We start from the raw sequence: 72089 nt of genomic DNA, 5'->3' as shown, positions 1-72089 counted from the left end.
AAAAAGCAGTGGGATAATTGATTATATGAAATAATGCACTGCATGGTATGTAAAAAATAAAAAATTTCTCTGCTTTTAAAAAAATCCCCCCTTTTTTGGATTGAAACCTTATATATTGTCTACTGTGTATGTTGATCTGCTTCCTCTGTAGGAATTTTTTATTGTTTTAATTTTGAATCATGTTGGTGTCTTTTTGACTTAATAAAAAATGATATATTTAATAATAATGCAGTTTTGGAATCTTTTCTTAAGTAGAATTTTTTTGGGATTATGCTTATGGTGTCTACTTAAAATTTAATGTAAAATTTAGGGTTAATATCTAGTAAATCTCCTTTGTTTGGAATAAGTGTATCCTGACTATGTTACCTGCTTATACTCCCAACTATACTGCTGTTCTGTGTACCGACCTCTGACTATTTCCTGACATCGCTACCTGCCGGGCCTGCCTCTAGTGGTTGCAATATCACTACTCCAACTCAGGTCAGTCCATAACACTATGCATGCATGTGTCTGCACATATGTGCATTGTGTAGACTTGTGTCTGTATGAATGTCCTCTGTGTATACATGTGTGGTTAACATGCAGTGTGTGTATGTATGTGTGTGTGTCATACAGTATTTACGTCACATACTGTGAGTAAGGCCAGGATGACACTCGGCCGAGTCTCGCACGTTAATACCCGGCACTGCCGCCGGCACTCGAGAGCTTAGCGTGCAGCGGCATGTATTGCTATGCGGCCGCACGCTCCGATCCGAGTGCCGGCGGCAGTGCCAGAATCATAGAATCATAGAATCATGAATCATAGAATCGTAGAGTTGGAAGGGACCTCCTGGGCCATCTGGTCCAACCCCCTGCTCAAAGCAGGATTCGCTAAATCATCCCAGTCAGATGTCTGTCCAGCCTCTGTTTGAAGACTTCCATTGAAGGAGAACTCACCACTTCTCGTGGCAGCCTGTTCCACTCATTGATCACTCTAACTGTCAAAAAGTTTTTTCTAATATCTAATATTAACATGCGAGACTCGGCCGAGTTTCTTGCATGTGTGAAGCCCATATAAGAACTTTTCTAAAGTAGTACATTGTGTAGCCTTAGTATATTCCTATATAGAGCTGGAATCAAATGTGATCTGTTTGGCTAGTGGCATCATTATAATTGGATTTGTTATCATATTAAAAAACATTTTGCGTAAAAATTAATAAAATATGTGTTTTAAACCATAACATTCTTGTGTCTGTCCATTCCATTATTTTGTAATTCATGTTAGTGGTAAAATTTCATTCATATAACTTGCATTTATTTGTGAAAAAAAACGGAAATTTGGCGAAAATTTTAAAAATTTCACAATTTTCCAAATTTGAATTTTTATGCCCTTAAATCACAGAGATATGGCACACAAAAAACTTAATAAGTAACATTTCTCACATGTTTACTTTAATCAGCACAATTTTACAACCAAAATTTTTTTTTGTTAGGAAGTTATAAGGGTTAAAAGTTGACTAGTGATTTCTCATTTTTACAACACCATTTTTTTTAGGGATCACATCACATTTGAAGTGACTTTGAGGGGTCTATATGATAGAAAATACCCAAAAGCGATACTATTCTAAAAACTGCACCCCTGACGGTACTCAAAACCACATTTGAGGATTTTATTAACCTTTCAGGTGCGCCACAGGAATGTTTTGAATGTTTTAAAAAAAAAAAGAACATTTAGCTTTTTTTCACAAAAAAATTAATTCAGATCCAATTTTTTTTTATTTTACCAAGGGTAACAGGAAAAATTGGACTGCAAAGATTATTGTACAATTTGTCCTGAGTACGCTGATATCTGATATGTGGGGGGAGCCACTGTTTCGGCGCATGGCAGAGCTCAAAAAGGAAGTAGCGCCCGTTTGACTTTTTCAATGCAAAATTGGTTGGAATTGAGATTGGACGCTATGTCACGTTTGAAGAGCCCCTGATGTGCCTAAACAGTGGAAACCCTCCACAAGTGACCCCATTTTGTAAATTAGACCCCCAAGGAACTTATCTAGATATGTCATGAGAACTTTGAACCCCCAAGGGCTTCACAGAAGTTTATAACATACAGCCGTACAATTAAAAAATCATATTTTTTTCCAAAAAATGATCTTTTCACCCCAAATTTTTATTTTCCCAAGGGAAACAGGACCCCAAAAGTTATTGTACAATTTGTCCTGAGTATGCCGATACCTCATATGTGGGGGTAAACCACTGTTTGGGCGCATGGCAGAGCTCGGAAGGGAAGGAGCTCCGTTTGACGCAAAATTGGCTGGAAATAAGATCAGGCGCCATGTCGCATTTGGAGAGCCCCTGATGTGCTTAAACAGTGGAAACCCCCCCACAAGTGACCCCATTTTGGAAGTTTATACCATCCAGGCATGAAAATAAAAAAATCATATTTTTTCCACAAACATGATCCTAATTTTTTTTATTTTCCCAAGGGTAACAGAAGAAATTGGACCCCAAATGTTGTTGTCCAATTTGACCTGAGTACGCTGATACCCCACATGTGGGAGAAAACTACTGTATGGGCACACGTCAGGGCTCGGAAGGGAAGAAGTGACGTTTTGGAATGCACACTTTGATGGAATGGTCTACAGGTGTCATTTTGCATTTGGAGAACCCCTGCTGTTCCTAAACTGTGGAAACACCCCACAAGTAACCCCATTTTGGAAACTAGATCCCCCAAGGAACTTATCTAGATGTGTGGTGACGGTGAGCACTGTGAACCCCCAAGTGCTTCACAGAAGTTTATAACGCAGAGCCATAAAAATAAAAATCATATTTTTTTCCACAAAAATGATATTTTTGCCCCCAATTTTTTATTTTCCTAAGGGTAACAGGAGAAATTGGACCCCAAAAGTTGTTGTGCAATTTGTCCTGAGTAGGCTGATACCCCATATGTGGGGATAAACCACTGTTTGGGCGCATGGCAGAGCTCAGAAGGGAAAGAGCACTGTTTGACTTTTTCAACGCACAATTGGCTGGAATTAAGATCAGACGCCATGTTCTGTTTGGAGAGCCCCTGATGTGCCTAAACAGTGGAAACCCCCCAATTCTAACTCCAACCCTAACCCCAACACACCCCTAACCCTAATCTCAGCCCTAACCCTAGCCCTAACCCTAGCCCTAACACTAACGGGAAAATGGAAATAAATGCATTTTTTTAAAATTTTATTATTTTTCCCTAACTAAGGGGGTGATAAAAGGGGGAGTGATTTACTATTTGTGGCGGGTTTTTAAGTTTGGCAGCTGTCACATGCTAAAAGACGCTTTTTATTGTAAAAATAGTTTTTGCATCACCACATTTTGAGAGCTATAATTTTTTCATATTTTGACTCACAGAGTCATGTGTGTAATTATTTTTGCATCGCTTTATTCTGCGAGCTATAACTTTTTTATTTTTTCACTGATGACGCTGTGTGGCAGCTTGATTTTTTGTGGGACAAGATGACTTTTTCAGAGGTACCATGTTTATTTATATGTCTCTTTGATTGCGCGTTATTGCACTTTTTGTTCGGCAGTATGATGATAAAGCCATGTTTTTTGCCTTGGTTTTCTTATAAGGGGTTCACTAAAGGGGTTAACTATTTGTTTATTTTATTTATTTAGGAATGTTTTTATTAATTATTTTTTCACAATTTTTTTTTTTTACTTTATTATTTTGTCCCGGGGGAGATTACAATAAAGTGTCAGATCGCTCATCTGACAGTTTGCACAGCACTAAGTCAGATCAGCGATCTGACAGGCGCTGCAGAGGCTTTCTCAGTGCCTGCTCTCAGCAGGCACTGAGTAAGAGGTGGATCACACATCCGTTTTTAGACGTCAATCAATATAAATATAATGTAAAATATTCCGAAGAATAATAATCTTTATTTTTTCATTTTATTTTTGAATGGGATAAATGTTATTCTAGGAATTGAATAGGGAACTTATGGACTTTTCCAATTGGGGTTTGTGAGAGGCTCCTGTAAGTTGGAAGTTTACATGCAATTGGAGTTATAATAAGTTGCTAAGCTCCATAGTGGGGTTTGTTTGTTCTTTTAAGATATTCCGCAGAATAACAATAATCTTTATTTTTTTATTTTATTTTTGAATGGGTACAAAGCCAGTGTGAGAAGGCTACTGTGGAATAAAAAACTCCGTGTGCACGTTAAATTGATCTAGATGGGAGAATCAAGGGCGATTCTCGTTAGATTAGCCCCTTATTGACAGCCAATACATCTTTTTACTGACCTGAGATATGAGAATATCATCCCCATACACGTGACGATCCAGCAGCTGTCGGCTGTCCACTATAGCTGACAACTTGCTGTATCCTGCATTAATTCCTGAAAATCACCTGAAGGGTTAATAAACTACCTGACAGAAGTTTTCAATATGTCAGGGGGTGCTGTTTTTAAAAATGGGCTACTAAGGCCTCTTTCACACATCAGGTTTTCGCCGTCAGGCGCGATCCGGCGCTTTTGACAGAAACCGGATCCGGCGAAATGCAATGCCGGATCCGGTTTCCCCCCCATTAACTTGCATTTGCGCCGGATCGCGCCGTATGGCCATGCGTTTCATCCGGTTTTCGCCGGATCCGGCAATGGCGTCTGGAAAAAATGGCTACTGTAACGTTTTTTGTCTCCGGCGAAAAAGCCGGACATGCCGGATCCGGCACGTCCGGCTTTTTCACACAATGAAAGCCTATGAGCGCCGCAATGCGCCTGATCCGGCGAAAGCCGGATCCGGTGGCCGGATCCGGTTTTTTTGGTCTGAGCATGCTCAGTAGCTCTGCCCACAAGACATATATAAAAGCAAGACAGTGGGACCCACAGCCACACCCAACATGCCACCCAAGAAAGCAACCAAGCGAAGCAGGAGAAGGCAGGAGACCAAGGCAGCACCATCAGCACCACCACCACCCCAAATGGAGCAGCAAATGGAACATGCTGAGGAGAGGAGGCCAGCAGCAGATGAGAGACGGTAATTATCAAATCCCCCATTCCTCCAAACTAGGGCTATTGAATATCAAGATATTCATTGGCCCTTTGTTTCTCTTTATTCAACAGCCGCCCAATAGATGCAGCAGCAGCAGCAGCAATGGCAGCAGCTGGAACACCACCCACAGGCATGGAGTGTGGCCACCAGGAAGACAGCACATCATCTTCTGGGAGCCCTCCCTCGCATCGTCAGCGTTTGACGGTAAGTTTTTATTTCCAAAATCCATCATCTCTGTAATATATGTCTATTCATTGCCTTTTATTTCAAAACAGGATTCACAAGATGAAGAGGAGCTCCCAGAAGAAGAAGGAAGGGGTGGACAGACACCTGGAGTGGGCTCACAATTGGTAAGTTTTTTGCATCAAACGCAGAAACACAACATCACACTACACACAACACATAGAAAACAATGTTCTGCAGACCACACACAGCAAACAAATGCCTACATCCAAAGACATAACATTTTTTGTTTTCTTCTCTAGTCTTCCCAATCTGGTGCTCGGCCAAGAGGTCCTCGCAGTGCCTCCCAGGGTCGTCGGCGACAGCAACGCGGCGGTCACCAGCGTGTAAGTATAAATATTTTTGCTTTGTTTTTTTGCACTTTTTATTTCATTTCTTTTGTGGAGGCTAATTATGTTATTTTTGTCTTTTTCTTTAACAGCCTTCACAGCGTGCTCCCGACTCTGACGGTGAGGATGGAGGACTCGAAGTGGACCACCTCATCGATCTCGTCAGAGAAAGGGAGCCGCTCTGGAATATGGCTGACCGCCGCCACGCTGACCTTATCGTTACCCGACGACTCTGGGAGGAAATCTGTTCGCTCCTTGTGGGCCGCTGGGAGGACCTCGATGTTCGGGCCCAGATTAAAGAGCGTAAGTATATACAGTACCGGTTGCTTGATGTAAACCAGTGTTTCCCGAACTCCAGTCCTCGTGGTCCCCACGGATCATGTGTTCAGGATTTCTATTTACTATGGAAATCCTGAAAACATGACCCCTGGGGACCATGAGGACTGGAGTTTGGGAAACACTGATGTTGTATACTAACCACTTTGTCCTTTCTCGTTTCAGGGAACAGAATTGTGAATCGGTGGCGGTCTGTGAGGGATCGTTTCAAGAAGGAGTTCAATAAAGAGATGCGGGCCCCGAGTGGATCTGGAGGACGCAGGAGCAAGTACAAGTACGCAGAAGCCCTGTCGTTCCTCCGGGAAACAATGGTCACTAGAAGGTAAATATTACACACCACATGTGAAAAAAAATGTTAGATGTAAATTTTTTTTTTCAGCCAGGGCCATACCATGTCAGTATTTTAATTGTTTTTTTTTCTCTTTATTCCACAGCACGGTGAGCAGCACTCGGGAGCCTGCACGATTGGACCCTTCTGAGGCGATTCCTGAGGAGACCGGCACCGAGGGACACTTCGACCGCCCCGGTACATCTGCACCTTCCCAGCCTTCCCACACATTCGACCCATCTGTCCCATCCACCAGCACAGGAGCATCGTGGCCGCCTACATTACATGAAGCTGCTGGTGAGGAGATCGCTTTCCCTTTACCCCACCCTTCTGCCCCTGCCACCTCTAGTACACCTGCGGGTACTGGGCGGCAGCGGCAGAGGGGTCAGGAAAAGACTTATGCGCCAGAGTTCTTGCATCTGAATGCATCTTTCCAGAACTGTCTAAAAGTCTTGTCAGAGCAAATCTCCGCAGGCTATCAGCAGATCAACTCCAGCATTCTGGAGGTGAAGACACTTCTGCAAACCATGCATTCAGAAGCAAGATCTTCGCCAAACCACACCTTTTTCAGGTCTGTTGTGGAGCGCATGGAAACGCTCTCTCCTGCCCAGCAGATGCATGTAATGCATTCATGCCACGCTGCTCTCCAGCAAGTTACCTCCCAACCTCCTCCTCCCACCACAGTAGTTCCTCCACCTGCACCCCCTCCAGCCACTTTCCATCCTCCCCCTCCTATTACATCTACACCCCCTCCAGCCACTTTCCATCCTCCCCCTCCTATTACATCTACACCCCCTCCAGCCACTTTCCATCCTCCCCCTCCTATTACATACCATCCACCTCCCCAGCACCATCCACCTCCCCAGCACCATCCACCTCCCCAGCACCAGCAACCTCCCCAGCACCAGCAACCTCCCCAGCACCAGCAACCTCCCCAGTACCAGCAACCTTCCCAGTACCAGCAACCTCCCCAGTACCAGCAACCTCCCCAGTACCAGACATCTCCCCAATCCCAGCAACCTGCCCCGTACCAGACATCTCCCCACTTCCAGCAACCTGCCCCGTACCAGACATCTCCCCACTTCCAGCAACCTGCCCCGTACCAGACATCTCCCCACTTCCAGCAACCTGCCCCATACCAGACATCTCCCCACTTCCAGCAACCTGCCCCGTACCAGACATCTCCCCACTTCCAGCAACCTGCCCCGTACCAAACTCCTTCCCCATACAACTTGCCATCAACATCATCTGCTCCTACAGTCCCTGCCCAACCCTCCACTCCACCACCCACCACCTCTTCTGCTTCCCACATGTCCACCCATTCTGTAGTTTTTTCCACACCTTCACCTCTAACTGTTCCTTCCCCACCACGATCCCAGTCCTCTCTCCACACTCCCAGTGTCGAAGTGTCCCGCAGCCCCTACAGCAGTATTTCCACCACACACTACACAGATTTATAATGTGTGTATTTAAATAAAAATGACCAGTTTTATGGTTTCAGTTTTATAGTTTCAAAGCTTTATTAAACAAGTTTATTAAAATTTTAAAAAAGTTTACTAAAAAAAACATTTTTCAATAAAAGTTAAATTATTTTACACTGGTTGTCTGTCATTTCTTTCTGCGGTGAAAAAGGTTAAATACAGGGTATTTAAAAGGTGAAATGGTATTCAAAACTAGGTATATAACTGTGGGTAAATTTTAGCTTTTTGCCACAGTTGTCTTCCTGGTTGTGTTTGAAGCAAAGTATTTCACCTAAAAAGTTGTGTTTATTGTTGGTGATTTCCTAACAATGTACACAACTTTTGTTAAAAGGTGAAATACTTTGCATAAAACACAACCAGGTACACACCTGTGGCCTAAAGCTAAAAATAGAGACCATGACAAGATAGCCAACTTTGGTTGGCAAAGGTATATACTGTTGGTACAGAAGGTACACAAGTTTGGTTGGGCACAAATCTTTCACACTCTGTCATCCTGCCAGTGTACTCTGCCTTGAGGTGACATAAAGTATAGTGCAAAATTGTCCCTCATTACTGAAACCGTCACAGAACTTCTAGTGGTAATGTCATGGTAATCTTGCAAGGTGGTTTCTTCAGAGGTGTCCTCAATGGAAATGGGTTCCTTGCAGATACCAAAATTGTGGAGTACCACGCACGCTTTGATCACCTCGTCCACAGTTTCTGTCTTGAGGTTGATCGCAGTCAATAGGACCCGCCATTTGGCTGTCAGAATACCAAAGGTACATTCAACCATTCTTCTTGCTCTTGTGAGGCGGTAATTAAAAATGCGTTTTGGTCTTGTCAATCCTCTGCTAGAGTACGGTTTCAAAAGGTGTTCTGACAGCTGGAAGGCTTCATCCCCTACACAGACAAATGGCATAGGTGGACCAGATGTTTGCGGCAGCGGTCTAGGTGGTGGGAACTGGAAGGTGTTTCCATACAGTTTACGCCCCATGGCAGACAGTTTGAAAACTTGAGAGTCATTGGAGTGGCCATAGGCCCCAATATCAACCGCAATAAAATTGTATTCCGCGTCAGCGATGGCCATGAGGACAATTGAAAAATATTTCTTGTAATTGAAATATTCCGATCCCGATCCAGCTGGCTTTACAATGCGGATATGTTTCCCATCCACAGCGCCCAAGCAGTTTGGAAACTGACATATCTGTTGAAACTTGTCAGCAATTTCAATCCACCTCTCTGTTGTGGGCTCTGGTAAAAACTCTTCAGCTAAGGAGTCCCACAGTGCACGGCATGTGTACTTCACAATTCCAGATATGGTGGAAATCCCGAGTCTGTACTGGAAATGCAGTGATGAAAGGGATTCTCCAGTTGCAAGAAATCTGTGGGGAATTAAAAAACAATAAATTAGTTTTAAATCACAGCATTACATACCAAAACTGACCTATAACACTTGGAGATACAAACTACCACCAACAAGATTGCAGTGAAAGTGTGCTCTGATGCGAACATATCCAATAAATGTGGCTTACCTTAAAGTCACCATCAGACGCTCTGCGGGTGAAACAGAGAAGCGGCAATAGGTGTCCGCTTTTCTTATGAGGTGTGCAATGCGCTCCACCAAGTAATCAAAATTCTCCATTTTCATCCTAACATATCCAAAAAATTTATCCGGGTTTCGTCGAAGGTCCATGCAGAGTGTAGAATAGACCCCACGCGTCATTCTCTTGGCTGTGATGGGGTGGATCCACAAACGTCGTCTACGATGCCTGATGCGCTGCTGTCTCGCTCTCTCCTTCTCCAGAACAATCACCCTCAAACGATTCGCCTCCGCTATAAAATCCGCCAAATTCTTCAAAATATTTCCAATGACAACATCCATCTTCGCCAGTAACTTGCTCTTCTCTCCAACCTGCACTTTCTCCTCTACAACCTGTCAAAGAAGGGCTGTAGGAACATGCTATATATAGTTTTCCAGTAGCCAATCCCGTTCGGAAGGCCACAAGGGTCAATTTTAAAAACCGGATCCGGCGTAATCCGTCGAAAAACGGATAGAAAAACGGATGAACCGGATGAGACGGATCCGGTTTTGTCTGTCAAGAAAAAGACGGATCCGGCAGAAAACCGGATCCGTCACATCCGGTTTTACGAAACATTTGCCGGATCCGGCGTTCCGGCACGACGCCGGATCGCGCCTGACGCCGAAAACCTGATGTGTGAAAGTAGCCTTAGGGGTTAAGGAATCCGGTACAAGATGAATTTTTGCCGGTATTCTCTTTTGTCTTCTGTACTTTGTTGAATGTTGCTTTCTGTTGTGTGCTGTTTTGTCTGTCTTTTAAAACTATATAGAGCTAAAGCGCCATAAATATATGTTTTATGTTACACATGAGACTCGTTGAATGTTATCTTGAGTGAATGTATGAGGATTTAAATATAATATCCTGAATGTATAAGGGAGTCCAGTAGGTGTGGTTAACAGTCACCTGTGGACTGGAGACAAATCATAGGTTATTATAGTGGTATAAATCACCTAGGTACACGCCACCTGATCCCCATAGAGAATATTCTATGTTGTTTTGTTATATGTTTTTCTTATAATAACACAGAGTGACTGATCCCTCCCCATTTAAAAAGTGGACACAAAGTCAGATTAAGATCTTATAATTATCACTGAGGAGAGTCTGCACCTGTGGTGCTCTGAATACCTGATAACAGGCTAGTTTCATACTAGCGTTTATTCCACGCAGCGCATGGCACCGCTAAACCACGCCCCCTGCCGGCTCCCTGCCCGCCCCATCCGGTCATCGCCGCCTACTATCGCACATGGACGCATGCGATCTGTGCACCCTATCTTTAGCATAACGCAGCATATTGCATATTGGCACGCTTGGCGCACCATGAAAAGTGCGCAGCGCACACTAAAATCCTACTAGCGCATGGCCAGCGCATGATCTGCGCACCCTATGCTAAAGATAGGGTGCGCAGATCGCATGCGTCCATGTGCGATAGTAGGCGGCGATGACTGGATGAGGCGGGCAGGGAGTCGGCAGGGGACGGGGCTTAGCGGCGCCGTGCGCTGCGTGGAATAAATGCTAGTGTGAAACTAGCCTTAAGGATGGGAACGTCTCTGTATATAAAGAGGCGGTGTCATTAGACTTTCTCTCAGCACCTCAGGAATAGGAGTTCGAGGGAACTTTACTCTCTTGTCTTTTATGTCTCTGTGTATGTTTGTATGTCCAGTCCCTAACTGTGGAAGTTGTTGTACCTTGTGTGCTTGCACTGTGACGTTAGTTAGAAGTCCATGTGAGCATATTTATCTCATGACCACATTTATCATCATGACCCCATTCCTTGGGGACTTTCATGTTTGTTACACTGTGTTGTCACACTCGCCCCTTACAGAACTTCATTGGATGGAGGTGGCAGGATATAGAGGTACAAGCTGGTGAATACCTAGGACATAGTGCAATCATTGAGGATTATTTAGATCCTGGATATTAGTAACAGTAATTGAATTGTTGCTATTGGTTTTTTATCTTCTTGTTGACATATGAATTTCACTGATATTTGTCAAACTTCTTATAAGTGGGTAGAAATCCATTGTGCTCCAGGGTTTATAGTCCTTATTTTGTTGTTTGTCTTTTTCTTGTGTATAAGAATTTTACGTAACATCCTTACGGGATGTAGGCCCACAGATATATAGATCTTGTCCTCATTGTAAGGCAGAATTGTTATTGACCATTTCATCTGATGGCTGGAAAGTTATTAAGATTGTATCAAGAAGGTATCCCTGGAAAGAGACTGGATATGGTCCTTTTTCATCAGGTACCCAGAGAGAACAGTCTTCAGATCAAATGTGCAATGTGTCCTTATTGGTAACTTATAGGCCTAACTCATATATATATTATAACAAATAGAGAGTAAAAATTGTAGATCCCTGACATTGTCTTTTTAGTCTTGAAAAACTAGGAGTAGGCATCACCCAGAGCAAACAGTCCTGAGGTGGGGAGATAAGCTGTGAGCATGAGGATTGTTTTGGAATGTGTTTGTGGTTTTGAGATAAGAAGGGACCACTAAAAGAGCTGAATGTGTCCCTTGACAGATGGGTTGTATTTGGTGATAAACTTAAGGCCCTTTTACATTTAGCAATGCACCAGCGATCCGACCAGCGATCCGACCCAGTCAGGATCGCTGGTGCATCGCTAAATTATCACTAGTGAGCTGTCACACAGGCAGACCTCACAGCGATGCAGCAGCGACGCAGCGCACGATACTCACCTTTCATACACAGCAATCCTGGCGTCCTCCCGCCCGCCTCCACGCGTCGCTCGTCGTCACAGCAGGAAGCCCAGCAGGAAGTGCCCAACGAAAAATGGAGCCGGACATTGTCGCGTGATCAGCGATGGACAGCGGGGGAGCGGTCGGAGGTAAGTATCACACATAGCGATATCGCTAGCAATATCGCTATAACGTCACAAAATCGGTGACGTTATAGCGATATCGCTAGCGATATCGCTATGTGTAGAACCCCCTTTAGTTTCATAAAATGTGAAAATTTGGTGCAAGAAAGGTGTATGAGAGGAAATATTTAATTTGGCTAAAGTAGAATTACATTTATAAAACACTGTATTTCTAGAAGTAACTCTCCTTGTGGGAAGCCATGAGGTCACTTTTCTTGTTGATTCAGGAGCCACTAGAACCTTAGTACATCCAGAAGAGACGCCTACTATTGGACTGTCTGCTGCCTGCATAGTGGTAAAAGGAACAAGTGGTAAGACACACAGAACCATTGTCTACGCCTGTGGAGACACCGGGCCCTCAGCACAGGTAAAAGTGCAGTTGCACAAATTATAATATCAACTGTGTGGGAGGGATATGATGCAAGCCCTGAGCCTGGGAATAATTCCTACTGCTGTAGCACTATAGGTAAAATCCATGGCTGAGACAATGGTGCTCCAGGGGTATAGAGAATCTAGATATTATTACAGTCTAGATCTAATAACTGCAGGACCATCCTCAGTTACTAAGTCCTTCATCAAGGAAGCAATAGATAAAGGTATGTAAATGCAGATATTCACACACCTGAAGAACTACACTGCACCATGTACTACAGGTATTTTAGGGGTCCTGATAAAAAATATGAGAATTTTCATGCTCTAGATTGTTCTTTGCACACCATATACTGGTATTATAAAGAGAACTGTGTTGCCGGTTGTAAACTGTCAGAACAAATTAAATTGTTGTTTTTTTTTAGAGGCACTGTGCTACATGTTTCCCTCTCCAGATGTAAAGGTAGATCATGGAAATTCCTTGGTGATTTTGTTGAAGAGTGTAAGGAAAGTAACAATGGGAAGATTTGGGTGATGGCTTATTTTACAATGCCAGACTGCAGGCATGTTCACAAGTACTAACATGGAACACCATTTCTAAACCCAGTGTCCACCTGCAGCGAGGCGGGAGAATGAGTGAGAAATGTTGATCCTTTCCTAGAATTAGAGGAAGAATTGACCACATACCCAGAATCTTTGTGGTCCTCATGACCTGCAGATGTGGGATTGATAAAAAGGGTGATTATACCCTGTTCAGCTCACCTTGTAACACAACCTTGTTTCCAGTAGGGAGGGCACCCCATCTGTAAACGAGGCTGTGATTCCAAGAGTCCCCACAGTGCCAGACCCCCATACTCTGCTGAATGACTGGAGGCCAGAAAATAAGGTCTTTACAGTGATATCAGTAATGTCTTCTTCAGCATTCTGGTACATCCAGATAGCCAGGTTTGGTTTGTATTCACATATAAGGGGAGCAAGTACACATTCACCGGAATCCCACAAGGGTACGGTGAATCACCTACTATTGTTTTCCAGGTAAAATCGGCTAACCTAGCTCAATGTGAGTCACCAGAAGGTAGCCAGATACTCTTATATGTGGATGACATGCTATTGGCATTAAAAAAAACAAAACAAATTGGTAACAAAAGGGGTTATCTTTAAAGATGACCTATATGTATAAACTGCCCAGTAACCTTCTAAGATATGTCACAGTATTGAGCCATGGCCTATGTCTCAACAGGAGGGAGGGTAGAGATCATATCTTAGGTATTTAGGATGTATGGCTTTACTATTAAAAATTTTTGTATAATCTACATTACTTGTGCAAAAATAATTCCTAAGGGAACCTGAGACCAAAGAGAGGACAATGTCCTCACCCTGAATACTTATTCCAACACATTTGTATGGATTTTATTGAACAAGTGTGAGGGAAAAAGTACTGCCTTGTTATTATAGATGCTTTCAGCAGGTGGATTGAAGCTGTCCACCCTGATGAATTAATGGTACCGAAGGCCCTTCTAAAGGAAATCATACCCTGATTTGGGGCTCCAGAAAATATATAGTAAACTAAGTAATGTCATTATTACCTAAAACATTGTCAACTGAGTTGGGAAACCACTGTGCCTGTCATCCTCATTCAGCCGGACTGGTTGAAAGACACAGTGGGATCTTGAAAAATAGGTTGACAAAAGACCATGCAGGAAACAGGAAAAATTGGTTGCACTGTCTCCTATTGGTTGTACTAAATATGTATGTCACATGGACATCTGTAGGGTTAACACCCATTGAAATTATATATGGGAGACCTTTTCTGTTACCTAAGCTAAAACTCTTTAGAAGGATAGATGAGGAAGTTGATTGTACATTAGCAGAATATATGGCTAAGATATTAACTCACAAAGAAGTTTCTATTCGTAGTTTTGTTCCAGGAAACCCACTAGCAAAACCTGAGATTGTGAAACCTGCAGACTGGGTCTTTGTGAAGGTGATAAAGAAGAAACACCAGCACCATCGTAAGTGGGAAGGTCCTTACCAAGTCCTGTTGACTTCTCCTACTGCGGTCAAGATTCTTGGGTCCATCTCTCATACTGTAAACTTGTCAGACAGGTAGGGACAGAGTAGGATCTGACTTGCTTGTCATAGTCCAGCTACAAAGGGAGGTTTTCCACAAGGGAAAGCTTGTCTCAAACTGGTGAAGTCTCCCTTTCATCCCCCTACCCGGACAAGACGGTCAGATCTAGGATGTCCATACATAGAGAAGAGGTCGCACTCATCGAGATTGAAGTTTCACTGATTTATTGACATATCATGAACATGTCAAGTCGGGGGAGTGACATAAGGAGTGCAAGAAAGGCTGACATGTGTACATCAGGGTTAGTCACATGTATATTCTTCGTGACCATAGAGATGGGAGATTGGAGAGTAATAGACACAGCAGGAGAGGAAAGTCAAGGGTGGTAGAATGGTTTCAGATTTAGGACTTTAAATCCTACTTTTGAAATTGGGCAGGAGGCTGCCTGTTATGATTGAGTCACCGTAGGAGGCAAAAACAGAAATGCTAGCTAAGTCCAGAAAACCAGAGAAGTTGGCAGCTATCGGATTGCAGACCCCTGAACCTATCAACACAACTAGCAGTAGCCGTGGGGGGTTCCTACGATGCCCTAGACCCCTCGATCACAGCCGGAGAATTAAATAGGCCTAAAGAAAGAAAGGGGAAATCTAAACTGCCCCAGAGCAGACCCCAAAGCAATAGGCAGCCCCCAACATATAATGATGGTGAAGCAAGATGAAAATACTAACACAGACAGAAAGATAGACTGAGCAAAGAGGGGCCCAAGCTAACTTAGATAGAAAAGGACAGGAAGGCTGCTGTCTGCAATCCGTGAAAAACCCTATGAAAATAAGAGCCAACAGACTGACAGTGAAAAAGGCCCTGAAGACGCTAGGCTTCAAAAAAGCTATGTCAGTACTCAGGAATATTCTGAAGACAGAGCTACAGGCAAAAGGAGATTCAGCTCACCCCAGAAGGGAATGGCAGAATACAGAAAAGCAAGGAAAACAAAAAACAAAACAAAAAAGCTAACAGGCAAAACAGAAAACTTAGCTTTAGAGGAGCAGGAATCAGACTGGTGTCCTAGAAGTCCACAGAGAAGTCACCCGCAGGGCAGAAGGGCGTCTGCAGCATTATATCCAGTCCGTGACTCCACTCAGCCAGTCATCCTCATTAGACTCAAGTGCCTGATAATCAGGCTCATTACCTTCCTTTACCAGAATAGGGAGTTCACCAGACCTCAGTGACGAAGGGGAAAATGAACTCACAACAGCTGCCATATTGGTGATTTTTTGTCTGTTGTATAAATGATGCAGAGATAGGGAACAAACTGTCAAACTAGCAGAATCTGATAAGTATGTTTGTGTTATGAGCTCTAATAGCAGAGAAAATGAATGTGTGACTGGAGTAAAGCAGCATGGACAACTGTAGCCCGAGACTATAGGTAAAAGCCTTATGGCTACATAGATTTTAAAGCCTGATTCTCCATTAGGAAAAAGGAGATCCCCTTACACAAATAAGAATAATTGTAATCAGCTACTGAGCTACTGAGAACTTTAAAAAACCCTAAGATGAGGGATCAAAGGTTATAGGAGCTGATATGCCAGGAGCAGACCCAATAGGACATTTCTACATAGAAGTTCAGAATAATAGCATACATAAATCCAAGCAAGGTATGCCAGAAAGAACCATAACAGTCTATGAGGTTCATAGTTAGATTTTCTAACATAACTTAGGAAGATAAACTAGCTCTAGAGAGAGGCTGTGAGGAGAAGAATGAATGGTTAGAATGGCTTAAATGCATTGCAGAAAGCTTAAAAACTGGTAACTATACTTATTTTAGTCTTCCAGGGCATGGGCACAACTTCGGAGAGCTCCAAGGCGACTCTTGTAGAGAATGGATCATTGTCTCTCACAGGGCCAAGTTCTCAGCCATATGGTCAGACCACACTACCCTGAGAGTGGATATATGGTGGTTATGCGGTGCTAAATATATAAGAGCCAGACTACCTCATGGTTCCCGAGGGGACTGTGCGGTGGTCCAGCTAATCATGCCGTTCCACCTGTTGTCAACAGGGATATGGCCAAAGGTACGTAGTGGGAAGAGACAGAAGTGTGAACCTCCGCAAGGATCCTTCCATTCTAGTATCTACATAGATGCCATTGAAGTTCCCAGGGGAGCAACCAATGAGTACAAGGCTAGGAACCAGGTAGCAGCCGGGTGGGAATCCATAATTTGGTGGGTGATTATAAAAAAGAATGTAGATTGGATAAACTACTTACAGTATACTATATCCAGCAGAGAATTGTTAATTATACCTGAGATGCAGTTAAATGGATAGCTGAGTAATTAGGACCAACTCCTCTCATGACTTGGCAGAATAGATGGCATTAGACAAGTTCTTAGCAGAAAAGGGAGGTGTATATAAAATGTTTGGAGGATTTTGTTGCACCCTTGATCCCTAATACAGATCCAGATTGAAGTATCTCCAAAGCTGTTGATGTACTGACTGCCCTGTCTAATGAATTAGCTGAGAACTCTGAATATGAAGACAAGTTTACTTCCTGGACTGAAGAATGGTTTGGGAAATGGTCCGGATTATTCACTTCTGTGTTGACATCTCTTACCATGGTGGCTGGAGTGCTGATTGTGGATGCTGTGCTATTCTATGCATTAGAGGACTTGTTCAAAGACTGATTGACTCTGCCATAACAAAAACTATGTATCAAGGAATGGAAACCTTGGAATCCAACGAAAGAATGAAAATTTTGGGACTTAATGATAAATATACTGAACATATTACTCTCCCTCTAGATTATGTAAAGATCTTCTGTGAAATCTGACAAAAAGAAATCTGTCTCCAATGTGTACAGATACATGATTTTATTACAAGATCAGGGAATATTATAATAATTGTAATAAAGTTCTTTCTTTATGTGCATGTGTATATATATATATATATGTATGTGTGATTATATATGTATATATACACATGATTGCATATATGCTTAGACTGAAACTCTTCTCAGCTGATGTAATACATGGGTGTAATGCTTAGTTTGCTATCCTTATCTAACGTACAAAATAAAAAGTCATACCTTTACTTCTCTGGTAATGTAGATAAGGATTACTAACAACTAAGCATATTCCAATTGCATGTACTATTTTGCAAACGTAGTATTTTGAACGCCCTCCTCTTTTATTATTTAAACTGTAAGAATATGTATGAAGTCAGACAGAGAACGGCTCACATCTGGTGTGGCTGTTATTCTCTCTCCATGCCGGCATGACAAATAAAGAATCTTACTTATTCAGGTCTGGACGATTTCTAATTGGAAGACTGAAACTCCACTGACATTATGAGCCACTGAGCTCAGTTATTAAATGCAACAATGACGTCATGTTGTCGCTGCAGCTGATAAACTATCGCCGAAGTCGCAGCAAAGATTCAACACTGGTCCCAGGGAGAGTGAGTACTGGCTGTTTCTACTGATGCTGAAAGGGAAAAACACCTTTAAAAGGGTACTAGCACTTCAAGTAACTTTTCAGAATAAGCTGTCCTGTGTGGGTACTTGAGAAAAAAACACTATATTTAGCCATTGTATGACTTGTTTCCTGCATTTTCACCACTTTTCCCCTTTGTATGATCTATGTTTTATTTGCAATGCACTGATACCTGGAGGATGAGACAAGCTGCTTTGGTATCAGACACACATTGCACACATTGCAACACATTTCATTTATTGCTGCATTTTTTTCTGTAGGTAAAACTTTCTCTCTGGCAGTACAGAAGCTGCTTACAAAAAGCAGGTTTTGATGCGCTTTTTGTTGCATTTTTCATGATCCCAAAGTTCAGATTTGCTTCCACCACAGAAGCATGAACAATTCTGTAACGCTTGTGCCCTGACTGATTTACATGAGCATGGGGGTGTGGCCCCACTGTGCCACAAACCAGATTACCCAGGAAGGGGCATGACTAAGCAGCTACCTTGGTGTTCATTGGAGCCTCTGATGGGAGGTCAGGCTTGTGCAGCAGGTAACTGCCAGGTACCACTACAGTGTGGTTTCTGGCTGTGGCTGCTGATCTCACTGGAGAACAGAACACTATGTGAAGTGTGGACAAGTACAGACAGGCATTACTGACACTATGGTGGACTCGGCTGGTACTCTTGGCAGACAGGTGGGCATGGCTGAGACACTGGCAGGCGGGCACGGCTGAGACACTGGCAGGCGAGCAAGGCTGAGACACTGGCAGGCGGGCACGGCTGAGACACTGGCAGGTAAGAGTAGTGTGTGGGAACTTGTTTAGACTGGGGGAGCAAGGACACATAAAGAGCCGCAGGAAGCGGAACCGCAAGGTTGCAGAGTGGAGAGCAGAACAGAGTCGCTGGTTGCAGTGCAGCGAGCTGAACTGCAAGGAGTGCGGAGCACAGGCAGAACCGTAAGGAGTGCAGAGCACAGGCAGAACCGCAGGAGTGCGGAGCACAGGCAGAACCGCAGGAGTGCGGAGCACAGACAGAACCGCAGGAGTGCGGAGCTGTATTGCCAAGTTTTTAACACTAAGGTTCAGATACGGCTTTAAAGAAGGCTACTACTTGCGATATAACGCAATTTTATTTCAATGTACAAAATTAAAGGAATAGTATGATTGGATAGTATGATTTCGTACACTTTTGTATATTTTAAGATACAAAGGTTAAGTACAGATAAAGATTGAATATATATAATGATTAAGTATATATAAATACTAACTATATACAGTATACTCACATCATCAACCACCAAGAGGCTTTTAAACATCATCCGTCTGGAATATAAGAGAAGCAACACCAAGACAGAGAACCCCTGGAAGATTCACAACACTGCATGGGCGTTCCCAATTATGCAGGTATCAACACTGTATACATAGAGGTATCCAGTTCTGCTTCTGTCTTAGGGTACCGTTACACTTAGCGATGCACCAGTGATCCCGACAACGATATGGATCGCTGGTGCATCGCTAAGTGGTCGCTAGTGAGCTGCCACACAGGCAGATCTCACCAGCGACATAGCAGCGGTCGGGGGTCGCTACTTACCTGTCAGACGCGGCATTCCTGGCGTCCTCCCGCCCGCGTCCACGTGTCGCTCGTCGGCACCACTGGAAGCCCAGCAGGAAGCGCCCGATGAGAAATGGTCCTGGACATTCTCGCGCGACCAGCGATAATCAGCGGGGGAGTCGGTCGGAGGTAAGTATCACATGTAGCGATATCGCTGCTGCGTCACAAAATCAGCGACATTACACCGATATTGCTAGCGATATTGCTATGTGTAACGGGCCCTTTAGTTTTGTTTCTCTGGTCTTTATATAGTAAATTTACACTTATGTGTAATACTAGTTTCAACCCACCCCTCAAGTGGCCAGATATCAAGGTTGGATGAAACTGAGATATCATGGAATCATCAGACAATGGGTCATAGCCCTTTAGAATATAAAAGCCACAATGGATTTAGATAAAGCTACCACAGACAAACCTTAACGTTTTTACAATAACAAACATAGAATCATAGAACTATTTGTGAAACAAGCGTTCTCGAGATTGTGTCACTTATGAGTATTGTCTGTCACATCAGAAATGCAGCTAATGGTCTGATTAACTCACCAAAGACAGAGGTTACGTAAACCTTAATGTTTTATAATGACAAACATATAAACATACTATTGTTAGTGAAACAATAGTTCTCAAGATTAGCATTGTCTTGGTCTGTAACTGTTTGACCAGAAATGCAGCTCTGTCATGGTCTGAATGCATTTTGTATATTTCAATATGGACTCAAAATAGCCATTTTTATATTCGCACTACAGGAGCACAGGCAGAACCGCAGGAGTGCAGAGCACAGGCAGAACTGCAGGAGTGGACACAAGGATAGACACAGCAGAGAAAGTAGCCACAGACAAGGAGACCAACAGACGGAGGTTAGGACTGAGTACAGACAAGGTCAGGTACAGGAACAGGATAAGATGCAGGAATAGGACACAGTACACACAAAGGACAGACATGGGAACAAATACTGGACGAGGACACAGGCCTGAGTATGCAGCCCTCAGGGAGGCAGAAACATGAAATACGATGCACTCAGAAACAGATCTGGGTATGCAGCCCCCAGAGAAGGCAGAAACAGGACAGGACCTGGCATCTCAGCAGCAAGACACTGACTGAGGGAAATAGTTGCTCAGGTCTCCTCTCTTACTGGAGACCTCTTGACAATTGGCTGGGGACACCTTAGGAAGGTGCACACTGACTCTATAAGAGCCAGAGAGTGCCAGCACCGCCCCTATGCACACAGCCAGGAAGTATGCAGAGAGCAGGCAGGAGGCAATAGGCATACAGCATGGAGCTGGCAGAAGCCAGAACTCACAGCATGGCCTGGAGTAGTGAGTAAGGCAGGAGGGAGATGGGAGGCCATGCAGTGATGCCGGCAGGGCTGTTACCAATACCAGTTGTTAGGTCACCAATGCAAGACATATGTGACACCATAAAACTGTTTTGGAAAAAAGGGCAATTTGATCAAATTATTTAGAGGAAAAATATTTTTATGTTTTAAAAAATAGTGACTGTTGTAGTGCGGCGGTGTTCACACCATGCGGTAATGAGGCAGTGACTCAGTAAAGTACAACACAAATGTCTTTATTGTCCACAAATATTCACAATTTAAAGGCAAAACATTATCTTCCAGATCGCAGTCGGGGCGTCAAAACAGTCAGTCTCCGAAACCTGTTGCCATGGGCGACTGCACCACTGTGTCACACTGAGGGGGCGCCAGGTGAATTGCTTCTCTTGGCTTTGTGTTGACTTCACACAAGCCAGGTGGTGCAGAGCCACCTGCTCTGCAGCTTGCAAGGAAACACTAAAGCCCCAATCACACATAGCGATCTCGCACCGGACCCCTGCTGGTTATCGCTGATCGTCCTGGAATGGCCAGACATTTTTTTGATCGCTGGTCTCCCGTGGGCCAGCACGCATTGCTGCATGTGACAGGCGGGAGACCAGCGATCAGCGCGCTGGTAACTAAGGTAAACGTCGGGTCTCTAAGCGGCGCGCAGCGCTTAGAAACCCGATGTGTACCTTAGTTACCAGCGCGCTGGTGCAGGGAGCTGGTAACCAAGGTACACATCGGGTTTCTAAGTGCCACGCGCTGCTTAGAAACCCAATGTGTACCTTGGTTACCAGCTCCCTGCACCAGCGCGCTGGTAACTAAGGTACACAGTGGATAACTAAGTGGCGTGCGTCGCTTGTTACCCTCCTGCCGCTGGTGCTGATCGCTGGTGAAGCTGCCTGCTTGGCATCTCACCAGCGATCATGTAGTGACACACCAGCGATCCTGACAAGGTAATATCGTTGTCGGAATCGCTGGTGCGTCGCTATGTGTGACAGGGCCCTAACTCACCCAACCCTTTGCTGCAAGGTTTCAAATGGGATCTGTGGCCATGGGCCACTTGTTAGACCTGGCTGGAAGGAGTGAACGACTCCACTGCCATCCTGTAGTTATGTACCATACCTCACATATAATTCCCCTCATTGTCTCACAGTATTCTGAACATATAAGTTCATGAAAAAATACACAATTATAAATATAACACTGGTGGAGTTGAATTGGTCAGGAATAGTTTACCTAAGACCTTTTTCACACTTCAGTCTTTTGACGCCAGTCGAAATCCGCCCTTTTTTAAAAAAAAACCGGATCAGTTGTTTTTTTTGCGGAATCCGTTTTTTTTCTCATAGATTTGCATTATTGGCGTTGGTATTTCAGCATCCGCCGTGTGGAGTAGACGGTGTGGTACAGTAAAGGGTGTTTTACTGGATGGGAGATACATTTCTCCCAGCAGATTAATGTATGGCCGGGTTTTTCCCTAAAGACAGGACCTGCGATGATGTCATGGTCACGTGATCAGCCCATGTGATGTCTACCTCACTTGTGGGAGGGGTTATGGGCTATGTAATGGAGGTTGGTGTTTGGCACATGGTGAGTGTGTGTCTGGAAGTTACAGGAACTAGGCTGGACTTAGCCTGAACTAGTATACAGGCTCCCCGTGCTGCAGGACTATAGCAGCAAGACTCTCAACAACCCTGGGAATGGCACCTGGCGGATGCCGTGGACCCGTAGCCGCTAAGTTAAGCCCGTCCCGTGCAAGGGGTGAGTTTGGGACCAGTGGTTCTCCAAGCAAGGGGTATATTTATGTTTTTCCTTACTTTATGTTAACAGGCTGTTTGCAACTTGACATTAAACCACTGACATTGGACTTTAAGCCTATGTGTTGCCTCGTTACTGCAGGCCTGCCATTACCTACCAGAGAGAATCCCTACAATTGGTGGACTGAATGCAGGCAAACGCAGTGAGGCCAGGCTGTTTTTGATTATTTTTGATCTGTACCCCAGCCTATGTCCTGGGTGAAACAAGTGGCACAGACCCAGGCGGGGAGCTTTCCAGAAATGGAGGCCACGGTAAAAACGCTCACAGAGGCCATGCGACAGCAGCAGTCTATGCAGCAGTAGGCTATGCAGAAACAGCAGGAGGCCATGCGGCAGCAGCAGCAGCGGGAGGCCATGCGACAGCAGGCTATGCAGCAGCAGCAGGATACCAATCAGCGGTTGATACAGCATATCACGACAGCGCAGACAAAAGGAACTAACCGGGGAATACATGATGTCTGGAAAGCAGTTCGTACAGCGGTTCCCAAAATGGAGAAGTTGGACGATGTGGAGGCATCTGGAGATGTTCGAAGGAGTCGCTGAGAGAGAGAAGCTACCCCGGGACCAGTGGGCAGAAATCATCGCTCCTTTTCTGGCCCCAGGACCTTTGAAAGCGTATCAGGACCTACCCACGGAACAAAGGGTGGACTACACGGTCGCCAAGGGTGAGATACTGGCACATCTTGGGGTAATTGTGTTAGTTCAGGCCCAGCGGGTACACCAGTGGGAGTTTACCCCCTCCAAGCCAGCTCGGTCCCAGTATTACGACCTGATGCACCTGTTACGAAAATGGTTGCAGCCTGAGGTGTTGTCTCCCACGGCCATGCTGGACCACATAGTGACTGATAAGTTTTGGAGGGCTTGGCCTCCCTCTCTCCAGACATGGGTCGTACAGGCATCCCCTACTAATGCCATGCAGATGATAGACCTCATAGACAGGCATGGGGCTACCAAACAGCTACAGGGAGGGACTCCCCAGAAGGTAACAGGAAGGTTCCCTAAGTATCCACCCCTGGTTCGGCGAGCGGAGCCCAGGAAGGCCGCTCAGGACTTATCTGGGGAAGTAAGGAGCCCTATAATCTGCTGGCGGTGCCAGGAACCAGGTCATATGAGAGCTGATTGCCCCCACCTGGCTGAGCCCATGGACACAAACTTTGGGTACCGCCAGTCTCACTAAGCCGAACTGATGTGTGCAATGGGCACCCCAAAAGGTCCCAATATGGAACATTTGTTGAAGTGGAAGGTACCCCAGCTGTGACCCTATTGGACTCAGGGAGTCTTGTAACCCTGGTACGAGCCAGCTGGATACAAACCAGCGAGTATACGGGTCGGAAAATAGGGGTGTTGTGTATACATGGGGACTTAAAAGACTTTCCCACCGCACTAGTGGTGATAAACATGCCAGCGGGAAGGCAGTGCCACGAGGTGGGGGTTGTGACTAATTTGCATTATGAGGTGATAATTGGAAGAGACTTTCCTTTATTTTCTGTGCTGTGGCCATCTGTTATCCGAGCAACTGCCGGCACCAGAGGCAACCAGGTTACATTCTCCAGAAGTAGGGCATGAACCTGGTGGCCCGGAGGAAGAAGTGCTGGTGGTAGGGGTAACCTTCCCTTCGGTGGAGGGGGGGAAGAATTCTCCCATAGAAGTATTGGCTGGAGAGGTGGAACACTTGCCGTCGGGACCCGAGTTGTCAGACTTGAATGTATCAGGTGACAATTTTGGTACAGCACAACTCCGAGACCCTACTTTGACTTGGGCCAGAGAAAATGTACTATTTGTTAATGGGGAACCCCAACAACCTGGGGCAGCTACAGTGCTGCCACGCTTTGAGCTACACCAAGATTTATTGTACCGAGTGGAGAAAATACGTGGCCAACTGGTAGAACAGTTACTGGTACCTCAGACATATCGTAGGCTGGTAATGGACTTAGCGCATGTACTTGGTGTGCATTTGGGCCAAAAGAAAACCCTAGACCGAATTCTGCAGTGGTTCTACTGGCTAGGGGTCCATGAAGAGGTTTAACGGTACTGTAATTCCTGTCCTATGTGCCAGGTAACCAGTCCCCAGCCTCACTTTCGGAGTCCATTGGTGCATTTGCCAATTATAGAGGTACCCTTCGAGAGAGTGACAATCGACCTGGTGGGGCCTCTCAATAAGTCAGCAAGGGGACACCAACACATCCTGGTAGTTCTAGATTATGCTAGCCAATATCCTGAGGCCATTCCTCTGCGCCATACATCAGCTAAGCTTATAGCAAAGGAACTCATGGGTATGTTTTCAGGGGTGGGAATTCCTCAAGAGATTTTAACAGACCAGGGAACCTCCTTTACGTCAAAAATTATGAAGGAACTCTGCCGTTTGCTAAATGTTAAACAGTTTCGCACATGGGTCTATCATCCCCAAACAGATGGCCTGGTAGAAAGGTTCAATAAGACGCTCAAAAGCATGTTAAAAAAGGCAGTTTCCAAAGATGGGAAGGACAGGGATCTCTTATTGCCATATTTGTTGTTTGCCGTGTGGGAGGTGCCTCAGGCATCTACGGGGTTCTCGCCCTTTGAACTATTGTATGGCAGACATCCACGGGGCTTACTAAATATAGCCAGAGAGGCCTGGGAGAACCAACCTACCCTCCACAAAAGTGTGATAGAACATGTTGCAAAAATGCAAGAAAGAATGGAGACAGTCCTACCCTTAGTCCGGGAACATATGGAGGCGGCACAACAGTCACAGAGTCGGGTCTATAACCAGGAGGCTCAAGTAAGAACCTTTAGCCCTGGGGATCGGGTGTTGGTACTTGTGCCTACCGTAGATAGCAAATTTCTCGCAAGGTGGCAGGGACCCTACGAGATCATGGAGAAGGTGGGGCCAGTAGACTACAAGGTATACCAGCCAGGACGGAGAAAGCCAGAACAGGTTTACCATGTTAATTTGCTTAAACCCTGAAAGACAGAGTACCTTGGTGGGAATAGTCCACTGCCTGCATTTCAGATGGAGAAGGCTCCGTTACCTCGGGGCGAGGCAGGAGAAGCCCAACCCACGGTCAAAATTGCAGATACTTTGTCTCCTAGACAGGTTCAGGAGGTCCGGGAGTTCATTAGCCAAAATACAGATTTTTTTTGGAGCTCCCTGGATGCACCTCCCTAATCCAACATGACATTGTCACGGAGCCACAGGCCAAAGTCCGATTAAAGCCCTATCGGGTACCTGAGGCCCAGCGACAAGCCATCTCGGAAGAGGTAAAAACTATGCTACAGTTAGGGGTCATAGAAGAGTCCCAAAGTGAGTGGGCCAGCCCAATAGTCCTAATACCCAAGCCCGATGGGTCTCTAGATTCTGTAATGATTTTAGAAAACTTAATGACATTTCAAAGTTTGACGCCTACCCCATGCCCCGGGTTGACGAGTTGATAGAGCGATTTGGGCAGGCACGGTATTTTACAACTCTGGACCTCACAAAAGATTATTGGCAGGTACCCCTAACAGAGGCGGCGAAGGAAAAAACGGCTTTTGTAACACCCGAGGGGCTGTTCCAGTATAAGGTGTTACCCTTTGGGTTGCATGGCGCACCAGCAACATTCCAGCAGTTAATGGATGTTGTTCTCCGTCCCCATCACTGCTATGCCTCAGCCTATCTAGACGATATCATTGTGTACAGCACCGACTGGGAAAGCCACTTGGCAAAAGTACAGGCAGTGATAGACTCTCTGCGACAAGCAGGACTAACTGCCAATCCAAAGAAGTGTTCCATAGTGTTGGAGGAAGCTCGGTACTTGGGTTACATTATTAGGAGAGGAGTTCTCAAGTCTCAAGTAAACAAAGTGGAGGCAATCCAGAACTGGCCCCGTCCTCTCACAACAAAATAGGTAAAAGCTTTTTTAGGTTTGGTGGGATATTACAGGCGGTTCATTCCCAACTTTGCAACCCAGTCCATGCCTTTAACAGACTGCTTAAAAGGGAGGAAATCTGTGATTGTCCACTGGAATGATCAGTTAGAGGAGGCCTTTACAACGTTAAAAGGGGTACTGTGTGGTACACCAGTCCTGATCACTCCAAATTTCAAAAAGGAGTTCGTTGTGCAGACGGATGCCTGTGACATAGGGCTCGGTGCTGTGCTGTCTCAGGAGGTTAATGGGGAAGAACATCCCGTTAGTTTCCTAAGCTGGAAGCTTACCCCAGCTGAATCCAGGTACAGTATTGTGGAGAGAGTGCCTGGCCATCAAGTGGGCACTGGAGTCATTGCGCTACTATTTGCTGGGGAGAACATTTCGGTTGGTGACAGATCGTTCCCCTCTTACATGGATGAGTCAAGCTAAGGAGAGGAATGCCCGAGTCACCAGGTGGTTCCTGTCCCTGCAAAATTTAAAATTTTCAGTAGAACATCGGGCAGGCAGACTACAGGGGAATGCAGATGCCCTGTCCAGAGTTCACTGTATGTCATGTGTCCACCCCCTTAGGGTTGAACATAGGAGGGAGGTATGTGGTACAGTAAAGGGTGTTTTACTGGATGGGAAATACATTTCTCCCAGCAGATTAATGTTTGGCAGGGTTTTTCCCTAAAGACAGGACCTGCGATGATGTCATGGTCACGTGATCAGCCCATGTGATGTTTACCTCACTTGTAGGAGCGGATATGGGCTATGTAATGGAGGTTGGTGTTTGGCACACGGTGAGTGTGTGTCTGGAAGTTACAGGAACTTGGCTGGACTTAGCCTGAACTTGTATACAGGCTCCCCGTGCTGCAGGACTATAGCAGCAAGACTCTCAACAACCCTGGGAATGGCACCTGGCAGATGCCGCGGACCTGGCAGCCGCTTAGTTAAGCCCGTCCCGTGCAAGGGGGAGTCTGGGACCAGTGGTTCTCCAAGCTGGAGTATATTTATGTTTTTCCTTTCTTTCTGTTAACCGGCTGTTTGCAACGTGACATTAAACCACTGAAATTGGACTTTAAGCCTGTGTGTTGCCTCGATACTGCAGCCCTGCCATTACCTACCAGAGCGAATCCCTACAACGGACATAGTAACGTTTTTTGTATGTCGCGGACCCGCTTTTTTAAACGGTGCTCTCTCTCCTTTTTTCCAGAGTTCTGTTCCTTTAAATTTCATACACTTGCTGCTGCAACGGATCGGTCGAAAAAACGGATCCGGTCCATCAGTTTTTTGCAAATCTGCAATGGATCCGTTTTTTTCACACTTTGCCGGTTTGGGACTGACATCAAAAAACTTAAGTATTTTAAAAGGCCTAAGGGTACTGTTACACTTAGCGATGCACCAGTGATCCCGACAACGATATGGATCGCTGGTGCATCGCTAAGTGATCGCTAGTGAGCTGCCACACAGGCAGATCTCACCAGAGGTTGGGGTCGCTACTTACCTGTCAGACACGGCGATCCTGATGTCCTCCCGCCCGCGTCCACGCGTCGCTCGTCGGCGCCACAGGAAGCCCAGCAGGAAGCAGACGGCGAGAAATGATCCAGGACCTTCTCGCGCGATCAGCAATAACCAGCGGGGGAGCGGTCGGAGGTAAGTATCAGACATAGCGATATCGCTAGCAATATCGCTATAACGTCACAAAAACCAGTGTCGTTACAGCGATATTGCTAGCGATATCGCTATGTGTAATGAGGGCTTAAGATGCTGGCAGTGCATTGAGTTTGTAAATCACTGTTTACTTTCACAACCCTGTTCAACCCTTGATCAGGTGTTGTTCAATTTCACACCTTGGTCAGCTAATGTGTACTTTGCACACATCACTAATTTAATTAAATTGTACTAATCCTAACTGCTATTCTCAGGCGAGAAAAAAACATTATGGTTTAAACTGGGGAAAATCCCAAAAATAAATGTGTTTCATGTCCTGCTGTACCTGTATTTTTGACAAAAAATGCAGCAAAACCTGATATCTGCGTTTTTTGCTGCGTTTTTGCACATACTCATTGTTTTCTATGGGCGAAAAAAGGCTGAAAAAAAGCTGAAGGAAGCGACATGCTGCATTTTGCAAAAACAGTTTTCTAATCCAGTCAGAAAAGAACCCAATGTGTGTTAATGAGATTCATGAAATTTCATGGCTTTTGCTGGTACTGTAAAACACTGCTTAAAATTTGCATAAAAACACAGCAAAAACGCAATGTGTGAACATAGCCTTACAAAGTAAACTGAGATTGATTTCTGTTCTTTGCACAGTTTTTAGCACACAGAAACAAGCAACAGCAACATGGAGAATATTAGACAGAGTACTCAGCTGTCTGAATGTGAATCAGTTCTGGGATGAGGTAAAAGACTTGTTAGAAAGATCACCACAGTCTTTCTATGTTTCGCTCCCTGCTCCTATTCATCTACTCTCCATAGATATTAATTGGCTTTGACAATCACTGTGCCTGAAGCCTGTCTTATTGGAGCAAGATGGACTTGAGTTGGGTTTTTTTCAGAGTGGATAACAAGTTCAGGGGAGGAAGAAGTGGTTGATTTCTCTGATAAGATATATTTCAAAGTTTCTTATATTTGCCTGTAGTTGTTGAGTTATGCAAAGTTTATTGACAGTATGGTTCCACTTTAAGTCAATCCACAGTGAAGCAAATTGTCCACAAATGGAGAAAATTCCTGACTGTTGCAAGTCTCACCATGAGAGGAGCCATGTAATGATCACTGCAATAGCAAAATATGCAATCCTTGGATATATTTAAAAAGAAACTAAGGGTAACAGCAAAAAAATTCCCTACTGAAGACTCAACATACCACAAAAACCTCTATTCATATGTATAATATCAGAAAATTACTTAATAAGAATGGGTTTCATAGAAGAATACCATTAACTCCCTAACACTATTTGCTATAGTGCCCCATGGTGATATTTTTGTCATGTTGATCGCATAGTATAGCTTCTTTACCTATGTGAACAGCTTCGGAAGCCTGACTGATACATACAGCTGGGCTCCTGCTGTATTTGCTAAGAATCAATCATATGCCATTTTCAAACATAAGGAGTTTAACAGAGGGAAAGTGCACCCTCTCTCAGCTCGGTGATCACGAGTGCCGTTGGGTTGCTATGATAGATGTAGGCCTGACAAAGGCCTTTAAGTCAGCTATACTCTATAGTCAATCTCAGGCAGGGCTTGATAATTTCTGACTGATAATTAGGCTGACAGCATACTGTAATACATACCACTGTTAAGGTAGTGCTGTGTATTACTAATGCAATCCTAAGATAACATGTTAAACAGAAGAAAAAATGGTCTTATATTATAAAAAAATTCTCGAATATTTAAACTACACATATCCAAGCGTGCTGTAATGATATGTTGAAAGGCCAGACAATGCCCCCAGAATTCTATACAGCACATACAACTGTCATCCCAAAACAAAAGAGGGACCCCTTATTAATGAAAAATTACATACCCATATCTTTTTTAAATTTAGATCTAAAAAGTTTCTTGGCTATTATAGCTGAAAGGATCAATAAGTGTCTTACTTGTTTAATTCATAAAGACCAGGTTGGTTTAATCCCGACAAGACAAGCCTCAGATAATATTCGCAAAACCTTAACACTATCCATGCTGCCAATAAACGTAAAACCCCTTTAATTATGTTAGCTTTGGATATAGAAAAGGCTTTTGACACTGTCATCTGGCCATATATGGTCGACGTTATGCTTCAAATGGGGATACTGCAGCAATTACTTGACTCCCTTAAGCTACTTTACAACAATCCGGTGGCTTATTTAAAGCTACCTTCGACCTCTCCTGAACCGATAATCATCAATAGAGGAACCAGACAAGGGTGCCCTCTATCGCCTGCCCTATTCGCTATGGTCATGAAATGTCTGGCCCAAAAGCACTCACATCCAGACATCACGGGCCAACCCATAGGTAAACAGAAATACAAGGTCAGCCTGTTTGCAGATGGTCTCCTGCTTACACTAACAAATCCTCATATATCCCTACCTAACCTTCTTGATATTCTTAAACACTTTGAAGAAATCTCCGGACTGAAGGTCAATGTAGATAAATCAGAGGTTATGTTCCTCAAAACCACCCCTTCAGTTCAAAATTCAATTCTAAGTTTCAGGGGTTGCGCTGATGACGGAGACACACTCCACATATGGTGGACATGTCCGATAGTGAAGTCTCTCTGGAAAGACGTCATAAAATTAATCAACACTGTCCTGAATAAGAAACTACTACTAACACCAACAGTGTTACTTCTAGGGGACAGACCAATCCATGCCAATAACAAAATGTGCCGATTTATTGATTTTATTACTATGGCAACTAGAAACCACATAGCCAGTAAATGGAAAACTAATACATTGTCAATATTACAGGTGAAAAAATGAGTTGACCTAATGATGTTGTATGAAAAAATAGAAGCCACTAGATCTGACTCTCTTGAAACATTTCTAGACATGTGGGACCCATGGATCCAGGCACAGACTGACGGCAACTTCTCCAGAGTAATGTCACGGTCCACATGAGATTGGACAAAGACAGAACTATCTGAGGGTCATGGCCTCCGCTCCATATCTTTTACTAACTCTCATCAACTTCACTCTCAACATTACCAGCTAAGGTTCTACACCTCCCCTTCCTCATTCTTCTCCCCCCTGTTTATTATCATGCAGTTGAGTTGAAATTGCTATATATTGGTGATTTGTAACCAAAATCCTCAAGTCAAGGATAAAGTATTACCTTTGCATTTTATGTATTTGTATTTCCCCCTGCGCGGGGATCCTTGTACTTAATTTTTCATGTGACTCATGTATTAAGAAGTTTTATGCAATAAAAACTGTTGAAACTAAAGAAAAGAAAAAAATCTCCATTGTGAAAAACCACAATACCAACCAAAATGACACACCTCTGCCCACACACACCACTCCAACGTGCATTTCGCTTCCGCTTTTCTTTTGTCCTATATGATATATATTTTATCACATTGATCATGAGGTTTGTTTCTTAATGGGCACTTTGCTTTATTCTTCATTTTTATGAATCGATTCACATTTGATTAATTATATTATACCGTATATACTCGAATATAAGCCGAGATTTTCAGCCCACTTTTTGGGGCTGAAAGTCCCCCTCTCGGGTTATTTTCGAGTCATATACACAGGGGGTCAGAGGGGGAGGGGGGCAGGGGTGTCAGGTCATACTTACTGGTCCTGGCACCGTCTCTGCAACCCCCAGCTTCTCTGCGATCTCACTTCCTTCCTTCCTTCAGCTGTCACATGGTAACGCTCATTACACTCATGAATATGCACGTATTCATGAGGTGTCATGAGCGGTACCATGTGACCGCTGAAGGCAGGAATGGAGATCGCGGAGAAGCTGGGGGCTGCAGAGACCGTGCCAGGACCGCGGTAAGTATAGCGATACTCACCTGTCCGGGTCCATAGCTGCTTGCTGCTGTCTGGCATATCATCTGTCAGTGATGTTCAGACAGCAGAGGGTGCAGTGACGTGTTAGTGCGTCCCGCGCCCCCTGCAGTCTGAACGTCACTGACAGATGACATGCCAGACAGCAGCAAGCAGCGGCACCTGGCCCCAGCGATGAAGAGGTGAGTGTCTTTTTTTATTTTTAAATGCAGCAGCAGCGCCAGCATATGGGGGCATAATGTATGGAGCATCTTATGGGGGCAGCATATAGGGGTATAATCTATGGAGCATCTTATAGGGGCAGCATATGGGGGAATAATCTATGGAGCATCTTATAGGGGCAGCATATGGGGGAATAATCTATGGAGCATCTTATGGGGGCAACATATGGGGGCATAATCTATGGAGCATCTTATGGGGACAGCATATGGGGCCTATTCTATGGAGCATCTTATGGGGCCATAACCTTTATGGAGCAGCATATGGGGCATATTATTCTAGGGAGCATCTTGTGGGGGCATTATTACCCTTTGTGCAGCATTATATGAGGTGTATTTTGTATGGAGCATCTTATGGGGCCATCATGAACTGTATGGAGCATTATATGGGGATCCTGATTCAATATGGATATTCAAAAACATTTAACCTACTGATGTCTCAATTAACTTAACTTTTATTGGTATCTATTTTTATTTTTTAAATTTACCAGTAGCTGCTGCATTTTCCACCCTAGGCTTATACTCGAGTCAATAAGTGTTCCCAGTTTTTTGTGGCAAAATTAGGGGGGTCGGCTTATACTCGGGTCGGCTTATACTTGAGTATATACGGTAATTCAATTCCTCATGTTCATACAATTATACATTTTTATATATCATATAAATTATTTTCTGGTTCACTCGAAAGATATATATATATATATATATATATATATATATATATATATAATGCACTTTAACAACATTTTCTTAGTATAGGTAGACACAATTTAATTAATTAGTATATTTAATTTTATTTTTAAATAATTTTTATGCCAGTTAGTTTGACATACCCTGCACTTTGCATACTGTGTGATTTTAACTGATTTTTATTTTAATTCTTTTATTAAAGGTCTCATATTTTTAATATATGTTGTGTCGTCATATCTCTCATATATTATTAATGTGTTATATTTTCATATATTTTTTGTTGAATACTATTTCTTTGGGATTATATATATTTAGGTATGGTATTCATTGGTAAGACTGGTGGTTGTTTTTGGAATTTCTTTTCTATATAGAATTTTGTTTTTTCAATATATAGAACAGCCTGTTGTGCAAAAAAACAAGCCCTCATGCAGCTCACTAAAAAAATGAAAAATGTATACCGTATTTTGCGGATTATAAGACGCACTGGATTATAAGACGCAACCCATATTTTAAGGAGAAAAATAGGAAAAAAACTTTTTTGAATAAAATGGTGGTGCTTCTTATGATCATTGCATGTTATTTCTTACCGGGGGTTAGTGGCTGCAGTGAAGCGGGGTCCCAGGGTCGCTGCTGGAAGAGAGGCATAAGCGGAACAACTGAGATCTCATCTCCCGAGATCTTGGTGCCCAGATCTCCATCTGCGCATGCCACGGCAGCCATTTTCCCGCAGTCCACCGCACAATAATCCATGTAAGTGCAGGGGCTCTGGGTTTTCACAAAATGTTGGCAGAGCCTCCGCACCACCAAACACCAGCAGCGGCGCACATTGGAGCATGGTAACTCCCAGAAATATGCAGTATATACTCTATATATAGTGATTATCTAGTAGGAAAATGTAAAATAATAATGTAAATTGTATATCTCTATAAATTTATTGACCTCCACTGTAAGACTATATCATTATTTATCCTGTATGCTGCACACCATGAGAAAAAAATACAAAAAGCAATACCAGAATTGATGGATGTTGCTCATCCAGCCACACAAAAAAAATAAATAAAAAGAAATGAAAAAGCTGATTGTAGAAAGAAAATCAGTGTGAGAAGTCCTTGGGGGGGTCTGACAAGGATCCCTCCTTTGCAATGGGAGAATTAACAATTGGAAAAGGAATGTAGACTTGGAATACAAGAATTTGTTTTGTTAAATGTAGAATGATTACAGTAGAAACATTAATAGAAGTAAAATATCATATAATATTGGTGGATATAAAGTTGGTATAATTGTATTTTCTTTAACTAATAATAGGTAATAGTATGTTTAAAACTGTTAAACATATAGATGTTCTTATTGTTTGAAAAAATGGACTATACAGAATTTACTTCTGTTTTTATCCTAGATTTGGATATACCCATTTCCCCTTCTAATTCCCCCTCCTTAATAAAATTTGCTGTTGTCCTTCTTGCCCTTCCGCTGCCTATCTCTCCCATTACAATAAATAATATGTCTTAAGTCTAGTAAAATATTAAGAAAAGATGTACTTAAAAGATAGAAATGATATGCCACATGCGCAACTTGTTATTGTTGTTAAAAAATGGTCTTGTTTTTCTTTTTGGAAAAATAAAAAAAATCTATTGAAACAAAAAAAAAGAAATAAAAAGGTGATTGTACTCAAAACTGGCAACAGTGTAAACTGCAACTTATCCCCCCCCCCCAAAAAAAAAGCCTTTACACAACCCAGTCTACAGAAAAATAAAAAGTTTTGGATCTCATAATATGGCGAACTCCCTAAAAAGATATTTTTTTGTGTGAGCGTAGTAAAACATATAGAAATTACATAAATTGGTTATTGTTATTCTTTTGACCTGAATAATTAGGTTAATATGCTAATTAAACTGAATGTTGAAGAGTCTTAAAAAAATCTTTTGTCCATTCCAGCCACAAAAAAAGTGTAATAAAAAGTGATCAAAAGGTCATATGTATCAGGAAATCGCACCACAGAAAACGACTTCTAGTCACACAATAAATAGACCCTGATACAGTGGCATGTAAAAGATTGGGCACCCCTAATAAAAATTACTGTTCTTGTGAACAGTTAAGCAAGTTGAAGATGAAATGATCTCTAAAAGGCCTAAAGTTAAAGATGACACATTTCCTTTCTATTTTAGGCAAAAAAAATATACAGCATGTGTTGTCATTTTTTACAATTAAAAAAATTACAAAAAGGAAAATGGGCTGGTGCAAAAGTTTGGGCATCTTAAAAATTTGTGTGCTCAGATAACTTTGACCAAGGTTTCTGACCTTAATTAGCCTGTTAGGTTCATTATTATTGCTAGGAAAGGCCAGGTGATGCAAATTTCCCAGCTTTATAAAAACCCAGCCTCATCTTACCTTGTGGCAAAAACCAGCAGCCATGGGTTCTTATAAGCAGCTTCCTAGCACTCTGAAAAGGAAAATAGCAGAGGCCCACAAAGCATGAGAAGGCTATATGAAGTTAGCAAAGCATTTTGTAGTTGCCCCTTCCTCTATTTGAAATGTAATTAAGAAAGGGCAGTTAACCAAGCAAATTTTCAGTGGGAGCTGCTTGTAGGATTGCTAGAAAGGCAAATCAGAATCCCTGCTTGACTGAAAAAGACCTTCAGAAACATTTAGCAGACTTTGGAGTTGTACATTGTTCTACTGATTAGAAACACCTGCACAAATATGGCCTTCATGGAAGAGTCACCAAAAGAAAACCTCTCCTGTGTCCTCTCTATAAAATTCAGCATCATAAGTCTTGTGGACCATTGAATTTAAAATAGAAGTCTTTGTCGGCAATGTTCAAAGATATGTATGGAGAAAAAGGGGAACAGAATTTTAGGAAAATAACATCTTGACAACCATTAAGCATGGAGCTGGATCAATCATGCTTTGGGGTTTTGTTGCAGAGTTCACTTAAATTCTATATAATATATTCCTGAAATTGAAAACTCACTGTCAAAGGGTTAAAAGTTACGCTTTATTGAACAATCCTACATAAAAATCAGTCAGTGTACAAACAATTCACACCCTAAAGGTTAGTCCGATAGTGACTTAGGCTAGGTTCCTACTGCGTTAGGTGCCATGCATTTAACGCGTCCGTTACAAAGCAGCACTAATGCTATGTAACAGATGCGTTAACGCACATATTGCATCTATTATGGTAACGCATCCTAATGCATGTCCAAATCGGCATGCGTGAGCGATGATGCTTCACTTTGTGACGCACCCTCGAATGCGGTCTACTGCGTTTTTGGGTGCATTAGGTCTAACGCACAGCGAATGGATGCATTCGCTGTGCATAGACCTGTATTCCTAACGCATGGTAACACAATGCTACCATGCATTAGTGCATGCATTAACGCTATCGGCAAAAAAAAGCCAAAAATGACATCAGCGTTAGCGCATCCATTTAACGCATCTGTGAAATGGATGCCTCTAACGCGATGTGAACCTAGCCTAATAGAAAAAAATATCAAACAAGGGCAGTCATAGATATTGACTATGATCCACTAGAAGTACAATATACAAAATTTCTTTTTATTATTATTATTATTATTTATTGTTATAGCTCCATTTATTCCATGGCGCTTTACATGTAAGGAGGAGTATACATAAAAACAAGTACAATAATCTTAAACAATACAAGTCATAACTGGTACAGGAGGAGAGAGGACCCTGCCTGCGAGGGCTCACAATCTTCAAGGGATGGGTGATAATACAGTAGGCGAGGGTAGAGCTGGTCGTGCAGTGGTTTGGTCGATCGGTGGTTACTGCAGGTTGTAGGCTTGTCGGAAGAGGTGGGTCTTCAGGCTCTTTTTGAAGGTTTCGATGGTAGGTGAGAGTCTGATATGTTGTGGTAGAGAGTTCCAGAGTAGGGGTGATGCGCGAGAGAAATCTTGTATGCGATTGTGGGAAGAGGAGATAAGAGGGGAGTAGAGAAGGAGATCTTGTGAGGATCGGAGGTTGCGTGCGGGAAAGTACCGGGAGACGAGGTCACAGATGTATGGAGGAGACAGGTTGTGGATGGCTTTGTATGTCATGGTTAGGGTTTTGTAATGGAGTCTCTGGGCAATTGGGAGCCAGTGAAGGGATTGACAGAGGGGAGAAGCTGGGGAATAGCGGGGGGACAGGTGGATTAGTCGGGCAGCAGAGTTTAGAATAGATTGGAGGGGTGCGAGAGTGTTTGAGGGGAGGCCACAGAGCATGAGGTTGCAGTAGTCAAGGCGAGAGATGATGAGGGCATGGACTAGGGTTTTTGCAGATTCTTGGGTGAGGAATGAACAGATTCGTGAAATATTTTTGAGTTGAAGTCGGCAGGAAGTGGAAAGGGCTTGGATATGTGGTTTGAAGGAGAGATCAGCGTCAAGGATTACTCCGAGGCAGCGAGCTTGTGGGACTGGGGAGAGTGGGCAGTCATTTACTGTAATTGATAGGTTCGTAGGGGGGGTCACGTGAGATGGGGGAAAGATGATGAATTCTGTTTTGTCCATGTTGAGTTTCAGAAATCTAGCGGAGAAGAAGGATGAAATAGTGGACAGACATTGAGTGATTCTGTTTAGTAGGGAGGTGATATCTGGTCCAGAGATGTAGATATGTGTGTCATCAGCGTAAAGATGATACTGAAAGCCATGAGATTCTATGAGCTGTCCCAGGCCAAAGGTGTAAATAGAGAACAGCAGGGGCCCAAGGGCTGAACCTTGTGGGACTCCGACAGATAGGGGGCGAGGTGAGGAGGTGGTGTGTGAGTGGGAGACGCTGAATGTCCGGTCTGTTAGGTATGATGAGATCCAGGATAGGGCCAAGTCTGTGATGCCGAGGGATGAGAGGGTCTGTAATAATAGGGAATGGTCCACTGTGTCAAAGGCAGCCGACAGGTCCAGGAGGAGGAGGACAGAGTAGTGTCGCTTGCTCTTGGCGGTTAAGAAGTCATTGGTGACCTTAGTAAGGGCAGTTTCAGTGGAGTGGTGTGACCGGAAGCCAGACTGTAAGCGGTCGAAGAGGGAGCAAGAAGAGAGATGGGAGGACAGTTCAAGGTAGACGTGTTGTTCCAGTAGCTTGGAGGCGTAGGGGAGAAGTGATATAGGGCGATAGCTAGATACAGAGGATGGGTCAAGAGAGGGCTTTTTGAGGATAGGTGTGATGGAGGCATGTTTAAAGCTTGAGGGGAAACACCAGTTGTTAGTGATAGGTTGAAGAGATGGGTTAGGGTTGGGATGAAGACTGTGGTGAGGTTTGGTATGAAGTGGGATGGGATCGGGTCGAGTGCACTTGAGAGTAGAGTGGAGAGTCGATCTTCTGTAATGGTGGAGAAGTTGGTTTTGAAGGTGGAGGGCTGGGAAGTCGGGAGGAAGGGCTCTGGGGGTTGTTGACCAAAACTGTCCCTGATGTTATCAATTTTCTGCTTGAAAAATGAGGCAAAGTCTTCAGCTGAGATGAGTGGGGAGGGAGGAGGTGCTGGGGGGCGGAGGAGAGAATTGAAGGTGTTGAATAACTGTTTAGGGTTGTGAGACAGGGAGGATATGAGAGATGAGAAGTAGGTTTGTTTAGCTGTGGTGAGTGTGGTCTTGAAAGTAGTGAGGGACTGTTTGAATGCGATGAAGTGCTCGTTGGAGTGGGATCTTTTCCATCTGCGCTCAGCAGCCCTGGAAGCTCGCCTCAGCTCTTTGGTCAGGCTGGTGTGCCAGGGCTGTCTGTTGATTTTGCGAGTTTTGGTATGTGTAAGTGGGGCAGCGGATTCCAAAGCTACAGCTATTGTGGTGTTATATAGAGCAGCAGCGTCATCTGCATTGTGTAAGGAACTTATATCTGTGAGAGGGAGGAGGGATTCAGAGAATGAGTGTAGGTCAAGGTGTTTAAGATTCCTGCGAGGGTGTGAAAGTTTGTGGGGTGGGGATTGTAGACATGGAGTGAAGAGGGAAGAGAATGTGAGCAGGTTGTGGTCAGAGAGAGGAAGAGGTGAGTTAGAGAGGTTAGATAGGGAGCAGAGGCGGGTGAAGATGAGGTCCAGTGTGTGGCCATCTTTATGGGTGGATGTAGAAGACCATTGAGTGAGGCCAAAGGAGGAAGTGAGAGATAGAAGTTTAGTGGCAGCTGAGAGGGAAGTGTCAATGGGGATGTTGAAGTCGCCCATGATGATAATAGGGATGTCCGCGGAAAGGAAATGAAGTAACCAGGTGGTGAAGTGGTCAAAGAAGGTGGTGGCTGGCCCTGGGGGGCGGTAGATGACAGCCAGGCATAGCCAGGCATTCTTTTTGGCATATTATGCTAGTTGCCTGTTATAGTATAGCGATTCCTCCTTGTATATTGTACACAATTGATTGATTGCTATATGAGTGGCCTATAAGCCTATCAGTTTCCCAACTAGGTTTGAGCCTGGTGGCTTCTTGGTCAATTTTTTGACTGCTTCGGTGAACATAATAATAGAGTGTATAAATACACTTTTTTAGGGGTTATTATTTAGTCTTGTTCAAGCAAATATAGGTTTGAAATTAAATTGGTCTCCTGATGAATCATCTTTGCTGAGGACGATGAAAAGCATAGAGACAAGAGACATTCTTAGTGATGGTGTGTGTGTCACCTCACTCAATAAATTGAGACGTAATGTTTATGTTTTTTCTATTAGTCACTCTCTGACTAACTATCACATTGTGAATTGTTTGCACATTGTCTGTTTTTTTAGGTAGGATTGTTCAATAAGGCCGGGGTCACACTAACCGACGCAAAATACAGTCTGTAGTTTACAGGCGTAATACGGATGAATGACCCCTAAATAGTGCTCCATATGTCATCCGTAAGCAAGGTGTGGTTGCGTATTTTGCGCATGTCAGCATCCGTATGCAATCCGTATGACGAGATTTTCTCGCCGCCTTGATAATGGAGCCCTATGACAGGGTTTCTAACAGAAACGAAATAATAGATATAGACACATAGAATACATATATATATATACTGTATATATACACACACAAGTCATTGAGATAAACACATATACAGTCATATGTAAAAGTTTGGGCACCCCTATTAATGTTAACCTTTTTTCTTTATAACAATTTTGGTTTTTGCAACAGCTATTTCAGTTTTATATATCTAATAACTGATGGACTCAGTTATATTTCTGGATTCAAATGAGGTTTATTGTACTAACAGAAAATGTGCAATCTGCATTTAAACAAAATTTGACCGGTGCAAAAGTATGGGCACCCTTATCATTTTCTTGATTTGAACACTCCTAACTACTTTTTACTGACTTCCTGAAGCACTAAATTGGTTTTGTAACCTCATTGAGCTTTGAACTTCATAGCCAGGTGTATCAAATCATGAGAAAAGGTATTTAAAGTGGCCACTTGCAAGTAGTTCTCCTATTTGATTCTCCTATGAAGAGTGGCATCATGGGCTCCTCAAAACAACTCTCAAATGATCTGAAAACAAAGATTATTCAACATAGCTTTTCAGGGGAAGGATACAAAAAGTTGTCTCAGAGATTTAACCTGTCAGTTTCCACTGTGAGGAACATAGTAAGGAGGAAATGGAAGAACACAGGTACAGTTCTTGTTAAGCCCAGAAGTGGCAGGCCAAGAGAAATATCAGAAAGGCAGAGAAGAAGAATGGTGAGAACAGTCAAGGACAATCCACAGACCACCTCCAAAGACCTGCAGCATCATCTTGCTGCAGATGGTGTCACTGTGCATCGGTCAACAATACAGCGCATGCATAACGCCTTTTTGTATGACCAAACAACTCAATCTTTGTTTCATCAGTCCACAGGACCGTCTTCCAAAATGTAACTGGCTTGTCCAAATGTGCTTTTGCATACCTCAGGCGACTCTGTTTGTGGCGTGCTTGCAGAAACGGCTTCTTTCGCATCACTCTCCGATACAGCTTCTCCTTGTGCAAAGTGCGCTGTATTGTTGACCGATGCACAGTGACACCATCTGCAGCAAGATGATGCTGCAGGTTATTGGAGGTGGTCTGTGGATTGTCCTTGACTGTTCTCACCATTCTTCTTCTCTGCCTTTCTGATATTTCTCTTGGCCTGCCACTTCTGGGCTTAACAAGAACTGTACCTGTGTTCTTCCATTTCCTTACTATGTTCCTCACAGTGGAAACTGACAGGTTAAATCTCTGAGACAACTTTTTGTATCCTTCCCCTGAAAAGCTATGTTGAATAATCTTTGTTTTCAGATCATTTGAGAGTTGTTTTGAGGAGCCCATGATGCCACTCTTCACAGGAGAATCAAATAGGAGAACTACTTGCAAGTGGCCACTTTAAATACCTTTTCTCATGATAGGATACACCTGGCTATGAAGTTCAAAGCTCAATGAGGTTACAAAACCAATTTAGTGCTTCAGGAAGTCAGTAAAAAGTAGTTAGGAGTGTTCAAATCAAGAAAATGATAAGGGTGCCCATACTTTTGCACCGGTGAAATTTTGTTTAAATGCAGATTGCACATTTTCTGTTAGTACAATAAACCTCATTTGAATCCAGAAATATAACTGAGTCCATCAGTTATTAGACATATGAAACTGAAATACCTGTTGCAAAAACCAAAATTGTTATAAAGAAAAAAGGTTAACATTAATAGGGGTGCCCAAACTTTTACATATGACTGTATATATATATATATATTTCACAGAGTTCTTCATAGCAGAATAGCCGCTAATTAAATTGCTGGCTTCTATCAAATCATTCCCCAACCCGACATGAAATGACACATGGTTTACATTCAGTAAAGCATTTCATTTCATATTTTTAAATATGTCCCTGATTAATAATTAGATGAGGGTTTGTGTGCAAAATTTGGGAGTTGTAGTTGTTATTTTAAGGGGTTAATTCGTTGTTAAAAATGTGTGGGCTTCCCATTGCCCTGTAGCGGTGGCGAATGGGTTAATCTAACAAAGGGTTAATGTCACCTTACAATCGAATGGTGACATTAACCCTTTGTTAGATTAACCCACTCGCCACCACTATAGGGCAATGGGAAGCCCATGCATTTTTTAACAACAAATTAACCCCTTAAAATAACAAATACAACTCCCAAATTTTGCACACAAACCCTCATCTAATTATTAGTCAGGTCAGGGACATATTAAAAAACTTGAAAGGAAAGGCTTTACTGAATGTAAACCATGTGTCATTTCATGTCGGGTTGGGGAATGATTTGATAGAAGCCAGCAATTAAATTAGCGGCTATTCTGCTATGAAGAACTCTGTGAAATATAAATATATATACAGTATATGTTTGTCACAATGACATATATGTATATATATATGTATGTATTCTATGTGTATATATCTATTCTTTCGTTTCTTTATTAAACCTGTCAGTGTGAGCTTACTGTATAGCGCACTGAATTGTCGGCTTTTCTAAAAGACACCGGGTGCGTATTTCTCGCAAGTCACACGTGTGGTCCGTGTGTAATGCGTATTTTTAGTGCACCCATAGACTTTAATTGGCGCACTACGGGCGTAGTACGCTGACAATCGCAGCATGCTGCGATTGGCATGGACCGTAGAATACAGATGAGAAATATACGGCTGTTGGGAGCAAACCCATAGAGAATCATTGGTCCGTGTGTAATGCGTGCTTTTAACGCCTCTCACTCATCCGTATTCCTCGCCAGTGTGACCCCGGCCTTAAGGTTAAGCTTTATCCCTTTGTCAGGGGTTGTGTTGCAGCAAATGGCATGGAGAACATTGTACAGGTAGAGGGAAGAATGAATTCAACAAAATTTATAATAAAAAAAAACCTTGATGCAAACATAACACCATCTGTAAAAAAGCTGGAGTTGAAAAGAGATCGACTTCTAGAAATGAATAGTGATCCTAAACACACGTTAAAAATCCACAATAAACTACCTTAAACAGGGAAAGCTGAAGATTTCACAATGGCACAGTCCCCAGATCTGAACATCATTGAAAATCTATGGCTAGATCTCAAGATAGCAGTGCATGCAAGATAACACAGTAACAGCCAAAAGTGACACCATTTTAAAAACTGCACCTCTCAAAGTGTTCAAAACCACAATCAAAAAGTTTGTTAACCTTTCAGGTCCTTCATAGGAATTAAAGCAATGTGGAAGGAAAAAAATAACATTTTGCTTTTATCATAAAAATAATGATTTAGTCCCAAATTTTGCATCTTCACAAGGGTAACAGGAGAAAATGGACTGTCCAATTTGTTGTGCAAGTTCTCCAGAGTAGAGCAATACCCCATATATGGTAGAAAACTACTTTTTTGGTGCACGACTGGGCTCGGAAGAAAAGGAGAATCAATTGACTTTTGGAAGGCAAAATTGCCTGGAATCGATAGTGGATGCCAGGTCTCATTTGCAGAGCACTTATTATGCCTAAACAATGGAAACACCCCCCAAAAGTGACCCCCATTTTGGAAATAAGACCTCTTGAGAAATTCATCTAGGGGTGTAGTGAACATTTTTAAACTTCAGGAGATTCACAGAATTGTATAACATTGTGCTGAGTCAATGGAAAATTACCATTATTTCAATAAAAATGTTACCTTGACTCCAAGGACTTAATATTCAAAAGGCATAATAGGAGAAATTGAACAGTACATTTTGTTATGCAATTTCTCCTGATTATGTCAATACCTTGTATGTGATCAAAAACTACTTTTGCAGATTGTTATAGTGCCATGACCCACTGGAAAAGACCCTGAGGTGCCAGAACAGCAGAACTCCCCATAAGTGACCCCATTTTGCAAGTTACACCTGTCAATGAAGAAAAAATAATTAAATTTTTAATCATAAAAATGTTTGTTTTAGATCCAGACTTTACATTGTCACATGGAAAAATTTTGAAGAATGGCAGCAAAAGTTGTCACACAATTTCTGCTGAACATGGAAGCACCGCAGATGAGGCTGTACAGTACAGCTAAGTCACACAGCAAGACAGAGCCCCAAAGTCGTAAAAAAGAGCAGAATCCCCCTTCAAGTGACGCTCTTTGGAAATTTATCTACAGGTGTAGTAATGATTTGACTCCATGAGTTTTTTTCCAGAAACAAGCAGCAGTGGATGTTACTGAGTGAAAATTGCAAATCTGCCATTGTATTGCTCATACATTGCAGTGTCCAGTTCTTTGGTAGTGCCCAGTACATTGTAGTGTCCAGTACATGATGCCCAGCTTATGCATCTGGAGACATGCACCCATAAATTAAGCAGTCTCTCATCGCTACAGAAGTGACAAATGTGGATGCTAAATGTGGTTTAGGCACACTGTGGCTCTGAAGGGAGGGGGACATTTAGATTTGGGAGCCCAGAGTTTGCTGAATTTCTTTTCGAGGGGTGAAACATTCAGAATTGAGAGTCCTCAGTGGTTGATACCTTATAATGGCTAACTGAAAAGATGGTAACACATTGCAAGCTTTCTAGACTACTCAGGTGTGGTCATCAGGCATGACTGATGAAGAGACCTGAGTAGTCTTGAAAGCTTGCAATTTGTTACCATCATTTCAGTTAGCCATTAAAAGGTATCAACCACGGAGGACTCTCAACTCTGAATATTTTTCTATCTACTGGCTAACACGGTACAAAGATATACATCTTTTTTGGGGGGCATCTTCCACTGGGGTTCTTTCTAAATCATATATTTTGTAGATTTACATGGAAACCCCAGTATAAGTGCTCAACGTAGTGTGCAGGGTAAACGTGAGCCCATAGAATCATCGAATCGTAGAGTTGGAAGGGATCATCTGGTCCAACCCCCTGCTCAAAGCAGGATTCGCTAAATCATCCCAGACAGATGTCTGTCCAGCCTCTGTTTGAAGACTTCTATTGGAGGAGAACTCACCACCAGTCATGGCAGCCTGTTCCACTCATTGATCACTCTGTCAAAAAGTTTTTTCTAATATCTAATCTGTGTCTCCTCCCATTCAGTTTCATCCCATTGCTTCTAGTCTTTCCTTGTGCAATTGAGAATAAATATGATCCTTCTACAATGTGACAGCCCTTGAGACATTTGTAGACAGCTATTAAGTCTCCTCTCAGTCTTCTCTTCTGCAAGCTAAACATTCCAAAATCTTGCAACCTTTCCTCATAAGACAGGGTTTGCAGACCGGTCACCATTCTGGTCGCTCTTTTCTGAACTTGCTCCAGTTTGTTGACGTCTTTTTTAAAATGTGGCGCCCAAAACTGGACACAGTATTCCAGATGAGGTCTGACCAAAGAGGTGTAGAGGGCAATAATGACTTCATGTGATCTAGACTGTATGCTTCTGTTAATACATCCTAGAATTGCATTTGCCTTTTTTGCTGCTGCATCACACTGTTGACTCATATTCAGTCTGTGATTTGTTAGTATACCCAAGTCTTTTTCACATGTGCTGTTGCTTAGCCCTAATCCTCCCATTCTGTATATGCATATGCTTTTTTCATTTTTATTGCCCAGATGTGGTACTTTGCATTTTTCCCTGTTAAAAACCATTCTGTTAGTTGCTGCCCACTGCTCCAGTTTATTTATATCTTTTTGAATCCTCTCTCTCTTCTCTAGTATTAGCTATCCCTCAGAGCTTTGTGTCATCAGCAAATTTAATCAGTTTACTCTCAATTCATTCATCTAAATCGTTGATAAAGATGTTGAACAATACAGAACCCAGCACAGAGCCCTGTGGTACCCCACTTGAGACATTCTTCCAACTGGATGTGCAGCCATTTATGACCACTCTTTGGGTCCGATCACTAAGCCAGTTATGAATCCACCTAACAGTTGCCTTGTCCATTCCATACTTAGCCATTTTTTCAATAAGGATTGTGTGAGATACTTTGTCAAATGCTTTGCTGAAGTCAAGATATACTATATCTACAGCATTTCCCTGATCCACCTAATCAGTGATTCTGTTATAGAAGGAAATTAAGTTAGTCTGGCATGATTTATTAGTTACAAACCAATGCTGACTCTGTTTAATCACTTCATTCTTATCCAGGTACTTATATACATGTTGTTTAATAATTTATTCAAAGATCTTTCCTGGTATAGAAGTCAGACTCACCGGCCTATAGTTGCCTGGGTCCACCTTCTTCCCCTTTTTGAAGATAGGAACAACTTTTGCTCTTCTCCAGTCTTCTGGGACTTCTCCTGTTCACCAAGAATTTTCAAAGATTATGGAGAGGGGTTCAAAAATTTCTTCTGCTATCTCCTTCAGTACTCTGGGGTGTAATTCATTTGGACCTGGAGACTTGAATTCATTTAGGTTAGCTAAGTGTTTCCTCACTATCTTTCTGTTTATAGATATCCTGGATTCTTCTATTCCCTTAATAGGACATTGTTTTACTGCAATTCTTGGGAGGCAGAATTATCAAATTAACAGCAAGTCAAAAATTTGCTATATTAAATTTTTATGTCATTCCTTGTGTAATATATGTCATAAGTCGACTTTATTCTTCAGGTCGGTGTGATAGCACCAGATTTATGTTGTTGTTTTTTATTTTGAAGAAGAAAGTTTGTTCGGCACACCGGCATAAATGAAATAAAAACTTTATTAGGCTAATATGCCATATTAAAATGCAAAAAGCACCTGACGCATTTCTGGTGCCTGGTTTTTATTTTGGTTGCTGTCAAACACTAAAAGACTTTTTTTGCAAAAATAAGTTTATGCATCACCATATACTGAAAGCTATATTTTTTTATATTTCTGTTGACAGAGTTGTGTGGGGGCTTTCTGCTTGTGGAACGAGTTGATGTTTTTATTGGTACCATTTTTGGGCACATAACTTTTTTCGATCACTTTCTGTTCTGACTTTTGGGAGACAGAATGGGAAAAAAAGCAGCAATTCAGAATTTTTTTATGGCGTTCTGCTTGTGGTAAAAGTGATCAGGCATCTTTATTCTTCGAATCAGTATGATTACAGTGATACCACATTTATATTTTTTTAAAAAGAATTGTTTTGCATTGCTGTATTTTAAGAGCGGTCGCTTTTTTATTTTTACACTGACAAGGCTCTACGGTGGTTTGTTTTTGCAGAACAAGATGGCGTTTTCAGTGGTACCATTTTTATTTATATTTGTCTTTTTGATCACGTTGTATTCCACTTTATGTTCAGCGATATAATGACAAAGCATAGTTTTTCACCTCATTTTTTATGGTGATCACTAGTGATACCAAATATGTTTCCTTTTTTTGTTTATTTTAGTTTTTCCATAAATTTATAGGTATATTTTTTAATTCATTTTGTTTAATTATTTTGTGATTTTTTTTTTGTAAAAAAATATTTGTACTTTTTTTTACTTTTTTATCACTCTCCTCGCTAGTAATATGCATTGTAATACCCTAGCATTGCAATGCTTTATATCTGTCAGTGTTAGGCTGGGGTCAGACTTGTGACTGCAATGCAAGAAACTCACACGAGTCTCTCACATCAATACCCGGCACAGTCACCGGCGGCACTAGAGACCATAGCACTCAGCTGCATAGAAATACTCCGGTCCAGAGTGCTTGCGGCAGTGCCGGGTATTCCATGCAAGTGCAAGTGTGACCCCGACCTTACACTGACAGAAGGCTATCTCTTAGATGGTGCTCCCAACATGGTGTGAGCAGGCCACCATCACTAGCAGGCCCAGAGGTCATCGTGATGCCCTTTAGTTGCCACGACAACGATCTGGCCCTCACATTGACATTGCAGGGGTGCAAAACGAACAGGATAGCCTCATGTATGTTGTGATCAATATCAGTCTCTGTATTTAGAGGGTTGAACAGCCAGGGGCTCGACTATCATGTAAGCACAGCTTCTGTGCTGCGCACGATTTCCATTACATACCTATACGTCATTGGTAGGAATCCCCTATCAAACTATGACATATAGGTATGTCAAATGTCATGAAGGGGTTAAATGTCAATGCCAGCAATTGACAATAGCTTTTAAGAGGTTAAAAAAAATAATAATTTGTATCATCCCCCTTTTCCTGATTAAAAATAAAAGCATTCAAAAAATAAAAAAATACACATACTGTATTTAGTATCACTGCTTTTTTTATATCAATAATTTTTATTAAGATTTTATATAAAACAGATTATACACCGCAACAAACATGCGGACAGTTGAAAAATTTGTCCTATAACAGCAGGACAATACAATTCAAAGTAAAAACAGATAGCTGAAAATTCTGCATAGTAGGGTTAGGGGATACAATGTGCAACATAGGAAGCAAGGGTAGGGATGATAGGTAATAAGATCACAGGTCCACCAATCAGGACTGGAAGGACGAGAATTTGGACACCACCCAGGGGAACCAGCGATTCCTTATTTTATTTTTGGTAAACATATCTGAGGTCAGAAGGAGCTCGTATTGGTAATGTTTATTGATTTTTTGGATAATTTCCAATTTAGAGGGGATAGTTATTTCTCTCCAGTGGTCTGCCAGACACATACGTGCTGCTATTAGAATGTGTGATACAATTGGTCTCAAATCGCCAGGGAATATATGTAAACCGATCCCCAAAACCGCTAGCAGACCGCTCAAACTTCCAGCCAGGCCTGTAACTGAGGTAACAATGCTAGACACTTCTTCCCAAAAAGGCCGGATTAGTGGGCAATCCCACCACACGTGCCTTAGGGAACCAACACCCAAGCAGCCCTTCCAGCAGGATCGGGGATAGGAACCACGGAATTTGGAAATCTTCAGAAGGGTGTAATACCAGTCAAAGTGAACTTTCTTAAGCTGCTCAAGATGATTGATACAGGAGGAATATTTTTGCAAGTCGCCAGAAGCGGACCACCATTGGTCCGGGGTTGAGGAGAAAGCAAGAGCCCCTTCCCAGCGCCTCATATACGCTTGTTTAGGACCATTACCGGGGGAATTAAACACTTTATATACTACCGAGAGGCCGTATTTTTGAGAGGAGGAAGAGCTAAAAAACCGCTGTATTGGCGAGCAAACAGCATTATGGCAGGATAAGGGAAATACACATGAATTTAACAAATGCCGAATTTGCAGGTACTGGTAGAAGTTATTTCTGTGAAGGCTAAATTCATCCATTAGGACAGAGAAAGGTTTCAACTCCTGAATTAAGAGGATATCTTTCATGACCACAATACCATTCCTCACCCAATTGCCTAACGTGAGGCCATCCACATGAAGCTCCGAGGCTCTAATAGAGATAGACTCAAATTTAATCACCTGACGAGAAGAGACCAGATCAGACCAGTAAGAAAATGCCACTTTCATTGTCTGCAAGGGAAGAGAGGGGGCAAAGGAACCAAGCACTCGGGCCTCCAGTAGAAATCTCAAAGTCCCACGCGGGGCCAAGTATTTCTCCACAAGCACCCATTTGTGAGTACTAGAATCATCATACCACTCCCTTAACGCCTCTAGAACTGCTGCTTTATGGTACAAATAAAAATTCGGGACCCCCAGACCACCATGTGAATAGCTATAAAATAAGGTAGACATACCAACCCTAGGTTTCTTTCCTGCCCAAATAAATCTGCTCACAACTGCCTGCAGAAGAGAGAGAAACCTCTTGGGGAACCTCAAGGGAAGACAACAGAATAAATAAATAATTTTTAGTAGGAACATCATCTTAACTATCTGAATGCGCGCCATCCAGGAAAGGGGTAAATGTATTTGATTGTCTATGTCCTTTCGAATAGAATCAAGCAGAGTATTAAAATTCTGTTTGACAATATTGGAAAGTTTACAAATCCTTAGTCCTAGGTACGAGAAGCCGTCCCAGGCCCAAGTATATGGGACAAGTGAGGAGATTCTATTTCTAACAGATGGTAGAACATTAACCGAGAAGAGAACCGATTTTCCTTCGTTTAGCTTGTAATATGAAATCTTAGAAAATTCAAGGAGAGCGTTTTTGATCCCTATCAATGATCTTTCACTATCAGTGCAAGAGAGAATTACATCGTCTGCATATAGACCGATCTTATGCTCTACAGGGCCTATTTTAACTCCAGAGATTTCCAGGTTGAGCCTAATGGACTCCGCCAGGGGCTCCATGACTAAAACAAAAATTATAGGGGAAAGGGGGGCAACCCAGGCGGGTCCCATTAGTCAGGTCAAATCTATCAGAATAGAAGTCAGCTGCACAGACCGAAGCATTTGGTTTTTTGTATAAGGCCATAATAGCACCCTTTATATTACTAGAGAAACCAAATGTGTCCAAAACGGCATCCACATAGCCCCAGTGTACCCTATCAAATGCTTTTTCCGCATCTAGAGACAGGAATACACCGGGGGTACCACTGGACTCAAGAAAATCCATCAAACCAATCACTCTTCTAGTGCCATCTCAGCCTGCCTCCCTGGGACAAATCCCACTTGGTCAGGGGAGACCAGGGCCGGCAAAACTGAGAGGAGTCTATTAGCCCTGACTTTTGCATATAACTTCACATCACAATTCAAAAGAGAGATAGGTCTGAAGTTACCAGGAGAGGTTGGAGGCTTCCCCGGTTTAGGAATAGTAGTGATTGTCGCAGCCAAGCTTTCAGATTGGATATCAGATGAGTCCCTCCATAGTGAGAACGTTCTAACCAAAAATGGAGCCAACATGTGCGCAAACTGGCGGTAGTAAGAATTAGAAAAACCATCTGGCCCAGGGGCAGAAAGTCTCTTAGAGGATTTAATAACCCGAACTACTTCCTCCTCAGTAAGGGGGGCATTAAGAGCAGCCAGAGCCGTGGGGGAAAGTTTGGGCAAATTTAGTTTAGCAAGGAAAGAAGAAATTTCACCCTTCGTGGGCTGGTGTGTTTTAGGATCTGACTTGAGATTATATAGTTGGGAATAGTATTCTTTAACCCCTTACCTACAATTGACGTAATATTCCGTCCATGTGTCCATGGACCTAATTACCATGGACGGAATATTACGTCATCGCGATCAGCGGCGCCCACGTGGTGAGCGCCGCTGATCGCGGCCGAGTGTCAGCTAATTATCATAGCTGACACCCGGCACAATGTGTCAGGGGCGGTCACGGACCGCCCCCGACACGTTAACCCCTTGCACACCGCGATCAAACGCGATCGCGGTGTACCGGGGGTTAAAGGGAAGCATCGGCAGGGAGGGGGCTCCCTCCGTGCTTCCCTGAGCCCCCCACGGCAGCGCAATGTGCAGCGCTGCTGCGGGGGGCTCTTTCCCTACAGGCCCCCGGATCCAAGATGGCGACGGGGGCCTGCAGGGAGCTGACTTCCTCACTGCCTGCAAAGCGCAGGCATGAGGAAGTCTGCAGCAGTGCCTGTGACAGATCGCTGATCTGTCACAGTGATCTGTGATGTGACAGATCAGCGATCTGTCACAGGACAGTGATGTCCCACCTGGGACAAGGTAATAAAGTAAAAAAAAAAAAAAAAGTGTTAAAAATAATTTAAAAAAAATCTCTAAATAAATCAGTAAAAAAAAAAAAAATATTCCCCAATAAATCCATTTTTTCAAAATAAAAAAAACCAAAAACAATAAAAGTACACATATTTGGTATCGCCGCGTCCGTAATGACCTGCCCTATAAAACTGTCCCATTAGTTAACCCCTTTAGCGAACCCCTTAAAAAATAAAAATAAAAAACGAAGCAAGAAATAATGATTTATTATCATACCACCGAACAAAAAGTGCAATAACGCGCGATCAAAAAGACGCATATAAATATGCATGGTACCGCTGAAAACGTCATCTTGTCCCGCAAAAAACGATCCACCATACAGCATCATCCGCAAAAAAATAAAAAAGTTATAGCTCGCAGAATAAAGCGATACAAAAATAATTATTTTTTATATAAAATAGTTTTCATTGCAAAAAACCGACAAAACATAAAAAAACGACCTAAATGAGGTATCGCTGTAACCGTACTGACCCGAAGAATAAAACCGCTTTATCAATTTTACCGCACGCGGAACGGTGTAAACGCACCCCCCCAAAAGAAATTCATGAAACGCTGGTTTTTGTTCATTCTGCGTCCCAAAAATCGGAATAAAAAGCGATCAAAAAATGTCACGTGCCCGAAAATGGTACCAATAAAAACGTCAACTCGTCCCGCAAAAAATAAGACCTCACATGACTCGGTGGGTCAAAATACGGAAAAATTATAGCTCACAATATGTGGTGATGCAAAAACTATTTTTACAATAAAAAGCGTCTTTTAGCGTGCGACAGCCGCCAAACATAAAAACCGCCATAAATCGTAAATCAAACCCCCCGTTATCACCCCCTTAGTTAGGGAAAAATAATAAAACTAAAAGAAAATGTATTTATTTCCATTTTCCCGGTAGGGTTAGGGCTAGGGTTAGGGTTAGGGCTAGGGTTAGGGCTAGGGTTAGGGTTAGGGTTAGGGTTAGGGCTAGGGTTAGGGCTAGGGTTAGGGCTAGGGCTCAGATTAGGGTTAGGGGTGTGTTGAGGTTCGGGTTGGAGTTATAATTGGGGGTTTCCACTGTTTGGGCACATCAGGTGCTCTCCAAAGGCAACATGGCGTCTGATCTCAATTCCAGCCAATTCTGCGTTGAAAAAGTCAAATGGTGCTCCTTCCCTTCCAAGCTCTGCCATGTGCCCAAACAGTGTTTTACCCCCACATGTAGGGTATCGGCCTACTCAGGACAAATTACAAAACAACTTTTGGGGTCCAATTTCTCCTGTTACCCTTAGGAAAATAAAAAATTGGGGGCAAAAATATAATTTTGCGGAAAAAAATGTTTTTTTTATTTTCACGCCCAGGCGTTATAAACTTCTGTGAAGCACTTGGGGGTTCAAAGTGCTCTCCACACATCTAGATAAGCTCGGTGGGGGGTCTAGTTTCCAAAATGGGGTCACTTGTGGGGAGTTTCAATAGTTTAGGTACATTAGGGGCTCTCCAAACGCATATGACACCCGCATACCAATCCATCAAAGTCTGCATTCCAAAACGTCACTACTTCCCTTCCGAGCCCCGACGTGTGCCCATACAGTAGTTTTCTCCCACATATGAGGTATCAGCGTACTCAGGACAAATTGGACAACAACTTTTGGGGTCCAATTTCTCCTGTTACCCTTGGGAAAATAAAAAAAATGGGGACTAAAAGATGATGTTTGTTGAAAAAATACGATATTTTTATTTTCACGCCCGGTCGTTATAAACTTCTGTGAAGCACTGGGGGGTTCAAAGTGCTCACCACACATCTAGATAAGTTCATTAGGGGGTCTAGTTTCCAAAATGGGGTCACTTGTGGGGGGTTTCCACTGTTTAGGTACATCAGGGGCTCTCCAAACGCAACATGACACCCGCAGACCATTCCATCAAAGTCTGCATTCCAAAACGTCACTACTTCCCTTCCGAGCCCCGACGTGTGCCCATACAGTAGTTTTCTCCCACATATGAGGTATCAGCGTACTCAGGACAAATTGGACAACAACTTTTGGGGTCCAATTTCTCCTGTTACCCTTGGGAAAATAAAAAATGGGGACTAAAAGATGATGTTTGTTGAAAAAATACGATATTTTTATTTTCACGCCCGGTCGTTATAAACTTCTGTGAAGCACTGGGGGGTTCAAAGTGCTCACCACACATCTAGATAAGTTCATTAGGGGGTCTAGTTTCCAAAATGGGGTCACTTGTGGGGGGTTTCCACTATTTAGGTACATCAGGGGCTCTCCAAACGCAACATGACACCCGCAGACCATTCCATCAAAGTCTGCATTCCAAAACGTCACTACTTCCCTTCCGAGCCCCGACGTGTGCCCATACAGTAGTTTTCTCCCACATATGAGGTATCAGCGTACTCAGGACAAATTGGACAACAACTTTTGGGGTCCAATTTCTCCTGTTACCCTTGGGAAAATAAAAAAATGGGGACTAAAAGATCATGTTTGTGGAAAAAATACGATTTTTTTATTTTCACGCCCGGACGTTATAAACTTCAGTGAAGCACTGGGGGGTTCAAAGTGCTCACCACACATCTAGATAAGTTCCTTGGGGGGTCTAGTTTCCAAAATGGTGTCATTTGTGGGGGGTTTCTACTGTTTTGGTACATCAGGGGCTTTCCTAACGCAACATGGTGTCCGATCTCAATTCCAGCCAAAAACGTCAAATGGCGCTGCTTCCCTTCCGAGCTCTGCCATACGCCCAAATAGTGGTTTACCCCCACATGTGGGGTATCAGTGTACTCAGGATAAATTGCACAATATCTTTTAGGGTCCTGTTACTTTTGGAAAAATAAGAATTGAGGGTGAAAAGATCATTTTTGTGGAAAAAATATGATTTTTTAATTGTACTGCTGTATGTTATAAACTTCTGTGAAGCCGTTGGGGGTTCAAAGTTCTCACCACACATCTAGATAAGTTCCTTGGGGGGTCTAGATTCCAAAATGGTGTCATTTGTGGGGGGTTTCCACTGTTTTGGTACATCAGGGGTTTTCCAATCGCGACATGGTGTCCGATCTCAATTCTAGCCAAAAACGTCAAATGGCGCTGCTTCCCTTCCGAGCTCTGCTATGCGCCCAAATAGTCATTTACACCCACATATGGGGTATCAGCGTACTCAGGACAAATTGCACAATAACTTTTAGGGTCCTGTTACCCTTGGAAAAATAAAAATTGGGGGTGAAAAGATCATTTTTGTGGAAAAAATATGATTTTTTAATTGTACCGCTGTACGTTATAAACTTCTGTGAAGCCCTTGTGGGTTCAAAGTTCTCACCACATATCTAGATAAGTTCCTTGGGGGGTCTAGTTTCCAAAATGGGGTCACTTGGGGGGGTTTCCACTGTTTAGGTACATCAGGGGCTCGCCAAACGTGACATGGCGTCCGATCTGAATTCCAGCCAATTTTGCATTGAAAAAGTCAAACGGCACTCCTTCCATTCTGAGCTCTGCCATGCGCCGAAACAGTGGTTCCCCCCCACATATCAGGTATCAGCGTACTCAGGACAAATTGCACAATAAGTCTTGCAGTCCAATTTCTCCTGTTACCCTTGGTAAAATAAAGAAAATTGAACCTGAAGTATTTTTTTTGTGAAAAAAAGTTAAATGTTCATTTTTTTTTTAATATTCAAAAAATTCCTGTGACGCACCTAAAGGGTTAATAAACTTCTTGAATGTGGTTTTAAGCACCTTAAGGGGTGCAGTTTTTAGAATGGTGTCACTTTTGGGTATTTTCTATCATATAGACCCCTCAAAGTGGCTTCAAATGTGAAGTGGTCCCTAAAAATAAAATGGTGTTGCAAAAATGAGAAATCACTGGTCAATTTTTAACCCTTATAACTTCCTAACAAAAAAAAATTTTGGTTCCAAAACTGTGCTGATGTAAAGTAAACATGTGGGAAATGTTATGTATTAAGTTTTTTGTGTGCCGTATCGCTGTGATTTAAGGGCATAAAAATTCAAAGTTGGAAAATTGCGAAATTTTCAAAATTTTCGCCAAATTTCCATTTTTTTCACAAATAAACGCAAGTTATTTGAATGCAATTTTACCACTAACATGAAGTACAATATGTCACGAGAAAACAATGTCAGAATCACCGGGATCCATAGAAGCGTTCCAGAGTTATGACCTCATAAAGGTACAGTGGTCAGAATTGTAAAAATTGGCCCGGTAGTTAACGTGCAAACCACCCTTGGTAGTGAAGGGGTTAAACTCACTAGCTATATGAGTAGGGTTTAAAACTTTCGACCCGTCATGCTTAATCAAAAAGGGAATGGCCTTCCGAGCCTCCCTTTTCTTCACTCGACTTGCTAGGACCCTACCGGCTCTATCACCCAAGCTATTGAATTTGGATTTAAGCTTTTTTAGATTTTTTTCATTGGAATACAGCATAATTGATCTCAGCTGATCTCTCAGACCTCTAATAGAGTCAAGGAAAATGTCAGAGGGGTGGGCCTTGTTTCCCCTTTCCAGGAGCTGGAGTTTAGACAAAATATCATTAAATGTTTTTAACCTTTCCCTTTTCTCCATTGTTGCAATTTTGATGAGGACACCTCTAGCAAAGGCCTTATGGGCCGCCCAAAGAGTTTCATCCGAGACCATTTGATTATCATTAATGGCAAAAAATTCTTTTAATTGCCGAACGATTTCATCGCTGGTATCTTGGTTAGTGAGGATATAATCATTCAGTTTCCATTTGGAAGGAGACCGGGTAGGACCCCCGTCTGAAATTGTTAACATAACGGGCGCGTGGTCCGACCACGTAATGGGGCCAATGTTAATCTGGTCACAACCCAACAGTAACGAATCATCTACTAAGATATGATCTATTCTAGAGTAGGTATTAAACCTTAGGGAGTGAAAAGAGTTGTCTCTCTCTCCAGCATGAGCATATCGCCATATATCATGAAAACGAAACTCACGGATCAGGTGGCCCATCTCTTTTCTGGCCGGGGCTTGGTGGGAACAATCTAGGAATTTACACATAGGGACATTAAAGTCTCTGCATATCACCGAGGATCCCTTTGCTATTCCCCTAAAAGTCTCCAAAAATTTACGTATGAATCTCAACTGGCCCACATTGGGAGCATACACTGAAGCAATAGTAAATTGCACATTGTTTAGTAGACCAATTAAAATTACATATCTCCCCTCAATGTCCCCCACCACCCTTTCAAGCTGGAAGGCTACAGAGCTTTTAATGAGGATTCCCACACCCGCCCTTTTGTGGACATTATTGGCAAAAAACTGATGAAGATAATTAACATTTTTCATTCTACCATTATCCTAGGCTAATAAATGTGATTCTTGAATGCACAAACCATCACTACTCGCCTTCCCTGTCTCCTTCCAGACCCATGACCTTTTATGCGGAGAATTTAATCCCTTTACATTTAGAGACAATACCTTTAAACCCATGGTATGTAAGGCCAGAAGTGGCTGTGATAGCCGAGAATCTGCTTCCTTTGGAGTATTAACCCTGCAGAAAGAAACGGTACAAACAGGCAAGACCTATCTACAAATAACATGACATAACAATTAAAGAAAAACTGAGAAACAAGTTGCTCCTCACATAACATGACGGAGCTACACAAGGACTGACAAGCAGTCAAACCAGTAAGAGCGAAAAAAGACGCTTGTGAGGCAGGAACTGCAGGTGGGCTGGATGCGGCCACAAAATTTAGTAGCCAGCACCCTCTGCAGAAACAAAACAAAAAAAATCCAGAAAAATGGAGACCACAACCTCAAAAGGCGAAAGTTATGGGAACTTCAAGCTTTAAACCATTCAGGGTTAATTCTCCTGTTTTGGGGTGAACCTTTATCCAAGGAAGATGGCGGAGGGGGAGGAATATCCCAGTCCTCAAACACTTTCCCAAGTTGCGCAGTAGAGAAGCAAACCGGAGTGTTACCATTTTTACTGACAATGAGCTTGATAGGGAAACCCCAACGATATATAATGCCTTTATCCCGTAGAATCTTTGTAAAAGGGGTGAATTCTCTCCTCCTCGCAAGCGTGCCAGCTGAGAGGTCTGGGAATACCGAAAGGCGAGCAAATCTGTCTGGCAGGGAAGGTTTCTTCTTTAAACCAAGCAGGAAGGCCTCCTTTGTTTTATAGAAGTGAAAGCGGGCAATAGTATCTCTGGGAATCGAAGGGTTGTCCTCGAGACTTAGGGATTCTGTGAATCCGGTCCACTAAGATATCTCTCCCTTCTGCTTCAGGCACAACAGCTTGAATAAAGTCCTGTAACAGGGGGAGCAAATCTTTATCATGTACTTCTTCTGGTAATCCTCTTATTCTAACATTGTTTCTCCTGGATCTGTCCTCCAGGTCCAGCATTTTAGATGTTAACTTGCGGACTTCAGCTTTAAGCTCCTCATGCTCATCTATCAGTGCATTGTGGGACCCTGTTAGCTCCTCCATTTTGTTCTCTAAATGATCTGTACGGTTCCCTATAGCTCCTACTTCCCCCTTCAGCTCTGCCAACATGCTCTTTATATCATTTTGCATAGATTTCCTGAAAGCTGCAAAGAGGGATTTCATCTCCTCCTTTGTGACAGGCTGGTTGTCAGGGCTTGCCATTTCCACAGTGCCCGCAGTCTCCATGGAGCCTTCTCTGCTTGAGGCAGTGGAAGTAGCAGAACATGCTGATCCTGCAGACTTTGCAGCATGAGGGGAGGCAGCAGCCATCTTAGAACTCCTCTCCAGCCTGGAGCCTCTGGCAAAGAAGTCAGATACCTTTCTGGGGGAGCTCCGGAGCCCGGTTTTGGACCACCTCATCTGATCCCAGGGTGATACTAAGTGCCTGGAGAAAGATTTACCGCTGAAGGAACTGCCGGTAAGATGTGTGAGCCATTCACCGCCTGAAGTCGTCAGAGCTCCTGGATTATGTTACCAGCACCATGCTCTGCTAGGCCACGCCCCCAGTATCACTGCTTTTATAAAAGCCAAATCTATCAATATATAAGATTACATGACCCGACTGTTAACTCCTTATATTGATTTTTTGCTCCCCTTCTTCCCAGAGCCATAACTTTTTTATTTTTAGGTCAATATGGCTATGTAAGGGGTTGTTTTTTTTGCAGGACGAGTTGTACTTTTGAACCATTGGTTTTAACAAATCCTGTACTGGAAAACAGGAAAAAAATTCCAAGTGTGGTGAAATTGCAAAAAAAAAGTGCAATCACACAGTTGTTGCTTTTTTGTTTTTTACCATGTTCACTAAATGCTAAAACTGACCATTCTGAATCTCCAGGTCATTACGAGACCATAGACACCAAACATGTCTAGGTTCTTTTTTATCTAGGTGGTGAAAAAAAATTCCGTTTGCTAAAAAAAAAAGGTGCCATTTTCCGATACTTGTAGTGTCTCCATTTTTCGTGATCTGGGGTTGGGTGAGGGCTTATTTTTGTGTGCCGAGCTGACGTTTTTAATGATACTATTTTGGTGCAGATATGATTTTTTGATTGCCCGTTATTACATTTTAGTACAATATTGCGGTGACCAAACAAACATAATTCTGGCATTTTAACTATTTTTCTTGTTACACCATTCGGCAATCGAGTTAATTCTTTTTTCATATTGATAGATCGGCAATTCTGAATGCGGTGATACCAAATATGTGTATATGGGATTTTTTTATTGTTTTATTTTGAATGGGGCGAAAGGGGGGTGATTTGAACTTTTACATTTTTTTAATTTTTTAAATATTTTTAAAACATTTGTTTTACTTTTTGCATACTTCAACAATCTCCATGGGAGACTAGAAGCTGCACTACTTTTATCTCCTCTGCTGCATACAGGCGATGATCAGATCACCTGTGTGTAGCAAAAATGCTCACTTGCTATGAGCATCGACCATCGGGCAGCGCTCACAGCAATCTGCCTATGACAACCATAGAGGTTTGCTGTAGACCTCTGGTTATCATGCCAACCCATCGGTGACCAGCGATTATATGATGAGGTCACCGATGGATGGAATAAAGCACGTGCTTCCAGTAAGCACGAGTTAAATGCCTCTGTCAGAAATTGACAGTGGCATTTAGCTAGTTAACAGCCACGGGTGAATCACAATTCCACACACGACTGTTGCAGGCCCATATCAGCTGTATAGATCAGCAGACATGGGCCCAGAAAGGTGCGGGCTCTCCAAACAGGTGGAGTCAGACGTGGGAAAGGGGTTAAGCACTGTAAACAGAAAAAAATGTAAAAAAAAAAAAAATTTCTTTGGTCACTGCAATGCCGCAAAAAAAACAAGAAAAGATCAAAATGTTATATCTGGCGCAAAATTATATTAATAAATCTGCCTGCTCCCTTCACACATCTCTATTGAATAAAAAGTGAAAATGTTACGAGTCTCAGAAAATGGCTAAAGAGACAAAAACACTTTTTTCCCAAATTTCTGAATTTTTTTTTTCATCAAAATAAATGGTAAGAAAAACATAGCAAATCTGGATTCTCTGTAATCGTACTGACCCGTACAAACTTGATGCCAGGTCATTTTCTTTTTTGCAATATCACAACACTTGGATTTTTCTACCCATATTCCAGTGCTTCGTAAAGTAAAATGGATGGTGTCATTCAAAAGTACAATTTCTCCATTGAAAAACAGGTCTTCATATGTTTATGTAAACAGAAAAATAAAAAAAGTTAAGGCTTTTGAAAGAGGAAAAACTGAAAACACAAAAACAAAAACTGACTGCTGCTGGAAGGAGTTGAAATGTAAAATTGTCCAAAAATGATCCCCTTTTAGATGCAGATGACTGCCATGCTAGTGTTTTGTTGGAATATGTATGAGTGTTTAGTTGATAGATTTGTATGCTGTTTATAAAGTTAGACCAAAAAAAAAGTCCCAGAGGCTCACACGTGATGTGACTGTATTTCCTGTTTTTCCTGTGTCTGTGTATGAGAGAAGCAGCCTGCTGTAGATGATGCACAGATTGAGACACACAAATTATTTATTCCTGATCGATTAAGCTTATCATATATTGATCCTGAATAAAGAAGTTCTGTTGTCACACGCTTGGAGAGTATCCTGAATAATCTGCTGCCAACATGTTTGCATAGATGCATTGTGTATGGAAGAAGCCATGGTTCTTTGACAAGCAGTTGTCCAAAATGTATCTCTTTTTGGGGAGTAACAATAGATTTGTTGTTTTGAAAATGAAGAAGCAATAGCTTTTTAAAAAGCCTTAAAAATTACCCTAACAGTCCATTTGTTATTTAAAAAATGAAGAAGCGATGGCTGTTTTAACAAGCTATTGAAAAAAATGTATTTTTTGGGAAAAGCGACAGGTTTGCTGTTTGAAAAGAGAAGAAGCAATGGTTTTGTAAGAGTCCGTCCACAAACGGGTTTGCGGTTTGAAAAATGAAGAAAAGATTACTTTTCAAAAAGGTGTCCAAAAATGATCAATTCTTTAAGGGTAGTTTTCATTTTTATTTCCACTGTTTATATACACGGATCCATCTGTCCTAACTCTCCACAGCATTTCATTTTCTGTATTACTGTCTGTTCTTCACACTCCTATGCACTATTTTTATTCCCGGCCATGCTACAACATGCAGACCTGAACTGTAGAATTTGTTGACTGTTTTATCACTTTCTCTCCTATATATATTACTTATCTGTGAGCTGTTACATCCTCTACTTAACCAGATTCACCACAAAATAGCTCCTGCATTCCCTGTCTCTGCTTTTATGCAGGCTGTAATTGTCCCTACTGATTGGCTGTGCTATTCAGTATGATGTAACAGATATGAGGCATTATGGAGAAGCCTGCCTGGCTGCACCTGATGTCTTGTAAGTTTTCTCTGGATGATACAATTTTCTATAATGTGTAAAATGGCACTTACCATTTTTGGCGATTTGCTGAAAAATTGTTCAATAGTATAAGTTGTTCAAACTAGATTTGCATTTAGTCTATTATCTCATCTGTAGTAATCACCTTTTTCTATGATGTTACATCACTTAGTATTCAAAGTTCAGATAGTACTAAAAATCAATATTTTGTGGGTAACCATTGATTTCAGTGTTATATATTTAGCTGCTGCCCTTCCCCTAAGTAGCAGAAATGTGCATGAGTAGGAGCACTGTAAGAACAGACGTTTTCTTGAAATCAGTCAATGGATTCACACAGAGAATCGTCACGCAAACATCGAATTGTGGTGAAGCTTTATAAGTATTTACAGAGCCAGTGGTGATAATTCATACTGTTATAAAAAGTATTTTCAGTATTAGAAAAAGTGAGAGCGGTCACAGCATTTGCATTAACACATGAATGATACCTGAATTCTTGTTTTAGGGCCTTGCTGTTTGATCTCACATAGTATATTTTTTACCTCGTTCAATCTTACATTGTATATTTTTTACTAGATGTATGAAAAGGAAGCATAAGCTTAACATGTCGCACTGCTGTAGCAAGCTACCCAATAATTGCGTGGCCCACAGTTGACAAAAGTGACCCATTCATTCGCTGTCTACAATACACAGCGACCCCACCAATCCCATAGGAAGCTCTACTGTTTTTCTTATTGTGTGAGTGTTTATTTCACCCTATCTTTACTGTAGGATTAGTAAAGGATCAGTGTCTTATTGACACCTCTCCATTACTAATCCAGGCTTAATGACACCTTATAATCGAAAGGTGCCATTAACCCCTTATCACCTCACTTGTGACCTCTACAGGGCATTGGGAAGAACCAGGCAAAGCTGCATCTATTAGATGCGCCTTTTCTGGGCAGCTGGGGGCGGCTGTTTTTAGGCTGGGGGGCCAAGATCAATGGCCCCTTACCAGCCTGAGAATATCAGCCTCAGCTGTCGGCTTTAGTCAGGTTGGTTGTCAAAAATAGGGGGGACCCCACATCGGTGTTTTAAATTATTTATTTAAATAATCAAAAAAAACGCGTGGGGACACCTCTATTCTTCACATCCAACCTGGCTGAAGCTGACAGCTGAGGGATACAGCCTCCAGCTGTAAGTTTCGTCAGGTTGGTTATGAAAATGAGGTGAACCCCACGTCGGGTTTTCATTCATTCTGCTCTCCTGCCAACAGAGCAGGGCAGGACGGTGGCTCAGTGGTTAGCGCTGCAGCCTTGCAGTCCTGGGTTCGAGTCCCACCAAGGACAACATCTGCAAGGAGTTTGTATGTTCTCCCCGTGTTTGCGTGGGTTTCCTCCGGGCACTCCGGTTTCCTCCCACACTCCAAAAAAACATACTGATAGGGAATTTAGATTGTGAGCCCCATCAGGGACAGTGATGAAAATATGTGCAAACTGTAAAGCGCTGCGGAATGTGTTAGCGCTATATAAAAATAAAGTATTATTATTATTATTATTATTAAATATATACATACTGTATATACCTGTATGTTTCTAGTGCATCTTTTTGGCGATTAAATATTAAATGAATCTTGGGCTGCTCTTTTATCTAGATACACGAATCCCCATGTCTGCACGCTCCTTTGGTTATTATACGCTACCCGGGTTGGTCTCTGTCCTGATATAAGCCTGCTGAAGTATGGGGCTTATTTTGAACGAGGAACTGGTGGCAGCAAATCGCACTGTTTTAATGAGGAACTCTGGCAGTGACAGCTGGGAGGTTTATATATGAGGGAGCGTCTTATTAATTCATACCTAAAAGGGAACCCTTCCCGGCGACTATTTACCCTCGATGCAGTTCCCTGACTGACCTGGGGCAAGTGGTGGCGCCAGAGATTTGTTCCCTGCTGGGTTTTTCTCTCGACACCCCCTTCCCCTGTGCGATTCGTCACACTTACTTACTCCACCTAAATTCCATAGTGACAGATTACAGCTCTGGCAAAAAATAAGTGACCACCACATCAAAACCCTGTCATGGGCAGCCCTTTCTCCAGACCAGAACCCCATTGAAAAGCTCTGGAATGTAATCAAGAGGATGATGGATAGTCACAAGCCATCAAACAAAGAAGAACTGCTTTAAATTTTTGCGCCAGAAGCAATGTGAAAGACTGGTGGAAAGCATACCAAGACGCATGAAAGCTGTGATTAAAAATCATGGCTATTCCACAAAATATGGATTTCTGAACTCTTCCTGAGTTAAAACTTTAGTATTGTTGTTTCTAAATGATTATGAACTTGTTTTCTTTGGATTATTTGAGGTCTGAAAGCACTGTTCTTTTTAATTTGGACAATTTCTCCTTTTCAGAAAAAAAAAGCAATTTATTGCTTGGAAATTCGGAGACATGTTGTCAGAAGTTTAGAAACTATTATTATTTTATTATTATTATGCATTTATATAGCACCATTTATTCCATGGCACTTTACATGTGAAAAGGGGAAATATAGACAAGTATAATAAACATGTGTAAGACAAGGGACACACAAGTACATAAGGAGAGAGGACCCTGCCCGCAAGGGCTCACAGTCTACAGGGATGGGTGAGGATACAGTAGGATAGGGTAGAGCAGGTCGTGCGGTGATTCAGTAGACCGAGGATCATTGAAGGCTGTAGGCTTGTCGGAACAGGTGGGTCTTCAGGTTCTTCTTGAAGGTTTCCGTTGAAGGTGAGAGTCTGATGTGTTGCGGCAGTGAGTTCCAGAGTATGGGGGAAGCACGGGAGAAGACTTGTATGCGGTTGTGAGAAGATGAGATAAGGGGGGAGTAGAGAAGGAGATCTTGAGATGATCGAACCATGATGATAGAGACCATGTCACAGATGTATGGAGGAGACAGGTTGTGGATGGCTTTGTATGTCATGGCTAGGGTTTTGAATTGGAGCCTCTGGGCAATAGGAAGCCAGTGAAGGGCCTGGCATAGGGGGGAAGCTGGGGAATAGCGGGGAGACAGGTGGATTAGTCGGGCAGCAGAGTGTAGTATGGACTGGAGCAGAGCCAGAGTGCTAGAGGTGAGGCCAGAGAGTAGGAGGTTGCAGTAGTCGAGGCAGGAGATGATAAGAGCGTGCACTAGTGTTTTTGTGGTTTCGTGGTTGAGGAATGAGCGTATCCGGGAAATATTTTTGAGTTTGAGGCGGCAGGAGGAGGCGAGGGCTTGGATATGTGGTTTGAAAGAGAGCACAGAGTCGAGGATCACCACAAGGCACCGAGCGTGCGTGACTGGGGAAAGAAAGCAGCCATTGACATTAATGGATAGGTCTGGTGGAGGGATAGAGTGAGATGGGGGAAAGATGATGAATTCTGTTATGTCCATGTTCAGTTTGAGAAAGCAAGCAGAGAAGAAGGCTGAGATAGACAGACATTGTGGGATTTCAGTCAGTAAGGAGGCGAGGTTGGGTCCAGATAGGTAGATCTGCGTGTCATCGGCATAGAGGTGATACTGCAAACCGTAGGATTCTATGAGCTGTCCCAAGCCAAAGGTGTAGATGGAGAATAGTAGGGGTCCTAGGACAGAGCCTTGAGGAACACCAACAGACAGGGGGCGAGGTGAGGAGATGGTGTGTGAGAGGGAAACACTAAATGTTCGGTCTGTTAGGTATGATGAGATCCAGGATAGGGGCAAGTCTGTGATGCCAAGAGATGAGAGAGTCTGTAGCAGGAGGGAATGGTCTACGGTGTCGAAAGCAGAGGACAGGTCCAGGAGAAGGAGGACAGAGTAGTGTCGCTTGCTCTTGGCGGTTAGTAGGTCGTTAGTGACTTTAGTTAGGGCAGTTTCAGTTAAGTGATGAGGTCGGAAGCCAGATTGTAACCGGTCAAAGAGGGAGCAGGAGGAGAGGTGGGAGGACAGCTCAAGATATACATGCTGTTCCAGTAGTTTTGAGGCATAAGGGAGAAGAGATATCGGGCGATAGTTAAACACAGAGGATGGATCAAGGGAGGGCTTTTTGAGGATGGGTGTGATTGAGGCATATTTGAAGGATGAGGGAAAGACACCATTTGTAAGTGAAAGGTTGCAGACGTGTGTTATAGATGGGATGAAGACTGTGGCCAAGTTAGGGATGAGGTGAGACGGGAGTGGGCGGAGGGCACAAGTGGTGAGGTGTGATCTTGACAGAGGGGTGGAGAGCTGATCTTCTGTCATGGTGGAGAAGCTGGCTTTTACAGAACAGGGCTGAGCGGCTAAGAGGAGCATTGGGGGCTACAGGCCAAAGTTTTGTCTGATCGTGTCGATCAGTCGATAGACTAAAAGAACAATTTACATTTTACTCAAAAATATACCTATAAAGAGAAAAATCAGACAAACTGAACATTTTGCAGTGGTCTCTTACTTTTTGCTAGAGCTGTATATTCAACATAGACATGGCTACAATTTCATAGCATAAAACAATATGACTTATGTTTAGTGATTAACCCAACAAAGCAAGATGCAGGTTAGTTTTTTTAAACCTAAGAGCTCTGCATTTCCCATGAGTCTGAACAAGCAACATTTTGCTTGTGGACAGTAAGGTTATCAAGGTTGAATTTGCCGATACAGTCTGTGTCATACAACTTGCATTAGGTGATAGTAGTCAATCAAAATAAATCATAGGAACTAATAAGGGTACCTCATTAGATTTCATTGGTTGTTCAGATCTCATTTTAGAATAGGAAGTGTACCTAAACTATTATTCAAAGCCATCTGTACACCACTAATTTCCTTTTTTGTCACAAACAGTAGTGAAGATAACCATACTTTTTGCTAAACTATAAAATTATTGGCATAACACCATCTACTGCATCGTGGAAAGATACAGAATGAATATAAAGGACAGGTTTAGGTGGATTTCCATTGGGTAATTACATTTTGCCATTTCTGAGATTTATATATAAGTAGAAGTTCTATTTTTTGTTACTATACTAAGCCATACTACATTTCTAATTGGAGACATTTGCTAATATCATTGTTATTATTATTATTATTATTACACCTACTACATATTGGCATAGGATCCTGGAGATGGAAATACCTTTAAGCTTTAACCTTTAAGTTTACAAAAAAACGGTCAACTGATTCCCGCTAGTTGAACCACAGTCAGCATGGGTGACAGTCTGGATGCGCTATTCCAGCCATGTATGTTTTACTCTGAAGTGCTCCGGTGTTGAAGAGAAAACAAACTTTGAAAAACCAGCTGGGAACTGTGCGTTCTGGCTGACTAGTCTGACGCAGATTCCCGGTGGCTTCTTCCCACTCCGATTCCTTTGACTGACTGGTCTCTCCCTATGCACAAACATAGTGGCAGACCTGTCAGTCTAGCAGATCAGGGTGGATAAAGTCACAGTAGACAAGCTTCTGATTTGTCAGCCGAGAAGAGAAGTCTTCGTCTGGCTTTTCAAAGTATATTTTCTCTGAATCGTCACACACATTTCAGAGTAAAACATGCAAGGCTGGAATAGCGCTGCCAGACTCTGATTTTTGCTACTTTTGGTTCAAGCAGCCGGGATCAAATGAAAGGTTCCATTTAAATTGCTGGAAAAATAGATATTTATTTTATATTGATAATACAACAATTCTCCAAATCATAATTAGCTATCAAATAATGGTGCAAATATCACCCTTTTAGGCAGAAGTTACATTAAAGCAGCGACTCAAATTATAATGAGAAAAAGGAGGAAAAACAAAGTCTATGCTAATATCGAAAAAAGTAACATTTATTTATTACAAAAAATGACAAAGTATTTTTTCATAAATATGCAAAAGGAACATATATAAAATAGATGTGAGCAGACACAATTAGCAGGAGTAGAAGAGCATCATAAAGTGACTTAAGTACCCTAGATCATAACATGGGCATCCTGTTTCCACATTAAAACATGTTAGGCATAGTAAAAAGTTGCCAATATATCCTAGGGACAAGGTAAGTAAAATGCCCAGGCTCCTGCAGTGTACTGACCACAAAAATTGAAAAACGCCACAGACCTGTGCACTGAGTTGTATTGGTCCTAAGCAATATCAGTAGTTGGTCAGACCCATAGACAGCATATGCAGTCATAAAAAGAGAAACCCCTATCCCAGGAGATAAATTAAACTTGAAACTACATAGTCATATAGTGACGTTTTCAAATATAAAAGATGACTGAAATAGATCGTTACCCGTCATGTTTAGGAAGTGGAAGCAGACAGCCCGATCCCCAATGCACATTTCAATATGGATTTCCTTCTTCAGGGGGCGTGGCTTAATAGGTCCCAGGCTCCTGTTTAAATATCCGGGTCCAATGCGGAATTCGAGGAGGCGATATAAAACGCCTACTGGCACAAAAAGAGTGTAGGTGGATTACCATTTTGGGGACAATGTCACCTCATGGTTTAAGTGAGTCACAGGGGTTTGCTTCCTTTCTGTGATATTTTTTGGATTCTTTAGTTCTTGTATATGGGGATATTTTTATCCCCTGATTCCTAGTTCCATCACGATAGCTTTATCTCTTATTTTTAACTTTTGTTTCTTTTTAAAAATGTTGTTGGTTTTTAATTGTATTATTTTTCATCTCTTTAGTTCTAATTATTGACTAATTACACCAGCTCTGGTATAACGGTCCCATGAAGTCTCCCTATATCATCAATGAATGCGGTCTCAGGAAGCTGATTTGTAACATTCTTACTGAAGATTGTATCCGGAAAATTCTTTACTACAACCAATAACATGTGGAAATATTCGGACATAGTTTAATAATGGACAAATTTTGTCTTCATCGGTGAGCAATATGTCATGTTATGATTAGTATTTGATGCAATGTGGTGTTATATGAATTGAGTCTCTGCATACTACCATGATCTTTATGCCTTTTTCTTAGCAAAATGGATGTGTTTGGCCCTTGCTATTATTATGTATTTTTTTCTGACAAGGTACTATTTTTTGTGCTTAGAATAAGTTTTTCTTTTAAGATCATTGATGTTATTTGAGACCTCATAGATGCAGTACATTAAAAGTTTTTACTTGGTAAAATAGATTATGCCATAGGTACTAATGTATGCCTTGTGGCACACTAAGAGTTAATTAACAAAATGATAAAATGATTTTACTATTTTTTGGTGTCTGTATTTTAGTCACCTATTGCATATCTGTTCAGATACAGGATTTATTTGTTTACCGTATATGAACGTCCCCCCCTTTTTTTCAACTTATATCTGTATAAGGCTTCCATAAAATCACCTTTACATAGCTTGCTATTCAGCAGCTGGTATCCGGCTCTGACTGCTCTATTGCCATTGCGCATGTGCGCTCTCCTCGGTATGCTTCCCCTATGGGTCTCTTCTTTACTCCCGGTTCTGCTGGGTTGCGTGGTGACGGCTTGGCGCTAGCCGCCCCACGTGATCCGGATGACCGGGGGAAGTTGACATGCTATTGGTTTAGAGCATCCAGGGGAGGCGCATTGTTTCAGCATTGCTGATTTTTGCAGCGCTATTATTGGCTGTAGTTTTAGAGCGCTGTCAATCTTGATCGCGCTGCTATTGGCTACAGATTTATTGACCCGGATATTTAAATGGGAGCCTGGGACCTATTAAGCCACGCCCCCTGAAGAAGGAAATCCACACAGAAACGTGCGTTGGGGATCGGGCTGTCTGCTTCCACTTCCTAAACATGACAGGTAACGATCTATTTTAGTCATGTTTTATATTTGAAAACGTCGCTATATGACTATGTAGTTTCAAGTTTAATTTATCTCCTGGGATAGGGATTTCTCTTTTTATGACTGCCTATGCTCTCTATGGGTCTGACCAACTACTGATATTGCTTAGGACCAATACAACTCGGTGCACAGGTCTGTGGCGTTTTTCAATTTTTGTGGTCAGTACACTGGAGGAGCCTGGGCATTTTACTTACCTTATCCCTAGGATATATTGGCAACTTTTTACTATGCTTAACATGTTTTAATGTGGAAACAGGATGCCCATGTTACGATCTAGGGTGCTTAAGTCACTTTATGATGCTCTTCTACTCCTGCTAATTGTGTCTGCTCACATCTATTTTATATATGTTCCTTTTGCATATTTATGAAAAAATTATTTGTCATTTTTTTGTAATAAATAAATGTTACTTTTTTCTATATTAGCATAGACTTTGTTTTTCCTCCTTTTTCTCATTTATTTTATATTATAGTTTTTATATGTTAATCATAACGAACCATAGCCAATGGGTATGAGTGAAATCAATATAGGGATTTTAGAGGCTTTTGCAGAAGACATCATAAATACGCAGAGGTGATATATGGAGAGTGAAACATGAAAGCATTTTAATGGTGGGTAATGTGTACAAGACACTTTACATAGAGGAATATGAAAAAGAAAGCACAATTTCTATATAAGGGGTGTCAAATCATGGGAAGAACATTTAATAACATTTTGGAAAATCCATTCCACTAATTGATTTCTAATTACCTTTAATTCAGACATGATCTTCCTCCCCTAAGGTAATATTATTAAACCAATTGCTATTAGTATACATGCACTAACATACATTGATAACAAGTATGCTTTCCAACCAGCAATGTCCTATTTTTAATGTCCCCAAAGTACTTAACCAAAAGTCTTGGAGAGGAAAGTGTTAATTGCCAGAGGTGGCAGTAACATTGTGTTGCTTGCTGACATCCTTTCCCAGTATTAAGCAGAAGGAGGCATCACACTGACATGCTGGCTTTAATGGGATCTGAGACATGGCATGGCTTAGCCTCTCAAGGCATTAAACCCCCTCTTCTTTTTTCTGAATTTCCGACTGTGAATGTGTTATTTCAGAGCAACTTGCTAGTATTAATGAAGAGATGAAGAGCCGGGTATGTCATCTATTGAATCCTTAGGTGCCACAGAATTGAAGTTTGATTGGATCTTGTTTTGACAAGGGTCTCTGCACTGACAGCACAATGTCAATCACATTCAGCATTTTTCAAAGTAGATTTTAGGTCCTTTTTTCAGCCTAAATAACTTTGAATTCTTGTCAAAATCTGTGTTGCACTTGAACTTCAAGCAGTTTCTGGTCGGAATATCTCTTTAAGGACAGCAACGCATGGAGAGGAGATGTCCTCTTTAACACGGCACTGAGGTCTCGGCTGGTGGTTTGGAGACTTTAGCTCTTGTCTACTGAAAAGTTCCCGGACACCTTGTCTGAATTTTAAGTCCCTGATACTGTAAATAACAACATTCCAGCAGCTATTGGAGGCAAGGATCCAGAATGCATAGAAAGAAAATTCACACCAGCCATAGCCCAAAACATTGCCCACCACAAACACAGCGATGGGGCTGAAAGAAGCAGAGAAGGCAAAGGTCAGAATTCCAATGGTTTTGGCTGCAGTAATATCCAAGAATGACACCTTGCTGCAGGTACTTTGGACTTCAACCTCTAGCTGCTTCCTAACCTTACAGTACTGTCTTATAGCTGCAAAGGTGACAAAATTTATAGCAAAGGTACCACCCAGCAGTGAGAAGTCAAATGCTGGGAAGATGAGCATTATATTCAAGGCAGGATCCTGGGGTTGCATTGCCGTAAACACATAGTTGCACATTTTGCTGCATGAATTATACTCCAAGGATATGTCTCGACTGAAAAACATGGGTACCATAGCTAAAATGAAGCTGAAAATCCAGGAGAAAACTATAAGGCACCCTGTTCTTTTCCTTGTAATCACAATCTGCTTGTGGAGAGGTTTCAGTACAGCAATGCACCTCTCAACCGACAGCAGGAATATGGTGGATATTGAAACAAAGGTGCATCCGGCAAAAATAGGTCCCATGATGAAACAAGGGAGCTGAGAGCTAAAACTAGAGGCAGATCGTTCTCCAAGTTTCTCCAACCTATAAACAATCCGGGTAACTTCCATGTATACCGAATAAGGCACAACTAATACACCAACTGCCAAGTCTGCAAGAGCTAAAGAAGTTTTTAGGAAGCCTTGAGATGTCCAGAGCTGCTTCGTCCTCAAGAAAACTAAGAGACTTACCACATTGCCCACTGTGATTGTAAGAATAAGTAAAACCATGAGAGAAATCTTGAGTGTGTCTCCAAGTAGACTTGTGCTGCAGAAACTGCAATTCCAAGTGGAAGAAATATTCTCAAGCATTGGAGAAGCAGAAGATGTAAAACTCAGAGAATAAAATCCATCATCTTGTCTTTATCTGTCCAAAGACTCTGGGATGATTGCAGGAAAAAAAAAAATCAGGATGCACATCCTAATTTGAAGACAGAATCATCTTTCTCATCATCATGGCACGTACACCTTGCAAAGCAACCCTCCCCAGGTAAATATTTTGAGCTCTGATCAAACAAAGATATTTCTATTCCAAATTGAAAGCAATCCAAGCACTAAATGCAGATAAGGGGTTTACGGAGACGGTTAGCGCAATCACTCTTTCAAGGAGCAATATTAGCCTTGTTCATTTCCATAGAATGGGGACCATGCAGTATTTGCTTAACCGGGAAAATGCAAGCAAAAATTGTTCCAGATGCTCCAGATGTATTGAGCTGTATAAAAAATGTCAGATAAAAATCACTTTGCCTTGTGTAAGACAGCTGAGAAGAGAGGATGGGGTAGAGGTAGACTGGAAGCAGTGTGTGTTCTACTCTGTCTCCTGTTATTATTCTTTATTCTGCGCTCTTATTCTTCTTATCCCTCTCTCCTCCTCTCACCCCTTTCCTCCCACCTTTCTGTCTCTGGACTGTGCATTCACAAGACTCCCTTCTGTTATCCTCCTCTCTCTTCCTAATAATATGAGTGCAAATTACCGTAAGACTCGAAGGCAAGGATTTCAGTTCTAGAGGTTAG

This window comes from Dendrobates tinctorius, unplaced genomic scaffold (assembly GCF_039654945.1).
Source record: "Dendrobates tinctorius isolate UK_male_01 unplaced genomic scaffold, ASM3965494v1 ptg000223l, whole genome shotgun sequence".
Taxonomy (NCBI): Eukaryota; Metazoa; Chordata; class Amphibia; order Anura; family Dendrobatidae; genus Dendrobates; species Dendrobates tinctorius.
Note: the sequence above shows the minus strand (reverse complement) of the source record.